Source organism: Mustela erminea, chromosome X (genome assembly GCF_009829155.1).
Source record: "Mustela erminea isolate mMusErm1 chromosome X, mMusErm1.Pri, whole genome shotgun sequence".
NCBI lineage: Eukaryota > Metazoa > Chordata > Mammalia > Carnivora > Mustelidae > Mustela > Mustela erminea.
In genome coordinates, this window is record NC_045635.1 from 44152784 (window position 1) to 44224872 (window position 72089).

The following is a 72089-nucleotide window of genomic DNA, read 5'->3' on the forward strand; positions in this document are numbered from 1 at the left end:
ATAAAAATGTCTGCAAATTCCACTTACCATTGTCTCTCTGGTCCCAGGCCAGTCACCGTATTTGTACTCAATCCAGCCTCCTTTAGATTAGTCCCTCAGTCCAGTCTGTCCATAAATCTCTCCCTTCCTTCTCTTTCCTCCATACTCTCCCACTCAAACCTCAGTCAGCAGCTGCCAGCAGTGAGAGGATCTGAAAATTCAAAGGGGGGATTTTCGAGACACTTTTATCTTTTCCTCACTGTAAAAAAATGTGTTTAGCTCACTTGAAGTGATTGGATTCCTCCTCCCCTCAGTGAGGCTGAGTAGATGAGGCACTCTTCCTAGGCAGACCAAAGAAGGTCACAGCCTGAGCAGAATTTAGCCAGTCTTGTCTCAAAAGTCCTAGCATGTATAAACTAATCGTCTTCTCAGGCCCTTCATACACAACAACCTAGGACATTTTAGAACAATGTATGGTTATTTTGCCCCCTACTCCCTTTCTGCTTTAGAACCAAGGGTCAACACGATTGATTACCTCTTTGTCCTCCTCCCTACTTTTCTCACTCATGGTGTCAGGGTAGATGATGTGTAGCTTGGACTGTGACACATTGATCTAGTCCAAGTCTTTCATTTGTTCTGTACCTTGGTCACCCCCTTTATCAGAGGAGAACTGCAGTGCATAGGGCAGGAACTTTTCATAATATTTTACAGGTTTTTTTCCTCCTTGTCACATCAGTTGATAAAGTCTAGTTTCTTTCTGTACCCTGGGACTCTTCCTGCCAAACACAGACCGGCTCCTGGGCCTATTACAAGTGTAAATAGGAGACACCCAGCAGACTTTGTGGCCCACGGTCTGCATGAGGGAAGAGGTCTGTTTATAGAGCACTGTGTTCACACATGATCTAGCAATTGTGGGCCTCTTGACACTGGCAGCACCAATGCTAGAAGCTTTATCCAGCCTTCCAGGAAGTTGCTGCTCACCTGTGAATGTGAAGCTAAGTTACGTGGAACCTGAGCTTCAAGGCCTGCACAAAGTGATTTGGGATAATTTCTAAGTTTAGGTTTAACATCTACAGTGTGCTCTTAAGATGACAAGGCATTCCCACATCTTTTGCCTCTTTTGAATCTCATGACAACCTGGTAAGATAAGTATTCTTATCTCCATTTTTGTATAAAAATATTAAAACATAATAGTAAAATTTATGAATAACATCCATCAAACACTTGCTATGTCCCAGATAGTGTTCTAAGCACTGTATATTTATAAGCATACCGCAGAGATATTGCAGGTTTGGTTCCAGAACAGTACAATAAAATGAATATTTCAATAAGTCAAATGGATGTTTTGTTTCCTAACACATATAAAAATTATTTTACATGATACTGTAGTCTATTAAATATGCAGTAACATTATGTCTAAATATATTCCTACCTTAATTCATATGTACTTTATTGCTAAAAATTCTAATCATCATCTGAGCTTCAATGAATCATAATCTTTTTGTTGGTGGAGTGTCTTGCTTTGATGTTGATGGCTGCTGACTAAGAAGGGATGGTTGTTGAAGGCTGGGTTGGTTGTAGCAAGTTCTTAAAAAAAGACAACAATGAAATTTGCTACTTCAATCTTTTCAAATACTATTTCTTGGTAGCATCTGATGCTCTTTGATAGCATTTTACTCACAGTGGAACTTTTCTCAAACCCTGCCACTGCTTTATCAACTAAGTTTATATAATATTCCAAATAGATTCTGTGTCATTTCAGCAATTCACCAGGAGTGGACTTAATTTCAGTAAACCACTTTCTTTGCTCATCCATAAGAAGCAGTAAGTTTTTATTGAGATTGTAGTAATGCAGTTACATCTTCAGGCTCCACTCCTAATTTCTAGTTCTCCTGTCATTTTGTCCAAATATGCAGTTATTTCCTTCACTGAAATCTTGAACACTCAAAGTCATCTATGCGGGTTGGAATCAACTTCATCCAAACTCCTGTTAATGTGGATATTTTGACCACTTCCCATGAATCAAAAATGTTTTTAATGGCACCTAGAATCATGAATACTTTCCAGAAGGTTTTTCAATTTAGTTTGCCCAGATCCAAAAGAAGAGTCAACACCTATGGCAAATACAACCTTACAAACTGTACTTCTCAAATAATAAGACTTGAAAGTCAAAATTGCTCCTTGATCCATGGGCCACAGAATGGGTATTTTGCTAGCAAGCATGAAAACAACATTAACCTAATTGTACATCTTCATCAGAGCTCTTTGGTGATGAGGTGCATTGTCAATGAGTGGTCATATTTTGAAAGAACTCTTTTTTCTTCTGAGCAGTAGTTCTCAACAATGGGCTTAAAATATTCAGTAAACCATGTTATAAAAAGATGTGCTGTCATCCAAGTTTTATTGTTCCATTTACAGAGCAGAAGCAGAGTGGATTTAGCATCATTATTAAGGGTCCTAGGATTTTCAGAATGGCCAATGAGCATTGGCTTCAACTTAAAGTCACCAGCTGCATTAACCTCTAGTAAGAGAGTCCGCCTGTCCTTTGATGCCAGACATTGACTTCTCCCATCCATCTGTGAAAATCCTCTATGGCTTCCTCTTTCAATAGAAGATTGTTTCATCTACACTGAAAATCTGTTTTTTAGTTTAGCCACCTTCATTAATTATCTTAGCCAGCTCTTCTGGATACCTTGCTGCTTCTACACCAGTACTTACTGCTTCACCTTACTCTTTTATGTTATGAGATGGCTTCTTCCCCTAAACCTCATGAACCAACCTGTACTAGCTTCATACTTTTTTTCTGCAGCTTCCTCACCTCTTTGGGCCTTCACAGAATTGAAGAAAATTATGGCCTTGCTCTGGATGAGGCTTTGGCTTAAGGGATGTTTGTGGCTTATTTGATCTATCCAGACTCCTAAAATGTTCTCCATATTAGCAGTCAAGCTGTTTCACTTTCTTATCATTTGTGTATTCACTGGAGGAGCACTTTTAATTCCCTTTAAGAAATTTTCCTTTGCATTTATAACTTGGCTGTTTGGCACAAGCAGTCTAGCTTTCAGCCTATCTTGGCTTTCAACATGTCTTCTTCACTAAGCTTAATGACTGTAGGTTTTGATATAAAGTGAGATATGTGACTCTTCCTCTCACTTGAACAATTGGAGGCCATGGTAGAGTTATTACTTGGCCCAATTTCGGTGTTGCGTCTCAGGGAGTAGGGAGGCCTGAGTAAAGGGAGAGAGATGGGGCTGAGATTGGGGTTGTGGGCAGCCAGTTGGCAGAGCAGTCAGAAAACACACATTTTTGGATTAAATTTGCCGTTTTATATGGGTGTGGTTCATGGCACCCCAAAATGATTACAATAGTAACATCAAAGATAACTGATTATAGATAACCATAGAAATATAATAATGATGCAGAAGTTTAAAATATTGTGAGAATTACCAAAATATTATACAGAGACATAAAGTGAGCAAATGTTGTTGGAAAAATGATGCCAATAGGCTTCCTCGATGCAGAATTGCCAACAAACCTTCAACAAACCTTAAAAAACACAATATTTGCAAAGTTCAATAAAATGAGGTATGCCTGTATTAACTCATATTTCTGTCATAACAACCCTGTAACTTTATTACAATTATCCTAATTTTAGATTAGGACATTGAGGCCCAGAAAGGATAAAGGATTTGCTCAAGGTCATGCAGATCCCACTGACTTTGCAGTGCTCTGGTATTGGCTCCCATGGGAGTGGTAGGTCCTCAGACCCACCAGACATGTTCTAATGCTTTGTGTCCTTCTCTGTACCAATGTGCCCAGTCATATGGCATGGTCAACCCTTCCCACCAGCAGTCCCCTAGTGCTCCAGGCCAACCCAGGTGCCCAATGTGCGGAAGTCTACTGAAAATTGACCTGAGGACTGACAGACTGACTGACCTGTGAGCCCAAGTATGGTGATGCCCTGTACCTGCTGAAATGAACCCCAAGCTCCTGAGGATGTCTGTGTTGAGGAAGGTAGTGTTCCATACTGTGCCTATATGTTGATATTGAAGAAATGCTCTGATTCTTTTGTTTTTATATTTGAGGAAAACTTCATGATTACCCAAAGAGTTGAATGATACACACTTTAAGTATAGATTTTAAAGGGAAAATCATTAAATGTACTATTTATTGACCCTTGTAAAAAAACAGTAGTTGTGCCTTATTTGGAACATAGGCAGCCTGGCTGCAGAGCCCACACATATAAATACTATGTATGATATTTGGCCTTAGAAAGTTTGAAATGTTGACTCACTCACTAAAAGCCACAAAAGTTGTCAGATGGTAGATACTAGGCTGGACACTAGGCTTTCTGATTCCAAATTCTGTGCTTTTTTCCTGAGTATTTATTAACTCACCCAATAAACATTTACTAAGCACTGTTATGAGCCAAGCACTGTTCTAGGTCCTGGACATAAAACTGCTGCCAAAAACAAAGCATAGCTTGATGATTAAAAGTGTAGTTTTCATACTCAATGTATATGGCTTCAAATCATATACCACTCATATTAGTGGTAGGATCTGAACCTTGATATCTTCATCCATAAAATGGAAATGATAATATCAGTACTCCTAATAGGACTGTCATGGTGATGACTAAGTGTCTTAATATATGCAATAAACTTAGAAAGTTGCTCAGCATATGAGTATTAGATGTTGTTGTTATCATCATCATCATCATCATTATCATCATCATCATCTTCTATGTCTTAGTGCCAATGACTAAGGGAAGGCCCTAAACCAGTGTTTAAGGAAGAGCCCAAGGATGTCTGGAAGGAGAACTGAGAAGAGGTAGGTAGGAGTCAGATCATATAGAGCTTTTAATGCCATGCACGATGCTAAGCTGTATAGCAGAATGGGATTGGAGAAGATTCTCCAAAGAGATGGCTGACCAATATCTATATTTCTGCTATTTCAAAGAAGAGCAGGCTGGGTGATCAACCTATACATGTGGCCTAGTGCTCCTAGCATGCAACAAACTTTCCCCCCAATAGCTCATGGCCACAAGAGTGAATAGTTGAGAGTGGCCATATGAATTGCTGGTCTGTTTTGAAGAAACTCAACCCTTCTTCAGCTGTCAGCCACCTTCTTCTCCACCTGGTAAGAGCTGTAGGTTGTCATATATTGCCCATGGCCTCGGACAGTGAGTAACCTAGGAGTAATGAGGATTGGACAATGACTTTTGGGGCTGACTTCGGCAAAGTGAGGATTTGGAAGCAGGGTGGGTAGAAAGAAAAGGGATGTGACATTGTACTGGGCTGCTGGGTAGTTTGAGGCCAAAGGAGTCAGACACCTTAAGAATATAGTCAGAATGTCTTCTAAACAGCTTGAGATGTTTCAATCTGCTTACAGGGATTGTTCTTCCTAAAACCATACATTCCAACATGGGCCCAACAAGCCAGTGTCAGTTTTAACGCCCCTGAAGTTTTTCAGTTGTTTCCCATCTTCTCTTTTTCCAAGGTCACCTGCTTGAGCTGCTACGCCCTGAGGAGTATGGAAAGAAAAATAATAGTCATTTTCACATTTGCACAATGCTTCATGATTTGCAAAAAGTTTCCACACGCATCGGGTACTAAAGTATCCCTGGAAGGGAGGCAGGGTAAGCATTTGCATGGACATAATTTCCTATTTTGTAAATGAGCAAATTCAGGCAAAGAGAAGAAAAGGCTCATGCCCAAAGTTACACAGCTAGTGAGTGGAGGAGCTAGGACCATGTATTAGTTTTCTATGCTGCACAACAAATTACCATAAGTTTAGCTACTCAAAACACCACATATTTTTTATTTCCCCCATTTCTTTCGTCAGAAGTCTGGGTCTTGCTTAAATGAGTCCTCTGCTTCAGGTCTTGCAAGACTGCAACTAAGGTATTGGTCAGGCTTGGGTTCTCATCTTGAGGCTCAACTAAGGAACAATCTGCTTCTACATTCATGTGGTTGTTGGTAGCATTCAGTTCCTTGCAGTTGTAGGATTCATGGCAGCTTTTTCTTCAAAGCCAGCAAGGGGACAAGGAATGAATCTGTTAGCAAGATTGTGTCATATATAACATAATATAATCATGACAGTGACATCCCATTACATTTGCCATATTCTATTGGTTAGGAGTAAATCATAGGAGCAAATCATCCCTACTCAAGGGGAAGGGATTACACAGGGACATGGATACCACAAAGTGGCTATTACTGCTGCCATCTTAAAGTCTGTTTGTCATAGACTCCACCCCAGCTTTGTCTAACTCCAAATCCGGTGGTCCTGGGTCACATTGTTGCTGCTAGGGATGCATGATATTCATTCCTACTAATTCCACCTATTCAAATGTACATTTGCCAGGTACAGAGTAGAGGAAATCTAAGAAGCCTGCTCTGCCACTAACCAATTGATACATGAACACACTCCCATTTTCTTAGAAAAAACAATTTGTCACTTCTAAAGATGGAATATTGTTTTGGGACAGTTTTGTGCAAACCCTGAGCTTGTTATCTTCAAAAGAAAAGGAGGCATGCCTTTTTGTTTTAGGAGACTTCAGCTCTTATCCTGACAACTTCCAAATTACATATAAAGGCAAAGGGAATCATGCTGTATTTTCCTTCTTTTGCCTTTGTAGCTCAGCTCCATTAGTCTGATCTCATTAAAGACTGTCAGAGAAGATGTGGTCTTGGAGGAAAAGGGTTAAAGCGTACTCTTTACATCTGCCAGCCAGGACCAGAAAGCCCTCGGTGGATGGCTTTTAATGTTTAGGCTTGCCTGCAAAAATGCTCTGTAGCTCTCTCCAGAGGCCTGTTCCTAATTGACAGTAGGAGTATCTCAACTATTCATTATTTCATTTCATTTCATTCAGTCATTCAAAAAGTATTTATTGAGCACTTCTTTGTGTAAGGTCCCATTCTAGGTACTAGCAATATTGAGATCACAGTCCTTATATTCAAAAAGCCCACAGTAAAGACTCAAATAAGAAAATAGCGGCACCTGTGTGACTCAGTCGGTTAAGCATCTGTCTTCAGCTCAGGTTATGACCCCAGGGTCTTGGGATCAAGCCCCGAGTCAGGCTACCTGTTTGTTGGGGAGCCTGCTTCTCCCTCTTCTGCTCCCCTGCTTGTGTGCTCTTGCTCTTTGTCAAATAAATGAATGAAATATTTTTTTAAAAAAGAAAATGACCAGAAAGCAGTAGAACTGCCTTAATGGAGGTATACACTGAGCCAGTAGAACTCTGTCTGGGGGAGTGAGAAAAGAGAAGTTCTTATTTAAGACTGCAAGCCCAAAGCTTTCAGGACTAAGCAAATGAATCAAACAGGTCGATATAGGGAGTAGTGGAGTTTATACTAAACTGGAGGGAACTGTAATTAAAAAAAAAATGTAAATGCCATGTGGTCCTGATAAAACATAGCCTACAAGCTGCCCATTTGTGATCCCAGTTTAGACAAAGGAGTTAGTGTTTGTGCTATGATTTAAAAGATAAGAGCAAACACTTATATAGAGGTTACTGTGTATCAGCTATACTTAAAAACAATTTAAATGTATTAATTCATTTAATTTCCATAATATCCTATTAAGTAGGTACTTTTAATAGCCCTATTTTATATATGGGGCAGTAGAAACCCAGAGAAGTTAGATAATTTGCCTAAGGTCACATAGCTAATAACCAGAGCTAGAATTTAAAATCAGGCAGCTTGGCTTCAGAGCCCATGTTCCAAACAATCTATTTATATCTGTATCTATATACATATACACACATACACACATCTATCTATCATCTATCTATCTATCTATCTATCTATCTATATCTTCATCTTTTGCTAAAAGATGATTAAGGAATTTTAAGGTTTACAGGGTCTGAAGAAAACATGTCATGCAGAGGAAACCGCATGTACAAAGATGGAGGCCTAGAGAGTTTGAGGGATTCCAGAGTCTATAAGCAGTGTAGTATTTCTGGAATAGCAAATGTGTGTTTTGGGGTGGTGGTTTCAGGATATGTAGAGCAGGATAACGAGATGGATAGAGAGACATTCAGCTAGACAGGAAAAAAATAACTAAGTACTTGTATGTTGTGCAATGATCATATTCATTCCTTGGATACACATTTATTAAGCATTTGTTTTCCAAACATAAGGCATTGTGCTAAGTACAAAGATAGACCTAAGCATGAAGTGTTTGGGGATGATGGGTTCAGAGAAGGGGCATTAATTTCAGCATGAGGAAATCTGAGAGCACTTCTCAGAAAAATGGTTCGATTGACCTAAGTCTTGATAGATAAGTAGGAGTTGACTGGACAAAGGAGAGAGGAGAGGGCATTGTAAAGATGATGAACAGAGTATACAAAAGCATTTCTGAACTCACAGTAAAAATGACCTTTCTTCTTATCTGAAGTTTTCTTTTTCCTTTCTATCCTCTCACCTATTCACATGTCACAGTGGGAAATAAAAAAAGCCAGAAAAAAACTGAAGTAGGAGTTGCTCCATAGGATTTCCACATTTTGACATACGTAGGAGAGGTAAGGGGAATAAATCTGAGGTTAGAATAACTGAGATTGGGCTCAGGCACCTTACTCTGATTAACTCCAATAAACTCAAATCATCAATCAACCTTGCAAGCTTTTCTTTTTAACCCCTCATTACCATTTTATAGATGAGGAAATGGAGGTTTAGAGAAGTGATGCCACCTGTTCAAAGTACTCTGCTAGTAAGTGGCACAATTTGGGGTTTGAAACTGAGACTATCTAGCTTCAAAGCCTGTGCTCCCATATTCTCAACCTCTGAGAATCTTCTTTTAACCAAAAGCAATTCTGTCTCTTAGTAACAATAGCTAAAAACCATTTATTGCCAGTTTGGTCCACAATTCCAAACTGCTTCCTTCAACACGTCATTCCTCTGAGTCTTGGCTTTCTTAGTTATAAAATGAGGCCGTGATAGAAACTATTACTGTTTATTACTATTCAGTTCCTTTCTGCTTTCATTAATACAGGAATATTATACTTCTTGTCATCTTAGAATTAAATGTGGCTTTCTGACTTCCAATACCAATGCAATATGAGTAGAAGTGATGTGTGTCTCTTTTGGGTGGAAGCATTTAAGAGATCATGTTATTCTCTGTCCTCTCTTGCCCCTGATACTAGACAACATTTCAAACAGTAGTGCTTTCATTGTCTTGGGTTTCTGTGTGAAGATGACATTGTCCAGAGTCTTCTAATAACCAGCAAATAAATACATAAAATGAGTAAAACTATATACTGTCATTGGTATAAAGCCACCGAAATTCTGGGATTGTTTGTTACGTCAGCACAACCTATTATATTCTGAGCAATACAGAAGTAAATGTTCTCTATCTGGTGGATTTATTGTGAAGAACAATGAAATAATGGATGTGGGAGTATTTTATAAACTCTGAAGCTGTGTGCTCATACTATGTATTATTAGTGCCAAGTGGTATATCTGAATGCAGTTCCTATTGTGTTCTAATAGATTTTCACAGATAGATTTTTGTAGATATTTACATTGCATTTATTTTACATTGTGGGAAGATATTTGCTAGTTTGTATAATATTTTTATGTGAGAAGTTTCTCTTTTGATAGGGAGGGAAAAAACTCTGAGATCTGAAGGCTTCTCAAAGAATATGAGTAGCTGATAACCAGTCACTCTGAACACAACAGTTACTACTAGTTCCATTTTCTTTTTATCTAGGCTCAAAGAAACAATTGGGGTGGGGGAGAACCCCATTCCTTCCAAAGAGCAACTCTGGATTCTACCTTTATTAGAGCAGAGGAAAGGCTCTTGGATTGTAGGCCCGATAGTTCCAAATCAGTAACTCCACTGAATGATGACTTGCAAACAGTAGCCTGAAAGGGTTTGTCATGACACTTGTCATATAGCGTGGCTTGAATCATTTATGAACATGAGAAAAAGTCAGCCCTTCCCCCAGGACTTTCTTCGCTTGAGCCCAACAAGTTTACTGTGGAGAAGCTGAGCACTAAGGGAGTTTGTGGGCCAAAGTGGAACCCAGACTTAACAATATCTACTACTAGTCTCTCCCTTGTCCATGAGATTCTAATAACAATAGCTACATTTTTCTTCTTTGAATTGGCTAAGAACTTACGCTTCCTCTTCTCTCTGATTAAAATGCTCTTCCCACAGGTCTTCTCATGCCTGCCTCCCCTCACCATTCAGATTTCAGTTCAAAGGCAATGCCTCAAAGAAGACTTCTTTGTCCCTTTTAGTGTTATCTCCACCCCAATAGTTCCCTATGTCCTTACTCTAATTAATTTTACTTTAAAGCATGTATTATCAGTTTGATTTTGTATTATTTATTTTATATAGTGACTTGTTTACTTCTACTATTTATTTTATGCTTTGTTACTATTTTTTTTTGAGAGAGAGAGTACAAGCAGGAGGAAGGGCAGAGGGAGAGGGAGAGAAGGAATCCTAAACAGGCTTCATGCTCAGCATGGAGCCCAATGTGAGACTCACTCAATCTTATGACCCTGAGGTCATGACCTGAGCTGAAATCAAGAGTCAGGTGCTTAAGAGACTGAGCCACCAAGGTGCCCCAACTTTGTTATTTATTTCTATATATGTATTTATTTATTTGGTGCATATAATATATTCATTTTTTATTTTATTTGTCTCTTTTGTTCATTTGCTTTACCCTCAGTGTCTAGAACAATGTTTGGGACATAATAGGGGCTCAAAAAATATTTCTTGAGTTCAGGAGCAAACAATATTCCTCCAACAGCAGAGCAGCATTTCTCAAATACATACCTTAAATTCCAAGTCTCTTTTGGAAGTGTCAGTGGTGTACAAAAGCAGATATAAACTTGTTTATACTTTGATAACTTTCAGCAAACACCATGCTGTGATTTTATTTTATCTTTTATTCAATTAACAAATGCTTATTGAGCACCTAAGGGAAGAATAATATAGAAAAAAAGCCCTGGGCCGATGTTCCAGTCTTTAGTCTTCTGAATGAATTCTAAAGTATCACTGAGAAAATAAACAGGCAATAACATCAAAGAAAATTCTGAAAAGGCTGGGCAATAACAGGGAGAGGTAGACTCCCTACAAGATACTAAAGATTTTATAAAGAACACCATCAATGGATAAATGGATAAATGGATAAATGGAATATTACTCAACCATAAAAGAATGAAAGCTTGCCATTTGCTACAACAATATAATGCTAAGTGAAATAAATCAGTCAGAGAAGAAAAAGACCATATGATTTCACTCATATGTGGAATTTAAGAAACAAAACAAACAAACAAAAAAGAGACCAAAAAGGACTCTTAACACAGAGAGCAAACTGGTGGTTATCTGGGAGGAGGTGGGGGGATGTGTAAAATAGGTGAAACGGATTAAGTGTACTTAAACTGATGAGCACTGAATAGTGTATAGAATTATCACATCCTTATATTATATACTTGAAACTAATACAACATTGTACATTAATTATATTTCAATAAGAATAACCTTTACAAAGTAATAGTAATAGAAATACAATGGGAAGCAGTTAAGATGGCAGAGTAGTAGGGAGACTCTATGCTTGCCTCATCCCTTGAACACAGACAGAAAAATATCAAATCATTCTGAACAACCAAGAAATTGATCTGAGGACTGAGAGAACAACATGTACACTTAGACGGAGAAAAATGACCACACTATGGAAGGTAGGAGATGCAGAGTTGATTTGGGGGAGAAAAGAACTGCAGGTGCTGTGGAGGGGAGCCCTGATCATGGAGAGAGGAATGAGAGAGAAAGTTAGAAAAGGAGTGAAAGCAGCATGCAAGGGGTTACATAAGAAAAACTCTTCCCCAAAACCATTGACTGCTAAAAGGAGAGTGGCTCAAAGTCTGAAGTTCTTGAAGTCCCTACTATTGCCAGGATCATACCTGGCAGGCTTAGTCATTCTCTGGTGTGGAAGGAGCTAGAGGCCAGGGAGTGGGCAGTGTGGTCTGAGGATTCCCTGGGTCAAAGGGAAAGAAACAGTTCCCCTTCTTGAAGTGCATTTGGGAGAGGTGACACAGCCTCTTTGGGGACAAAAGAGCTGGGCACCAGTGTGCTGCCTTGTTCATTAGCATAGGAACAGAGACACTTGCTGAGGAAAGCAAACCTTAGTGCTGGCTTTTTGCTGCACTTTACCTTAAACTCTGAACCACTGTTCAGTCTTACAACTGCTTTTCTCGGACAAACTTGCACCAGACACAGTGGCAAGACCCTCCCCCAGAGGATAAGTGTAGGTCTGCACTGCACCAGGTCCCTAAAATTTGGAGTTTTGAAACCTAGCCATGCACCTGAGATGAAATACAGGAGTATTATGCCTCCCGGGAGGCAGACAGCTTAGACACAGGGTGAAGGCAGGAATTTGATGGAAGACAGAGACACAAGAGGGGAGATTGTTTGCTCTTTTTTTTTTAAGCTTTTTTTTTAGATTTTATTTTTATTTATTTGACAGAGAGAGATCACAAGTAGGCAGAGAGGCAGGCAGAGAGAGAGGAGGAAGCAGCCTCCCTGCTGAGCAGAGAGCCCGATGCGGGACTCAATACCAGGACCCCGAGATCATGACCTGAGCCGAAGGCAGCGGCCCAACCCACTGAGCCACCCAGGTGCCCCTGTTTGCTCTTCTTTGAGGGCTTCCTGAGGAGTGGTGGGCATGAACTCCCACTCATGGATGAGAGAGTAGGCAAAGGCCATTTTCCTCCTTCCAGTCAGCACTGATAAACTTCAGTGAGCAACACAGCATTCCCCCTTACCCCACCCAGTGGAGGCCAGAGACACTTATACCAAGTCCCACCCCACTGCACCCTGCAGGTGGCACCTTTATAAGGGCAAGCCTGATTGAGAACCAGCACAACAGGCCCATCCCCCAGAAGATGAGCACAAACCCCTTGAATACACCAAGTCTATTGATCATAGAATACTGCAAAGCTTCAGCTCTAGGTGAAATAGGACCCAGCTTCTTTTGACAAGCAGACCAAAACACACATAGTTAAAAGTTCCCATAGGGTGGAGAAGATTTGAACACTCCTCACTGCAGGCAAGGAGAAAGTCTTCACAGGACTGACCTGAAGAAAGGAACAGCCAAAACACAACAGAAGAGTGCACATTCTGAAACATTCCCTGAAGGACATGCCCAAGACAGAATAGGACCCCTTCTTAATATAACCAGCAGTCTCAGGAGCAGGAATATAACAGGCTTTCCCAATACATAGACTAAGAAACAGTGATCAAGACAAAATGACAAGATGGAGGAATTAACCCCAAAAGAAAAAACAAAAAGAAATTACAGGGATTTAATCAAAACAGATATAAGTAAGATGCCTGAACCAGAATTTAAAACAGCAATCATAAGGATACTAGCTGGGTTTTAGAACAGCATAGGAGACCCTGGAGAATCCCTTACTACATAGATAAAAGACTAAAAATGAGTCAGACCAAAATAAGAAATGCTATAAAGAGGATACAAAACTGACTGGATACAATGACAATAAAGATGGATGAAGCAGAAGAATGAATCAGTGATGTAGAAGATGAAATTTTGGAAAATAATGAAGCTGAAAGGAAGAGGGAAAGAAAAGTATTGGATCGTGAATGCGGATTTAAGGAATTCAGCAACTCCTTAAAGTGTAATAACAGTATCATAGGGTCGCCTGGGTGGCTCAGTCGTTAAGCATCTGCCTTTGGCTCAGGTCATGATCCCAGGGTCCTGGGATCAAACCTCACATCAGGCTCCCTGCTCATTTGGGAGCCTGCTTCGCCCTCTCTCACTCCCCCAACTTGTGTTCCCTCTCTTACTGAGTCTCTCTCTGCCAAATCAATAATTAAAATCTTTAAAAACAAAAACAAAAACATTAGTATCATAGGAGTCTCAGAAGAGGAAGAGAGGGAAAACGGGAGGAGAAGGTTTATTTGAACAAGTTATAGCTGAGAACTTCCCTAATCTGAGGAAGAGAACATACATTGAAATCCAAGAGTCACAGAGAACTCCTATCAAATTCAACAAAACCTGGCCAATACCAAGACATATTATAGTCAAATGTATAAAATACACAGACAAGGAAAGAATCCTGAGAGCAGCAAGGGAAAGAAGTCCTTAACCTACAAGAAAAGGTAAAGCAGATTCACAGCAGATCTGTCCACAGAAATTTGGCAGGACAGAAGATACTGGCAGGACATCTTTCAATATGAAATCTATGCAGACAAAAATACTTTATCCAGCAAGGCTGTCATTCAGAGTAGGAAAGGTAAAGAGTTTCACAGACAAACAAAAGCTAAAGGAGTTTGTGACCACTAAACCAGCCCTGCAAGAAATATTAAAGGGAACTTCTTGAGAGGGGAAGAAAGACCAAAAGCAACAAAGATTTGAAAGGAATAGAGAACAACACCAGAAACACCAAGTTTACATGTAACACAATGGCACTAAATTCTTATCTATCAAAAATCATTTTGATTGTAAATGGACTAAATTCTCCAATCAAAAGACATAGGGTCAGAGAAAGACAGATACTCATATATAGAATTTAAGAAACAAAACAGATGAACATGGGGGAAGAGAAAGAAAAATAAAATAAGATGAAAAAAGAGAGGAAGGCAAACTATAAAAGACTCTTAACTCTAGGAAAAAACCTGAGAGTTGCTGGAGGGTAGGTAGGTGGGGGGAAGGGGTAACTAGGTGATGGGCATTAAGGTGGATGCAATGATCAGAGGGTCTTATAAATCACTAAATTCTTTTTTTTATATTTTTAAATTTTTAAAATTTCTTTTCAGTGTACCAGAATTCATTGTTAATGCACCACACACAGTGCTCCATGCAATACATGCCCTCCATAATACCCACCACCAGACTCACCCAACTTCCCACCTTCTGCACCTTCAAAACCCTCAGATTGTTTTTCAGAGTCCATAGTCTCTCATGGTTCATCTCCCCCTCCAATTTCCCTCAACTCCCTTCTCCTCTCCATCTCCCCATGTCCTCTGTGTTATTTCTTATGCTCCACAAATAAGTGAAACCATATGATAATTGACCCTCTCTGCTTGACTTATTTCACTCAGCACAATCTCTTCCAGTCCCGTTCATGTTGCTACAAAAGTTGGGTATTCATCGTTTCTGATGGAGACATAATATTCCATAGGTTATATGGACCATATCTTCCTTATCCATTCGTCCATTGAAGGGCATCTTGGTTCTTTCCACAGTTTGGCAACTGTGGCCATTGCTGCTATGAACATTGGGGTACAGATGGCCATTCTTTTCACTTCATCTGTATCTTTGGGGTAAATACCCAGTAGTGCAAATGCAGGGTCATAGGGAAGCTCTATTTTTAATTTCTTAAGGAATCTCCACACTGTTTTCCGAAGTGGCTGCACCAACTTGCATTCCCACCAACAGTGGAAGAAGGTTCCCCTTTCTCCACATCTTCTCCAACACATGTTGTTTCCTGTTAATTTTTCCTGTTAATTGTTTCCTTGTTAATTTTGGCCATTCTAACTGGTGTAGGGTGGTATATCAGTGTGGTTTTGATTTGAATTTCCCTGATGGCTAGTGATGATGAACATTTTTTTTCATGTGCCTGATGGCCATTTGTATGTCTTCATTGGAGAAGTGTTTGTTCATATCTTCTGCCCATCTTTTAATGTGATTATCTGTTTTTTGAGTGTTGAGTTTGAGGAGTTCTTTTAAAGATCTTGGATATCAGCCCTTTGTCTATGTATTATTTGTGAATATCTTCTCCCATTCCATGGGTTGACTCTTTGTTTTGTTGACTGTTTCCTTTGCTGTGCAGAAGCTTTTTATCTTGAAGACCCAAAAATTAATTTTCACTTTTGTTTCCTTTCCTCGATCCCAGGACCCTAAGGCTTAACCCACTGAGCCATCCAGGTGTCCCTGAAAACATATCTTGAAAGAAGTTGCTGTGGCTGATATCGAAGAGGTTACTGCCTATGTTCTCCTCTAGGATTCTGATGGATTCCTGCTTCATGTTGAGGTTTTTTATCCATTTTGAGTTTATCTTTGTGTATGGTATAAGAAAATGGCTGAGTTTCATTCTTCTACATATAGCTGTCCAATTTTCCCAGCACCATTTATTGATCTCTTCAACAAATGTCTTTTTTTTTTAAAGATTTTATTTATTCATTTGACAGAGAGAAATCACAAGTAGATGGAGAGGCAGGCAGAGAGAGAGAGAGAGAGAGAGGGAAGCAGGCTCCCTGCTGAGCAGAGAGCCCGATGCGGGACTCGATCCCAGGACCCTGAGATCATGACCTGAGCCAAAGGCAGCGGCTTAACCCACTGAGCCACCCAGGCGCCCCAAATGTGTCTTTTTTCACTATATATTTTTTCCTGCTTTGTCAAAGATTATTTGACCATAGAGTTGAGGGTCCATATCTGGGCTCTCTACTCTGTTCCACTGGTCTATGTGTTTGTTTTTATGCCAGCACCATGCTGTCTTGGTGATCACAGCCTTGTAGTAAAGCTTGAAATCAGGCAACATGGTGGCCCCAGTTTTGTTTTTCTTTTTCAACATTTCCTTAGCAATTTGGGGTCTCTTCTGATTCCATACAAATTTTAGAATTGTTTACTCCAGCCCTTTGAAAAATGCTGGTGGAATTTTGATTGGAATGGCATTGAAATTATAGATTGCTCTAGGCAGTATAGACATTTTAACGATGTTTATTCTTCCAATCAATGAGCATGGAATGGTCTTCCATCTTTTTGTGTCTTCTACTATTGTTCAACATAACCACTCTTGTTCAACATAGTATTAGAAGTCCTAGCAACAGCAATCAGTCAACAAAGAGAAATAAAAGGTATCTGAATTGGTAATGGAGAAGTCAAACTCTCTCTCTTTGCAGATGACATGATTCTTCATATGGAAAACCCAAAAGACTCCACCTGCAAACTACTAGAACTCATACAACAATTCAGCAATGTGGCAGGATACAAAGTCAATGTACAGAAATTAGTGGCTTTCTTATACACTAACAATGAAAATACAAAAAGGGAAATTAGAGAATTGATTCCATTTACTATAGCACCAAGAACCCTAAGATACCTGGGAATAAACCTAACAAAAGAGGTAAAGGATCTGTACTTGAGGAACTACAGAACACTCATGAAAGAAATTGAAGAAGACACAAAAAGATAGAAGACCATTCCGTGCTCTTGGATTGGAAGAATAAACATTGTTAAAATGTCTATACTGCCTAGAGCAATCTACACTTTCAATGCCATTCCGATCAAAATTCCACCAATATTTTTCAAATTGCTGGTGCAAATAATCCAAAAATTTGTATGGAATCAGAAGAGACCCCAAATTGCTAAGGAAATGTTGAAAAACAAAAATAAAACTAGGGGCATCACGTTACCTGATTTCAAGCTTTATTACAAAGCTGTGATCACCAAGACAGCATGGTACTGGCATAAAAACAGACACATAGACCAGTGGAACAGAGTAGAGAGCCCAGATATGGACCCTCAACTCTATGGTCAATTAATCTTTGACAAAACAGGAAAAAATATACAGTGGAGAAAAGACAGTCTCTTTAATAAATGGTGCTGGGAAGACTGGATAGCTATAAGTAGAAGAATGAAACTCGACCATTCTCTTACACCGTACACAAAGATAAACTCAAAATGGATAAAAGACCTCAATGTGAGACAGGAATCCATCAGAATCCTAGAGGAGAACATAGGCAGTAATCTCTTTGATATCAGCCACAGCAACTTCTTTCAAGATATGTCTCCAAAGGCAAAGGAAACAAAAGCGAAAATAAACTTTTGGGACTTCATCAAATTCAAAAGCTTCTGCACAGCAAAGGAAAGAGTCAAAAAAACAAAGAGGCAACCCACGGAATGGGAGAAGATATTTGCAAATGACAGTACAGACAAAAGGTTGATATCCACGATCTATAATGAACTCCACAAACTCAACACACACGAAACAGGCAAACATATCAAAAAATGGGAAGAAGATATGAACAGACACTTCTCCAATCAAGACATACAAATGGCTATCAGACACATGAAAAAATGTTCATCATCACTAGCCCTCAGGGAGATTCAAATTAAAACCACATTGAGATATCACCTTACACCAGTTAGAATGGCCAAAATTAACAAAACAGAAAACAACATGTGTTGGAGAGAATGTGGAGAAAGGGGAACCCTCTTCCACTGTTGGTGGGAATGCAAGTTGGTGCAGCCTCTTTGGAGAACAGTGTGGAGATTCCTCAAGAAATTAAAAATAGAACTTCCCTATGACCCTGCAATTGCATTCCTGGGTATTTACCCCAAAGATACAGATGTAGTGAAAAGAAGGGCCATCTGTACCCCAATGTTTATAGCAGCAATGGCCATGGTCGCCAAACTATGGAAAGAACCAAGATGCCCTTCAATGGACGAATGGATAAGGAAGATGTGGTCCATATACACTATGGAGTATTATGCCTCCATCAGAAAGGATGAATACCCAACTTTTGTAGCAACATGGGTGGGACTGGAAGAGATTATGCTGAGTGAAATAAGTCAAGCAGAGAGGGTCAATTATCATATGGTTTCACTTATTTGTGGAGCATAACAAATATCATGGAGGATAAGGGGTGTTAGAGAGGAGAAGGGAGTTGGGGTAAATTAGAAGGGGAGGTGAATCATGAGAGACTATGGACTCTGAAAAACAATCTGAGGGGTTTGAAGTAGCGGGGGGGTGGGAGGTTTTGGTACCAGGTGTTGGGTATTATAGAGGGCATGGATTGCATGGAGCACTGGGTGTGGTAAAAAAAAAAATGAATACTGTTTTTCTGAAAATAAATAAATCAATTTAATTTAAAAAATAAATAAAATAAATAAACCTTTAAAAAATTTAAAAAAAAATAAAGACATGGGGTATCAGAATGGATACGAAATCAAGGCCCATCTATATGTTGCCTACAGGAGACTAACTGCAGACCTAAAGATACCTGAAGATTGAAAGAGAGGGGATGGAGAACCATCTGTCATGTTAATAGATGTCAAAGAAAGCCAGAGTAGCCATACTTATAACAAAAAAAAATGAGATTGATAAATCAAAGACTAAAACAAGAGATGAAGAAGGGCACTATATCATAATGAAGGAGTCTATCCATCAAGAAGATCTAATAATTATAAATATACGCCCAACTTGGGAGCACCCAAATTGTATAAATAAATTAATAAGAAACTTAAAGAAACTCATTGATAATAATATAATAATAATAATAGGGGACTTTAACTCCCTACTTACTGCAATAGAAAGATCATCTAAGCAGAAAAACAAAAAGTAAACAGTGGCTTTGAATGACACATTGGACCAGATGGACTTAACAGGTATATTCAGAACATTTTATCCTAAAGCAGCAGATACGTTCTTTTTGAATGCACCTGGAACATTCTCCACAATAGATCACATACAGGGTCACAAATCAGCCCTTAACAGGTACAAAAATATGGAGATCATATGATGAATATTTTCTGACCACAATGCTATAAAACTTGAAGTCAAGCACAAGAAAAACATTGAAAATACCAGAAATAAATGGAGGTTAAAGAAAATCCTACTTAGGAATTAATGGGTTAACCAGAAAAATAAGGAAGAAATTTAAAAAATACATGGAAGAAAATGAAAATGAAAATAGGATAGTCCAGAACGTTTGGGATACATCAAAGGCAGTCCTACGAAGGAAGTATATAGTAATATAGGCCTACCTCCAAAAGCAAGGAAAGTCTCTAATATACAACCTAACTTTACAACTACAGGAGACAGAAAAAGAACAGCAAATAAAGCCTAAATCCAGCAGAAGAAGGGATCTAATAAAGATTAGAGCAGAAATAAATTATATAGAAACAAATAAACAGAAAAGTAGAACAGATCAATGATACCAGGAGCTCGTTCCTTGGAAGAATTAATAAAATTTATAAACCAGTAAACAGACTTGTCAAGAAGAAAAGAGAAAGGACCAAAATAAACAAAATCACAAACAACACCACAGAAATACAAACTATAAGGAGTGCCGGGGTGACAAAGTTGGTTAAGTGTCTGCCTTCAGCTGAGGTCATGTTCTTGGGGTCCTGGGATTGAGCCCTGCACTGGGCTTTCCGCTTGGTCAGGCATCTACTTCTTTCTCTCCCTTCACCTCTCTCCATGCTCATGTTCTCTCTCTTGCTTGCCCTCTCTCTTACTTGCTCTCTCTCTGAAATAAATAAAATAAAATCTTAAAAAAGATATACCATATGAAAATGTTATGAAAAATAATTTGTTCACAAATTGGACAATCTGGAAGAAATGAATAAATTCCTAAAAACATAGAAACTACCAAAACTGAAACAGAAAGAAATAGAAAACCTGAAGAGACCCATAACCACGAAGGAAATTGAAGCAGTAATCAAAAATCTCCCAACAAAGAAAAGTTCAGGTCCATATAACTTCTCAGGGGAATTCTACCAGACATTTAAAGAAAAGTTAATACCTAACCTTCTCAAATTGTTCCAAAAAATAGAAATGGAAAGAGAACTTCCATTCTACAAGGCCTTCTATTCTATGAAGGCTTCATTCTATGAGACCAATTATTTTGACTTTAAAACCAAAGACCACAATAAAAAGGAGAATTATACGCTAATATCCCTGATGAACATGAATGTAAAACTTCTCAACAAGATACTAGCAAAGTGAATCCAACAGTACATTAAAAGAATTAGTCACCATGATCAAGTGGGATTTATTCCTGGGCTGCTGGGGTGTGTCAATATCTACAAATCAATGTGACACACCACATTAATGAAAGGATGAGAATCATATGATATTCTCAACAGATGCAAGAAAAGCATTTGACAAAGCAGCATCTTTTCTCAGTAAAAGCCGTCAGTAGCATAGGGATAGAAGGAATATACCTCAATATCATAAAGGGCATATATGAAAGACCCACAGCAAATACCATCCTCAATGGGGAAAAACTGAGAGTTTTTCAGTAAAATGACAGGGATTTCCACTCTCACCACTATTATTTCACATAGTGCTGGATGTCCTAGCCTCAGCAATCACACAACAAAAAGAAATAAAAGGCATCCAAATTAGCAAAGGAGAAGCCTAACTTTTGGTCTTCCCAGAAGACATGATCCTCTATGTAGAAAACCTGAAAGTCTACCAAATAATTGCCAGCACTAATACATGAATTCAGTAAAGTTGCAGGATACAAATTCAATGTACAGAAAGTTCTTGCATTTCTACACACCAATAATGAAGCAGCAGTAAGAGAAATCAAGGAATCAGTCCCATTTGCAATTGCACCAAAAACCATAAGATACCTAGAAATAAACCTAACCAAAGAGGTAGAAGATCTGTATGCTGAAATATATAGAACACTTGTGAAAGAAATTGAAGAGGACACAAAGAAATGGAAAAACATCCCATGCTTATGGGTTAGAACAAACATTGCTCAAATGTCTATACTACCCAAAGCAATCTACACATTTAATGCAATCCCTATCACCAGCATTTTTCAAGAGCTAGAACAAACAATCCTAAAATCTGTATGGAACCACAAAAGATCCTGAATAGCCAAAGCGATCCTGAAAAATAAAAGTAAAGCTGGAGGCATCAGAATTCTGGACTTCAAGCTAAATTACAAACTATAGCCATCGAGATAGTATGGGACTGGCACTAAAACAGACACAGAGATCAATGGAACAGAATAGAAAGACCCATAACTATATGGTCAACTAACCTTGGACAAAACAGAAGAGAATATCAATGGGAAAAAGTCTCTTTAACAAATAATGTTGGGAAAACTGGATAACAACATGCAAAAGAATGAAACTGGACCACTTTCTTACACTGTACACAAAAATAAATTCAAAATGAATTAAAGACCTAAATGTGAGACAGAAAACTATTAAAATCCTAGAGAAGAACACAGGCAGCAACTTCTTTGACCTCAGCCATAGCAACTTCTCACTAGACACGTGTCTAGAGGCAAGGGAAACAAAAGAAAAAATGAACTATTGGAAATTTATCAAGACAAAAAGCTTCTGCACAGCAAAGAAAACAATCAACAAAACTAAAAGGCAACGTACAGAATGGGAGAAGATATTTGCAAATGACATATCTGATAAAAGGTTAGTATCCAAAATCTGTAAAGAACTTATCAAACTCAACACCTAAAAACCAAATAGTCCAGTTAAGAAAAAGGAAGAAGACATTTTTCCAAAGAAGACAGCCAGATGGCTAACAGACAGGGAAAGAGGCTCAGCATCCCTCAGCATCAGGTAAATGCAAATGAAAACTACAATGAGATACCACATCACACAGTCAGACTGGCTAAAATTAACAACTCAGTATACAACAGATGTAGGTGAGGATAAGGAGAGAGTTAGTGTGAATGCAAACTGGTGCAGCCACTCTGGAAAACAGTATTAAGTTTCCTCAAGAAGTTAAAAATAGAACTAACCTACAACCTAGCAATTGCTCTTCTAATTTTATAGTTTCAGGTCTCAGATTTAGGTTTTAATCCATTTTGAGTTTATTTTTGTGTATGATGTAAGAAAGTGGTCCAGTATCATTCTTTCGCATGTAACTGTCCAGTTTTCTCAGCACCATTTGTTGAAGAAACTATCTTTTCCCCATTGTAAATTCTTGCCTCCTTTTTTTGTAGATTAATTGACCATATAAGCATGGGTTTATTTCTGAGATCTCTCTTCTGTCCTATTGATCTATGTCTCTGTTTTTGTTTGGGTACCTTTTTGTTTTGATTAATACAGCTTGGTAGTATATTTTGAAATCTGTAATTGTGATACCTCCAGCTTTGTTCTTCTTTATCAAGATTGCTTTGGCTATTGGGGGCCTATTTTGGTTACATACAAATTTTAGTATTATTTGTTTTAGTTCTATAAAAATGCTATTGATATTTTGACAGGGATTGCATTAAATCTTTAGGTTGCTTTAGGCTATATGGGCATTTTAACAATATTTTTTCTTCCAGTACATGAGCATGGAATATATTTCCATTTGTGTCATCTTCAATTTGTTTCGTTAGTGTTTTATAGTTTTTGGAATATAGGTCTTTCATCACCTCGGTTAAGTTTATTCCTAGATACTTTATAATTTGTGGTGCAATTACAAATAAAATTGTTTTCCTAATTTCTTTTTTTTGCTACCTCATTATTGGTCTATAGAAATACAACAGATTTCTGTATATTAATTTTGCATTCTATAATTTTGTTGAATTTGTTTATCAGTTCTAATAGTTTTTAGTGAAATCTTTAGGGTTTTCTATATATAATATCATAAATAGTGACAGTTTTACTTCTTCCCTGCCAATTTAGTGTCCCAAAATAATTTTATTCTTTGACCTAGTAATTCCATTCCTGAGAGTCAATCCTAAGAGAATAATTCAAGAGAAAGAAAAGCTACATGTAAAATATTTTTATAATAGCAAGACCACAGAAACACCTAAAACATAACAACATGGTAAAGACTTTGCAAATTTCAAGTGATAATTATGAAAACTGTACAGAAACATGACACTATATGTTAAAGGTGAGGAAACTGAGGCACAGGAATGCGAAGTCAGTTATTCAAGTTCACCCTGTCAGTAAGTGGTAAAGCTGGAAATTGAACTCAAGCAATGCAGCAATCAGAGTCTAGGGTGTGTTAGTCTTCTCAGTCTGCAATGACAAAATACCAAACAGGGTGACTTATGCAACATAAATTTATTTTCTCACAGTTCTGGACCCTGGAAGTGTAAAGGTCAAGCTTTCTCCTAACTTGCAGAAAGCTGCTTTCTTGCTGTGCTCTCATATAGTAGACAAAGAGAGAAATCTCTGGTGATTCTTCCTCTTTCCTAAGAACACCAGTTCTGTCGGATCAGGGCTCCACATTTATGACCTCGTATAGCCTTAACTTTAGGGGGACAAAATTCAGCCCATAACATTTTGTTCCTGTCCCCCAAAATTCATGTCCTTATTTCGTGCAAAATACATTAATTCCATCATAACAGCCCTCATTTCAGCATTACTCTAAAGTCTAAGTCCAAAGTCTTATCTAAATATCATCTAAATCAGGTGTGGATAAGTCTCAAGGTATGATTCATCCTGAGGCAAAATTCCTCCTCAGTTGAGAACCTGTGAAATCAGACCAAGTTATGTGCTTCTTAAATGTAGGATAGGCATAAGATAGGCATTCCCAATTGAAAAGAAAAAAAAAATATATGAATGAAGGAAGAAGCAAAGGGTCCCAAACAAGCCCAAGACCTAGCAAGGTAATTTCCATTAGATGTTAAAATGTGATTTTTTAAAAGATTTTATTTATTTATTTGACAGAGAGAGAGAGATAGATCACAAGTAGGCAGAGAGGCAGGCAGAGGGAAAGGGGGAAGCAGGCTCCCTGCTGAGCAGAGAGCCCCATGCGGGGCTCGATCCCAGGACCCTGAGACCATGACCTGAGCTGAAGGCAGAGGCCTAACCCACTGAGCCACCCAGGCACCCCAATTTTTTTCTTTTTTATGTGAATATGGTTGATACACTATGTTACATTAGTTTCAGATATATAACAGTAATTCAATACCTCTATATCTGATGCTATGCTCCCCATAAGCGCAGTTACCATCTGTCACCATACAACACCATTACAATATCATTGACCACATTTTCTATTCTGTACCTTTTATCCACATGACTTATTCATTCTATAACTGGAAGCCTGTACCTTCCACTCCTCTTTATCCATTTTACCCATTCCCCCACCCCCACCCCCGGTAACCATCAGTTTATTCTCTGTATTTATAGGTCTGATTCTGCTTATAATTCTCTTTGGTTGAATGAACCGACCCATCTTCCAGATACACCAGGATGGTAGTCCCACCACCCAAGACCCTAGGCAGCTCTGTCCCCCACAGTTGTAGTCAAAGGCCATCTGGCTTGTCAAATAACTGAAGGGCAGTCCCAGTCTTTGAAAACAAGGAAACAGACCTGATCATCTCTGAATTATACATTCTTTTTTTAAAGATTTAATTAATTTAGGTATTTAGAGTTGGGGGAGGGCAAAAGGAGAGGGAGACAGAGAATCCCAAGCAGACTCTGCGCTGAGCACGGAGCCCTACCAGGACTCAATCTCACAACCCTGAGATCGGACTTGAGCCTAAATCAAGAGTTGGGTGCTTAAGCGACTGAGTGACCCAGAAGCCCCAAGAGGCCATTCTTCCCTTTTCTTGAAGAATAGTGCATGTTCAAAATCAAAGAGCTCTAAAGCCCAGTCCTGTGGAATTTAACAAGTATGATAGCCTTCCTTCATTTTGTCTTGTTTTTTTTTTTTTCTGTCCTTTTTAGTCCCAGCTGTCAGTATTTCTGTTGGTGTAATGCCATCTCTATTTCAGCTTCAACTAAAATGGCTAATCAGTTTATGAGTCACACCCATGAACTCCTTATCAGATGATTGTTCAGCCACACCCTTAGTGTTCTCTTCAGGACAAGCTTCCTGATTTTTAAAAATAGAATAAATAGAATATACTGAGAATATAGAATACTGAGAATGAGATAGCTTAAGAACCCTCCAAATATCCAAGTTCTGGTTCCTTTTTGCTAATAATTCCTTCTTAAATTCATCTCTCTTCTCTCACATTTTACTATTAAAAAGTAAGGATTACCAAACCTACATCTCCAATACTTTGCTTAGAAATATTCTCTGCTAATAACCAATTTTATCACTCTTAGGTTCTACCTTCCACAAAACTGTAGAACACAATTCAGCCAAGTTCACTGCCACTTTCTAACAAGGATCACCTTCCCTCCTGTTTCCAATAATTACCTGTTCTTCATTTCTGTCTGAGATCTCACCAGACTTGCCTTCAATGTGCAAATTTCTATATGTACCTCAAAACTCTTCCAGTTTTTATCCATTACTTAATTCCAAAGCCACCTCCACATTTTCAGGTATTTGTTGCATCAGTACCCTCCTTCTAAGTACAAAAATCAATATTAATGAGGGGGTTTTCCAGAGAAACAGAACCAACAGAAGGTATACATATATATATATATAATCTCCCATTATAAGGAATTAGCTCACTTAATTATGAAGGCTAAGAAGTCCCAAGATCTGTAGTAGGCAAGCTGAGACCCTGGAGAGCTGACAATGTAGTCCCAATCCTAGTCTGAAGGCTTGAGAAACAGGGTAACTAATGGTATAAATTCCAATCTGAGAGCCAGCAGGCTCAAGACCCCAAAGGAGTTGATTTTTCAGTTCAAATCCAAAAGCAGGAAAAGACCCATGTCAGGCAGGAGGAGCTTCTTTTTCACAGGAGGGTCAGGCCTTCAGTAAATTGGTGAATTGGATAGGGCCCACTCATATTAGAGATGGCAATTTGCTTTACTCAGACTACCAATTCAAATCTTAGTCTTATCTAGGATTATCCCCACAAACACACCCAGAAAAATGTTTGACCAAATATCTAGGCACCTCATGGGCCAGTCAAATTGACACAAAGTTAAACATCACAAAGGGTTTAACCATGTAGTTATTTTACCAGTGCCTGCCTTCCTTCACACCCATTAATTGGCCTTTTGTATAGTTGTCTTAATTATTTTGCCATTTACTTTTCCAAGTGTATATTTTGGACTTTCAAAGTTATTACTAGGATTTTCATTGGAATTGCCTTGTCCAGTTCTGTCTCCACGCTACTGCCAAGGCAAACTTCTTCAAGTACAAATCAGTTACATTTCCTCTCTTGATTAAAATATTTTTCATAGTTTGCCAAGCTCTTTAAACTCCTGAGCTGGGATATCAGACCTCTCATAATCTAACCCCTGTCAATTAATGTAGCCTCCTACCCCACCTCCTATCTTGCTGCACTCTATTTACTCATTTTTAATAACTCACATTTCCCAAAAGTGTACTCTCTCTTTTTCCCATGCGTTTGCTCATGCTTATCCCTCTGCTTGGGATATTGTATTAATTCTCCTGTGCTAGATAAACTCCCATACTTATCAGTCCATTTTCTCTGTGAGGCTTTCCTTAACCCTACATTCTCATTAGGGGTTACCCTTCTGTGTCCCACAGTTTCCTGTATTTACATCTATTTTGACACTTATCTCTGTTAAGGTTATTTCCTTTTTAGTTGTCTGTTTTTCCTACTGGACTGCATGTTCCTTGAAATCAGATACACTGTTGAATACCCAGTGCCCAGCATGCTGTTAATTGACTCCATATATGTTTGTTGAAGAAACAAACTGTTGTATCAATAATGAAATGTATAAAGAGGTTATTGTAATTGTTCAGCAGAGAGGTAATGAGAACCAGACTTAGTGTGATGTCAATGGGAATGGCAAAGACAGAACATATTTAAGGCACTTCTGAAAGGTAGAATAAATAGGATATGGGGACCAAATATGAAGGCTAAAGGAAAAGACAAGTCAAAAATGACTTGTTTTTTTTGGCAGAGAAAGAGGTAGTGGCAATAATAGAAGGGAGTACATGATGGAGAACTGTCTTGGGAAAGCAGGTATCTGTTGTTAGGATAAGAGTAACAGGTGGCAGTAGGAAATCCAGGTAGAGACGTCCTGATAGCAATTAGAAATACTAACTAGAGGCTGAGATTGAGATGAAGAGAAAAAAATCACTCAGAGAGGATAGTTAATATTGTGGAAATGTGGTGGCAAAGAAAGAGTTTGCAGAAAGAGAAAAAAGAGAATCATGACGAAAACCTGCTCTGAGTGGGCCAGAGGAAAAATGGAGCCTTAAAAGGCAAAGAAAGAGCTGTCAGAAAGGTAATAAGAGAACCTGACATGTGCTGGCACATGAGAGCCAAGGGGGGAAAAGCTTCAAAGAGGAAGAAATCAACAATGTTATAAAATCACAAAAGAAGAGAACAGATATTTAGACGACACAGAGTCTGTTGAAACATCTCAGATAATAGTATAGGTTGAATAGCAAGAGTAGAAGTCAGTGTACAATTATGAATTATGAAGCTATTTAATGGTGAAAGGAGGGAAATAAATCGAACTATATCTCCAGGGAGTAGAAAGGTTGAGAGACTAGCATGTTTAATATGGCTACTTGTAGAATTCCTTACACATGTGATTAATATAAAAATCACCCAAATGATAACATAGCAAATATTATTTTCTAGTGCTCCCCAGCTCTATTCATACCACAAAATCCTTATCAATCCTGTAAAAATGTCCATGTTATACAATATAAGTTCATGTTCTCAACCTTGGTATTAGGTGATGCAAAGCAAGGCTCTTCAAACCCAATTCTATTCTTGAAAAAGAGATAATTATAAATCTTGGTCTTAAATTCCACAAGTTACTCCTTCTTGTGCAAAACATCTTAAGAACATCTTTCTAGTTGTTTTTTTGTTGATGATGACACCTGCCTGCCCCTGCCCTCTCTCTCACTATATCTCAATTTTTATCCTCCTTTAATTTTTTCCACAAAACATCCACAGCTTCATAGTTTTTAAATAGTAATTACCCTTTATTACATCTTTATTTGATGGTAGGAATCAGGGTAGGAAAGAACAGGAAGTGGTTAGAATTGGGGAAACAGAGTGGCTTATGTAAAACAACACAAGTAAAGCTGAGCCAGACCGGGTAAGATGTCCAGATTTTATGGTATCACCATCCCTCTTCAATTACCCTCAATCTCAGCTTACTTATTAAAGAAAGTACTCAGATAATCCCCAGCTACAGTTGTACCTCAACCATCCAATGACCCTCCCCTCTACATACCCCATCTATAGGATCTGAGCACTTAACTAGGCTCTTTCTGTTCAACTCAGACCCTGGGATTTAAAAATCTTTATCTCCTAAAACAAGATTCATCTACCATTCGGGTGTTTCCCACAAATAGGGGAAATTAATTCGCATTGATTGACTACTTCTTAGGTTCTAGGCATTCAATCCACATATAGATGACATTGGCACTACTAACTTTATTTTATAGGTGGGGAAATTGAGTCTCAATGAGGGACTTTTCCAAAGTCACACACCTAATAAACTGGCAAAGGTGGAATTTGAACAAAGTGAGTCTAAGTCTTGTGTTCCTTCTACTATGCTTTGATACTTCTATGGCACCTTTAAGCAAGCCCATATTACTCATTGATCCTATGTTTTCCCTAGCTTTGTCTCCTATCCAATTCTCCAATTTTCTGTTTCTTCAAAGTGTTAATAAAATTGACCTATGGAAGACAGTTATGCTTGATAGCTGACCGAGAGCATAATATAAAGGGAAAGTACAATGGAGCATGATTTTCTTACTTCCTACTTCCTGTTGTAGTCCAGGACCTCATGAAGAATAGAAATCTTTTGAACTAAGATATTAAACTCCCAGAAACACCAATCCGAGCCATCCCAGAAAAGCCCAGAAGACTGGGTGGGCTTGATCTTCTTATGGGTAAGTCTGAAGTTGCCAGAAGAGATATCCATAACCAAGTTTGTGATATCCGTAACCAAGGCCTTTCTTATCCCTCTACAGGGACTGTGAAAATCCTGGAATTTGGAGGGCAATTTTTCTCATTGATTTGGCTCTGCTAGGGGATCTTAGCCTACCTACCCCCTCTTTCTCTAACCCAAAGGCTCTATTGGAAATGATATATCTCCGGAAATGACCTGAATTCCCACTGCATTCCACTGAGTTCTCTACCTTGGGCATCTGAAATGGGTAGTATAAGTGAATTTGATATGCTTTTTAGTTCAACAACACGATTAATAAAATTGCTTCAAGTATGTTTTAGGCTCTAAATCAATTATTCCTTGCACTTGGTTATATCTCAGATTGGCTTGTTTTTGTTTCAGTGCCATCACAACATCACTTCTGGGCAAAGTGGTACTGTTAGCTATTTCCCAACAGCTACCTCCCACTTCCAGTTTCTCTGTCTGACCCCCTTTTCCCTTTTTAGCACTCCTCCCTCCTTCAGGGACTTCCAGTAACACCCAGCCCTTGTTCAGGGAAATAAAACTCTGATGGGATAAGGTCCAGGGATATGCTAAAAGGAGTGATGGTTTAATGCAGTGAAGATCTCAATGGTTTCCCAAAATCTTATCACATAAGTATCCTCCAACTACTCCACATAAATACCTCACTCATTACCATGTACAGCCATTTAGCCCAAAAATGGCCAACGAAACTGAAGTAAATGCATACATGCATTCATTCATCCATACACTTACATTTATTTAATAACGTTTTGTTGAGCTCCTCATCTGGAAGCATTCTAGCTAGGTAAGGTAAACAGTATGAGAAAAGGCAGAGGGGGTTAAAGGAGAGCTCAGCTAGTTCAAAGAACTATTAGTAGTTGGGTTTAAATGGAGTGTAGGATACAAATGTGCATGTGAATATAGATGAGACTTGAAAAATAGTTATACAGAGTCAAATCAGAAAAGGCCTTGCTTCTTCCAGTTATGGAATGCATGAGTCATAGGAATGAAAGGCACAGCATAAGGAATCTAGTCAAGGATATTGTAATAGCATTGTAGGGTGACAGATGGTAGTTATACTTGTGGTGAGCATAAAATAATGTATGAACTTGTCGAATCACTATGCTGTACACCTGAAACGAATGTAACATCCTGTGTCAATTTCACTCAAATGAAAAAAAAAAAAAGGCCTTGCTTGTCATTCTGAGGGGTCTGGGACATTATTTTAAAGTTCATGGGGAATAGTTGAAATATGTTCAGCAGGACAGCAACATGATTAGATGTGTGTTTTAGAAAAGTTACTCAGGGGTGCCTTGATGGCTCAGTCAGTTAAGCATCTGTCTTCGGCTCAGGTCATGATCCCAGGATCCTGGGATCAAACCCATCAAACCCCACATTGGTCTCCTTGCTCAGCAGGGATCCTGTTTCTCCCCCGCCTGCGGTTCCCCCTGCTTGTGCTTGCTTTATCTTTCACTCTCGCTCACTCTCTCTGTGTCAAATAAATAAAATAAATTTAAAAGTCTTTTTAAAAAATAGAAAAGTTACTCGGGTAGAGCATGAACAATGTTAAGCAAAACTAAACACAGCTTCAAGATAACATCCAAGTGAAAAACAGAGCCTTAGCTTGTAAATGTTATAGAAACAAACAAAAAAAAACCCTCTTCTTAAAGGGCCCATCAGAGAAACTAAAGTATAGCTTATTTAAAAGAGAGCAGTGTACTTGGGTCTGATCAGGATACCCCAAGGGAATCAGCTTTTGTTGGCAGTGAGCCCAAACTATCTATGGCCTGACCTTGACTATTGCTGGTCCTTAGATCCTGAAAAATGGAATTGGTACATGATACTTTCCCATGAGCAGTCATAAGTTTCTTCCATTTAAAAATTTCCCTGATCCCACACATTCCTCTGGCTACCACTTAATCTATTTTCTCTCCTTTACAACCACACTTCTGAAAGGATTCTCTAGTCTCACTTTTTCCATTGTCTCACTTCCTATCCACTCTCAAACTCAATATAAACAGATTAGTGCTACCATTTTGTCACTAAACAACTCTCACCAAGGTTATCAATGACCTTGATGCTAAATGCCAGTGTCACTCGATGGTTCTCATATTCTTTATTTCCATGCATAATACTATACAGTTTTTTATTACATTATTTATTTATTTATTTTAAATTTTTAAAATCAACATACAAGGTATTATTTGTGTCAGAATTACAGGTCTGTAAATCATCAGTCTTACACAATTCACAGCACTCACCATAGCACATATCCTCCCCAATGTTCATAACCCAGCCACCCTAATTTTTATTACATTCTTGAAACCTGATCTTTCTTTAGTTCCTGGGATAAGCATTCTCCTGGCTCTCCTCCTGCCTCTTTGGCCCTCTTACCTCTACTCAGTATTAAAATATTGGACCCATCTAAGTTTTACCCTAAACCCTCTCATTTTCTCACTCTGTACTTTCTCCTCCATATGAATTCAACCATCCCCCATATCTTCATTAACCATGTATATTTGCCAACAACTAAAGCTCTGTATTTCTAGATTTCTCTTCTGAATTTCAAAATAATATATCCATCACTTACTTGACATGCATTTAAAGTTGTACTATCCAAAATCAAACTCATTATCTCTCCTCCTTTCCAAACAGTCTTCTTCCAGCACTCTACAACTCAGTAACAAGGACCACCAGTGGAACATACCAGAGTTCAATTATTCTTGAAACCTTCTTCTCCCAAATGCAAAATCATTGATATAATCTAAATGGCCATTGCATGGTTTGACCCATGCTGAATTCTCCAGCCTCATCTTATGTTCTTTATTTATGCCAAACTTGTTTTCTTTCAACCTTGGGGATACCCAGATTTTTTCCCCTCAGTCTTTATATTAGTATATTGTTTCCTGGGATATTCTTTTCCCAAATCTTTACCTGGTAAACCCCTACTTAGTTTTTATGTCTCAACATAAATGTCACTTTCTTAGATGTACCTTCCTGGACACATCTGATTAAGTTGATCTTCCAACCTACTTTATCTCCTGTTGGATTGTGCTCCCAGTGTGGGACATAATTTTCCTTCATAGTATTACAATACAATTTTAAATATTTTTTCATTTTTGAGGTTCTACATAATGACTGTCTCCCCTGTTTGACTGTAAATTCCACAAAGACAAGAGCACTTACCTCACTCTTTTTGGTGTACTCTACATTGAAAACTGACACATAGAAGGTAGTTAATGTATATTAATTTAGTAAATATATGAATGAGTAAATGAGTACAAGTCTTTTACACATCATACATTTCTCTATTAAAGAGGAAGAACCTTCTGATTTTGGGGGCCTTCTTCAGGGTCTGATAAATGGATACTTAAAAAGATTGAGAACTGGGGACGCCTGGGTGGCTCAGTGGGTTAAACCTCTGCCTTCAGCTCAGGTCATGATCCCAGGGTCCTGGGATCGAGCCCCACATCGGGCTTTCTGCTCAGCGGGGAGCCTGCTTCCCCTCTCTCTGCCTGCCTCTTTGCCTACTTGTGATCTCTCTCCCTCTGTCAAATAAATAAATAAAATCTTATTAAAAAAAAAAAGATTGACAACTGTCTTTGAAAACTCAGTGAACTTCTCAACAAACTTCCCAAACAATTTTACAATTATTTCCCAAGTTGGTGGTATTATACTCTTACTCTCTTTTTGCCCCAAGTCCTCTCCTTGGGATTTCCACAAGCTTTTCTTAAACCTGAGAAACGACAAAAAGAAAAACACCATAAAAATGTTCACTAGATTTTCCTGAGAATCCAGAAGATTTGCAGTCTGCTTAGAGATTTGGCCAAAGTTTTAGATTGCCATCAAGATTATGCAACCAGTGTATCTGGGGCTAATTCAGTCTCTCACAAGGCTACTTACTTTTTCAACTTTTAGTTTCGGTGTGAAATGGAACTGGATTCTCCTCATGGTCCAAATGAAGCAGTAAAACTCAGGGCCTAAGGTGGAAAAACTGAGACAAGAAATCCATACTTCAAAGCTTTCTGACCCACAGTGGTTGTGTCCCTGATTTGGTCTCCCAGGTCCATGGGGGTTTATGTACTGGTCTTTCTTAGAAGTCTTGCCAGAGTAGTAGGGGAAGCAAATGCTTGTTATGGACAATGAGGAGAAACATCAACCTGTGCATTTTCCTCCTGATGTCAGAAGTGAAAAGTAAGCCAAAGCATTTCTAGCCCTTATACAGCAGAACAGTGTCAAGGATTTATTTGGAGACAGAAAGTGACCATTTAAAAAATAATACCTCATACATCACCATATTGGTCTCAAGGGCTTGGCTTAGGTCGAAGTACAAAATCTATTGCTTTTTATTGTCTTTTTTTTCATAAAATAGAGATTTTAATTTTTTCATTAGCTTTAGAGGTGGAATTTAGTGATTCATCAGTTGCATATAACACCCAGTGCTTATTACATCAAGTTCCCTCCTTAATGTTCATCACTCAACTATCTTTCCCCCATTGACCTCCCCTCCAGCGATCCTCAGTTTGTTTCCCATAGTTAAGAGTCTCTTATGGTTTGTCTCCTTCTCTGTTTTTATTATTTTATTTTTCTTTCTCTTCCCCTATGATCATGTTTTGTTTCTTTTTTAAAGAAGGGAGTTGAGGGAATTTGGAAGGGGAGGTGAACCATGAGAGACTATGAACTCTGAAAAACAATCTGAGGGTTTTGAAGGGGTGGGGGGTGGAAGGTTGGGGGAACCAGGTGGTGGGTATTAGGGCACGGATTGCATGGAGCACTGGGTATGGTACAAAAACAATGAATACTGTTACGCTGAAAAAAATTAATTAATTAAAAAAAGATTTTATTTATTTATGTGAGAGAGAGAGAGAGAGAGAGAAGTATAGTGGGGAGGGTCAGAGGGAGAAGTAGACTCCCTACTGAGGGGGAGCCTGATGCAGGGCTCAATCCTGGTACTCCAGGATCATGACCTGAGCTGAAGGCTGATGCCTAACTGACTAAGCCACCCAGGAGCCCTGTTTTGTTTCTTAAATTCCACACATGAGTGCAATCATATTTGTCCTTCTATGACTGACTTATTTTTTTTAGCATAATACCCTCTAGTTCCACCCATTCTATTGAAAATGGCAAGATTTTGTTCTTTTTGATGGCTGAGTGTGTGTGTGTGTGTGTGTATACACACGTGTACACAACTTCTTCTTTATCCATTCATCTGATGCCGAGTAATGTTGAACATTTTTTCATGCATCTGTTGTCCATTTGTATGTCTTCTTTGGAGAAATGTATGTTCATGTCTTCTGCCCATTTCTTGACTGGATTTTTTGGTTTTGGGGTGTTAAATTTGAGAAGTTCTTGTTGATTTTGGATTCCAGCCTTTTATCTGATAAGACATTTGCAAATATCTTCTCCCCATTCTGTAGGTTGCCTTTTAGTTTTGTTGACTGTTTCCTTTGCTGTGCAAAACTTTTTATCTTGATGAAGCCCCAATTGTTCATTTTTGATCTTGTTTCTCTTGCCTTTGGATACATGTATAGCAAAAAATTGCTGCAGCTGAGGTCAAAGAGGTTTCTCCCTGCATTCTCTTCTAGGATTTTGATGGACTCCTGTCTCATATTGAGGTCTTTCATCCATTTTCAGTGTATTTTTGTGTATTGTGTAGGAAAGTGGTCTAGTTTCATTCTTCTGCATGTGGCTGTTCAATTTTCCCAACACTATTTGTTGAAGAGACTGTCTTTTTTCCATTGGATATTCTTTCCTGCTTTGTTGAAGATTAGTTGGCCATAGAGTTGAGGGTCCATTTCTCTGTTCTCTGTTCTGTTCCATTGATCTATGTGTCTGTTTTTGTGCCAGTCCCATAGTGTCTTGATGATTCCTGCTTTGTACAACATCTTGAAATCTGGAATTCTGATGCCATCAGCTTTTGTTTTCTTTTTCAACATTCTTCTATTTGGAGTTTTTTCTGGTTCCAAGTGTTTTCTGGTTCCATAGAAATTTTAGGATTGTTTGTTCCAGCTCTGTGAAAAATGTTGATGGTATTTTGATAGGGATTGCATTGGATGTGTAGACTGCTCTGGATAGCATAGACATTTTAATAATATTTTTTCTTCCAGTCCATGAGCATGGAATGTTTTTTTCACTTCTTTGTGTCTTCCTCAATTTTTTTCATAAGTATTCTATAGTTCAGAGTACAGATCCTTTATGTCTTTGGTTATGTTTATTCTTAGTTACCTTACAGTTTTTGGTGTAATTGAAAAATAGCATCAATTTCTTGATTTCTCTTCCTTCTGCCTCACTGTTAGTGTACAGAAATACAACTGACTTCTGTTCATTCATTTTATGTCCTGCCACTTTGCTAAATTCATGCAATGAATTCTAAATTCATGCTAAATTCTAGCAACTTTTTGGTGGACTCTTGGGTTTTCTACATAGAGTATCATGTCATCTGTGAAGAGTGAAAGTTTGACTTCTTCTTTGCCAATTAAATTTTTTTCCTTTAAACACCAAATTCTACACTGGTTTTTGTGACAAGGACAGGGCTCATAGATCTGCACAGTGGGAGAATAGCTTCTGAGTCTTTGAAGAGGCTACTCTTAAGCTCCTACTTTTCTGTCCCAAGTATCAGAATGTCTTCCTTGTACTAAGTTGTTCTGGCCCAGGATCCACTGGATCCACTTCTGGCCCAGGATCCAGGATTCACCTATGCCCAACCCCTGGGAAGCTGACGTCCAATAGAAAATGGTAGGATTTTTAGGGGAAAACAGTCTCCTTATCTCTAATGTGAGAAGGCAATTACCTACTTATTTGCTTTAGTATCAATTTATTTAAAGTTTTTATTTCAATTTCAGTTAGTTAACATACAATGTAATAATGTAATATTAGTTTCAGCTGTATAAGACTTCCATACAACACCTGGTATTTATCACAAGTACACTCCTTAACCCCATCACCTATTAAACTCACCCCCCCCAACTCTGGTAACTGACATTTTGTTATCTATATTTAAGAGTCCTTATCTTGCTTTTCCTCTCTCTCTTTTTTCCCCTTTGTTCATGTTTTGTTTCTTGAATTGCACACAAGTGAAATCATATGGTACCTGTCTTTCTCTGACTTATTTCACTTAGCATTATACTCTCTAGCTCTAACCATGTTGTAGCAAGTGGCAAAATTTCATCCTTTTTTATGGATGAGTAATATTCTATTATACACACACACACACACACACACACACATCTTCTTTATGCATTCATTATTGATGGACACCAGGCTGTTTCCATAATTTACCTATTGTAGACAAAGCAGGAAAGAATATCTCATGGAAAAAAGATAGTCTCTTTAACAAATGGTTTTGGAGAAACTGGCAGCAAGCTGTAAAGGAATGAAACTGGGTCATTTTCTTACACCATACACAAAAGCAAATTAAAAATGGGTGAAAACTTAAGTGTGGAACAGGAAAATATAAAAATCCTAGAAGAGAACACAGGCAGTAACTTCTTTGACATTGGTCATGGCAACATTTTTCTAGGTATGTCTCCTGAGGCAAGGGGAACAAAAGCAAAAAGAAACTATTAGGAGTACATTAAAAAAAAGCCTCTGCAAAGCAAAGGAAACAATTAACAAAACTAAAAGGCAACCTACAGAATGGGAGGAGATATTTGCAAATAACATATCTGATAAAGGGTTAGTATTCAAAAATCTATAAAGAACTTATCAAACTCAATACCCAAAAACCAAATAATCCAATTAAAAATGAGCAGGCATGTGTCTGTTTTTGTGCCAGTACCATGCTGTCTTGGTAATCACAGCTTTGTAACAAAGCTTGAAATTGGGCAACGTGATGCCTCAGCTTTGTTTTTATTTTTCAACATTTCCTGTAAGGTTTGGGGTCTTTTCTGGTTCCATAAAAATTTTAGGATTGTTTGTTCCAGCACTTTGAAAAATGCTGCTAGTATCTTGACTACGATGGCATTGAAAATATAGATTACTCTGGGCAACATAGACATTTTAACAATGTTCATTCTTGTGATCCATGAGCATGGAATGTTTTTCCATTTTTTTGTGTCTTCTTCAATTTCTTTCGTGAGTGTTCTGTAATTCTTTCAGTATAGATCTTTACCAGTTTGGTTAGGTTTATTCCAAAGTATCTTATGGTTTCCGGTACTATTGTAAATGGAATCTATTCTCTAATTGCCCTTTTTGCAGTTTCATTATTAGTGTATAAGAAAGCAACTGATTTCTGTGCATTGATTTTGTATCCTGCCACATTACTGAATTGCTGTATGAGTTCTAGTAATTTGGGGGTGGAGTCTTTTGGGTTTTCCACATAAGGTATCATGTCACAAAAACAGATATATAGACCAGTGGAACAGAGTAGAGAGCCCAGATATGGACTCCCAACTCTATGGTCAAATAATCTTCAACAAAGTGGGAAAAAATATCCAGTGAAAACAAAACAGTCTCTTCAAATACTGGGAAAATTGGACATGTATATATATCTATGTATATAAGAATGTATAGAATGTATAGAAGAATGGAATTTGACCATTCTCTTACACCATACACAAAGATAAACTCAAAATGGATGAAAGATCTCAACATGAAACAGGAATCCATCAAAATCCTAGAGGAGAACATAGGCAGTAACCTCTTTGACATCAGCCACAGCAACTTCTTTCAAGACATGTCTCCAAAGGCAATTGAAACAAAAGTGAAAATGAATTTTTGGGTCTTCATCAAGATAAAAAGCTTCTGCACAGGAAAGGAAACAGTCAACAAAACAAAGAGGCAACCCACGGAATAGGAGAAGATATTCGCAAATAATACATAGACAAAGGGCTGATATCCAAGATGTTTAAAAGAACTCCTCAAACTCAACACTCAAAAACCAGATAATTACATTAAAAAATGGGCAGAAGACATGAATAGACACTTCTCCAATGAAGACATACAAATGGCTAGCAACACATGAAAAAACGTCATCATCATCAGCCATCAGGGAAATTCAAATCAAAACCACATTGAGATACCACCTTATACCTAATGTAAAGATTAATAAGGCAGAAAACAACAAATGTTAGAGAGGAGGTGGAGAAAGGGAACCTTCTTCCACTGTTGGTGGGAATGCAAGTTGGTACAGCCACTTTGGAAAACAGTGTGGAGATTCCTTAAGAAATTAAAAATAGAGCTTCCCTATGACCCTGCAATTGCACTACTGGGTATTTACCCCAACGATACAGATGTGGTGAAAAGAAGGACCATCTGTATCCCAATGTTCATAACAGGAATGTCCACAATAGCTAAATTGTGGGAAGAGCTGAGATATCCTTCAACAGATGAATGGATAAAGAAGATGTGGTTCATATATACAATGGAATATTACTCAGCCATCAGAAAGGATGAATACCCAACTTTTCCATCAACATGGATGGGACTGGAGGAGATTATGCTTAGTGAAATAAGTCAAGCAGAGGAAGCCAATTATCATGGTTTCACTTACTTGTGGAAAATGAAGAATAACATGGAGGACTTTAGGAGAAGGAAAAGGAAACTGAATTAGGGGAAATCAGAAGGGGAGATGAACCATGAGAGACTATGGACTCTGAGAAACAAACTGAGAGTTTCAGTGGGGAGGGGGGTGGGAGGATAGGTGAGCCTGGTGGTGGGTATTAAGGAAGGCATGTATGAAGCACTGGGTGTTGTACATAAACAATGAATCTTGGAACACTGCATCAAAAACTAATGATGTATTTTATGGCAACTAAAAAAAAAAATAGCACAATAAAAAAATTGTTTTAAATGGGCTGACATGAATAAACATTTTTCCAAAGAAGTCATATAGATGGCCAATAGACACATGAAAAGATGCTCAACATCACTCATCATAAGAGAAATGCAAATCAAAACTACAAGGAGATATCACTTCACACTGGTTAGAATGGCTAAAATTAACAACACAGGAAACAGCAAGTATAGGCAAGGATGCGGAGAAAGGGGAACCCTCTTACACTGTTGGTGGGAATGCAAGCTGGTGTAGTCATCTGGAAAACAGTATTATGGGGTTTCCTCAAAAAGTTAAAAATAGAACTACCTATGATCCAACAATTGTACTACTATGTATTTACCCAAAGAACACAAAAATACTAATTCAAAAGTATACATGCACCTCATTGTTTATAACGTCATTTTCAATAATTGCTTTAGCATCACATTTTGACAGTACAAGTGATTACTAGGACCAGAGGGAGGTCAGTCAGAGAATGGTCACTGATTTACTGGTGACATAGTGCTGTGTCCATAAATGACTGAAAACTCCCAATGGCTACACCAGCTAATGCTATCTCTGAGGCCAAAAAGATTTTCAGAGTATATCGTGCTTAGCTGTTGTTTAGTTCTTGTTTGTGAACCTGGTTAAAAGGTAACATAATATTCTGGTTGCCTACAGATGATATAGTTTATAACCAATGATAAGAGTTAAAGTTCTATACACCTTATGCTAAGGTTTAGAAGGTTATACTTCAGATTACTGTCCACAGAGATTCTCTCTTAGATATTCCCTGAAGACCAAAGATCATAGGGCCACCACTGGGAGCTCTTATAGAGATCATTTAGATAGAAGCTTCTCTATCCCTGCACCAAAAACCAAGTTCTGGAGACCCAGAGTAGGAAGCCAAGCCTTAAGGTATGGTAGATGGTAAGTAGACTCCTCAAAGGTAGATAAAAGCCCTGGACTGGGAGTCAGGAGGTTTGAATGCAAATCTGCCTTTCATTATAGCTGTGAAATCCAGGTTGAATCATTTAACTGCTCTGAACTTCAGTTTCTCTTTCTGTAAAACAGAAAGTTGTAATTAATGAAACAACAAATGCAGAAAGGATCCAGTAGAGACTCACTATGTAAGGCTTGTATCTGAATGTGTTCCTTGTAACTACTTCCTAACTCTTCCTACATATACCATGGAAGGGAGGACACTGTTCCTTGGGTCCTGCTTTAAGGAATCTTTCAAGTTGCCTTCAATATATCCTTCTAAAAATTTGGGGGGTAATATTTGAAAAATTCTGAACTGATCCTGAAATGTCATATCTTCTTTTCTCCACCTACAAAAATCCTACTCATAACTCAGGACCTAATCGAAATCATTCTCATTGCAAATAATTAAATGCTCTCTAGATACAATCTAGGGACTCAGGGAACTTCCTCAAGGAAGTGATATTTGGGCTGTGATATGAAGGTTGAGTGGGAGTACCCCAGGGAATGAGGGGGAGAAAGCATTCTGAACAAAGGAGACAGTATATATAAAGGCCTTGAAGCAGAGATAGTGTGGTCTGTTGGAAACACTGAAAGATAACCAGAAAGCCATCGTGTGGCTAAAGCACAGAGAAGGCCAAAACCCTTACAAATAGGGCAGTCTCAAATAGCTGTGCAGTTAATGTTCTACATAAAGTGCCTTGTTAACGGAGCTAAAATCCAGCCCATGCTCTGCTTGCTAAGCCATAGAGCTGTGTCCATCCAGAAACTATCTTTTTTTGATTTGTGAATTCTTGTTTTAAATGTCAGAAAGATGCAGAAAAGGTAGCAGCAGTCCCTACAAGGCCATGAATGTTCTGGCTCCTACTATCATACCATCCTTACCTGGAATTATTTCCCTCATTCTCTCTCAGTGTTCTGGCTTAACAGTTCTTCTGCATCCTCAGGACCTTTGCGCATGTTTTCCTTGATATACTGGGTTCCACTATCATACACTCATACACAATGCTTGGTACACTGTTGAGGTTTGATGAGTTTGTTTTAGTGTATGGTCCACGACCCAAGGCTGATTTGGCTACCTTTGAGTTTTGGTCTGAATGAATTACAATTGAGTTTGAACTTCCCTGGTCTTCAGGCTAGGGAGGGTGGTGCAATTCCATTTGCAAGTGGTGTGAGCAGTGACTCTTGGTACCCATGCATGGGAAAGCAGGTCCTTCCTTTTTCTGGGGCTTCTGGCATCTTTAGGGGTGGAGAGAGTCACAAGGACTTCTTAACATAGGTAATCGTGATTTTTTTTTTTCAAAAAGAGTTGAAAGCCCAGAAACAAGTTGTTTAAGACTTTCTTCTACCACCAAACTCAGGTTAGCTCCAACCGTAAGGCTAGAAAGACTGTTGGTGCCCTCTTCTGGGCATTTGGGGCAGTAGCATACATTGAGCACACCGGGGCGGGGGGCGGGGGCATTTCCAAGAAATAATCATGTCAATTTCTTTCAATTTGCTGGTAAGAATAGAGTTGATTTTTGGATCTTTTTCTGAAATAAGAAATTGAATCCTTTTCGGAAAATAGGAAAGCTGACTTATTCAATCAGGCAAGTCTCCTGAAGCTCTGGTGGATAGAGAAATGGAATAAAAATTCAGCTGAACTTTAGAAGGATGCTGAGCAGACATTTCCTTTGGTCAGGAACACTTTACATATACTTCAAAATCATAGGATATTATGATAAAATTTACCATTTATTTAAGATTATCTATGTGCTAGATACTTTCTATACATTGTCTCATTTAAATCTCACTACAATCCTAGAAGGTAAAGAGTATCTCCAATTTACAGTTAAGAAAGCTGAAATTTAGAGAGGTTAAGCAATGGACAAAAAAATGGAAGAACCAGAAATTCAAACACAAATCATGTTCTTTTCAGTGTAATATGTTGTCTCTTTTTATTTCTTTTGGCCCTGTATCTACATTACACTACTAAAAGATGTCAGAAAAATGTTCTTGACAGATGTAATCCCAGTGCAATACCACTGAAACACTTAAGAAAATTGTACCCCAAACCCTTACATGGACCCTTTTTCCAGTTGTCCTGACCATTTGTTTTATTTAGTTATGTTGTATAAAAAAGGTAGGAAGTTTAAAGTTGTAACAGACAGAGGTCAAGAGCCAAAGGGAATGTTTGGGAGGCGGAGAAGGGGGTAAGAGAGAAAGAAGGAGTTGTACAGACATGGAGAACAGAGAGGCTTTTTGACTGCCTCTCTATTGCTCATAAAGCCAAAACTAGCCCATCAGGGTGAACCCAGCTTTCTGGAGAGAAAAACTTGCATCAAATGTAAAATAATTGACCTCTGTCTAATACTTTGTGCCAGGCACTGTTTTAGTGACTTACATGTATTAACTCATTTACTCCTAAAAAAAAAAAACACTTATGAGGCAAATCTTATCATTAATCACATTTTACATATTTGAAAATTAAACCAAAGAAGCGGCTGTGATCACATGAGGAAACTGAGACACAGAGTTGAATACCTTGCCCAAGGTCAAGTTAATAAGTGATGGAATTTAAACTTAGGATACTGGCTCCAGAGCCATGTTCTTACCCATCATTATATATTACCCCTCTCAATATGTTGTAAGGATAAGCATTATTTTAGGAAATATTTACTTTGGGTATATATTGAGTGTGTGAGTGTGTGCGCTAATATTTGTGTTGGGTTGCAATGTAAAATATATTTATTTCTGTGAGTCACAGACAAAAGTGTCTAAAACCTACTGCTCTAGCAATAGTATTGCTGAATTATACATCTTCAGTCTCTAGGCTGAAGGATAACGCTAAATTACTCTCTAAAACAATTTTACCAAATCAGATTCCCACCAGCAGTGTGAGAGTAACCTGTGTTCTATATCCTCACCTGAACTTAATAGTGTCAGGCTTTTAATATGCTGCCAGTCCAAACGGTGTGAAATCATATCTTATGTGGTTTTAAATTGTATCTTTCTGATTTCTATTACATATTTTCATAGATTTTGAGTATTCAGATTTTGCCCTTCAAGAACCATCTGTTTATATCTTTTACTTGTATATTATGGCATGCAATACAAATGTATACAATACAACATACAACAACAGCAACTCTTTGAAGGAGCCAGCAGTACAGATGAAGAAACTCATGCTGGCAGAAACCTTGCTTAAGGTCACTCAGCTAATGGGTTATTGAGTTGGCATTTGAGTCCAGACCCAGGGGACCTGTTAGCCTATGGCTTTTGTTTTACAATACATGCCAGGGACCAAGCAATGCTCGTAAAAACAGAAGAAGGGAACAAATAAGATCAAGCATATAACAATATGCCATGTGTCTAATTAGGTTTTGTGTAATTAACGTGGCTTATTTCTTTGTGTCTTCACAAAAACTTGTGAGATAAAACACGTTCTCATTTTACAGGTAAGGAGACTGAGGCTCAGGAAAAGGAAAGATTTGCATTGGAGAGGTTAAATTATAGCTAAGAAGAGGCAGAATCACAATTCAAACACAGGTCTGTGTGATTCCAAAGTCCATGCCGGTTTACAATAGTGCCTGTCCATAGATATTCTTGTTGGTATGAGGTAAAGGCCTCCCACAAATCATGTCTGCCTCATTTCCTAGAGCCATGTTTTGACCTCCTGCTTCACCTTCTTAGAGCCCCAACGAACTGCTTCTATCTGGAGATGGCCAGGACCACACCTACCTTTTTTGTTTCTTTTTTTGTAGAATCCTGGTCTGAGGCAGCCTTAACTAACTGGCCCAGCCCACGGCCTCCCATTAACCAGTCAAATGAGATGAGTTCCCAGCCAACTTCCACCGATTCATCTTCTACTGCCTCCAGACTTCTCTGAGAAAGCCCACTCAGGATCTCAACACCTTCCATGGTAAAACAGAAATTCTTAATCAGAACTGTCAAACTTGACTGCACATTAAAACCACCTGCAGAAGTTAAAAAAAAGCCTTGATGCCCTAGTAAAAGCCCAGACCTGTTACATCAGAATCTCTGAGGACAATTTCCCAGGCATCCCTAATAGCTAAAGCTCCCCAGATGATTATAATGTATAGCCAAGATTGAGAACCACTGTTAAAGCATCTTCTTCAAGTTCCAGTAGCCATACTCACAGTGGTTTCCACATTTTAGTGTTCATGGAAACTTCTTGGAGTATTTGTTACGATTCAGATTTGTGGACCTCACCTTTAGAAAGTCCATGTTTTGGTTTGGACCCAAGAGTCTGCATTCTTAACAATCACCCCAGATAGTTTCACTGCAAGTCAATAGCTGATCACATTCTGGGAAATGCTGCACTAAGGGAAGGGCTACATGGAAGTGGGATGGAAGTAAAAGGTCTCTGGCCCTTTAAGGACTAATTAAGAAACTACCTTTAAAGCTATGGAGCACAGCAAGCAAGGGCTGCTTTTTCTCATCCTAGTGGATAAGGTAAGGGAGCAGGTCCTGGAATGGACCTCTCCTTTAAGAATACCTCAGCATCCGAGTAAGTGTTATCTTGTTCCTAACCCTGAAGAGCAAGAAGGATATGCTATGTTGCTCCACCTGTTGTTTCCGTTTGTTTTGATGTGAAGAGGCCAAGTTAAGAGACCTCCTTTTGTCCAGAAGATTCTCCCAGAGGAATTGATATAGGGCTTGCCTGCTTGCCTTTCATTTTTTCTTGCCCTGTCTTTTCTGGTTGTGGAGCCATATGCAGTTACCTATGTGAAAGGAAAGGCTCAGAGTGACACCCTTTGGGTTTGGGCTGGAGCGTCTTGCTGAATACCACACCTTTCAAGATGGTCCTCCTCAGCATCCTTAGAATTCTTCTTTGGGGACTGTTGTTGCTTTTTATGGAACACAGGGTCCAAATGGCAAAGGTAGGGCAGCCCTCTATTGCCTTCATGGCTGATGCCCTTTCCTTGCCCCTGATTCGGGAGCTGCTAGAAGAAGCTCCTGGCCAGCAGCAGAGGAAGCCCCAGGTCCTCGGGCACCCTTTGCGGTACATGCTGGAGTTGTACCAGCGTTCAGCTGATGCACGTGGGCACCCTAGGGAGAACCGCACCATTGGGGCCACCATGGTGAGGCTGGTGAGACCCTTGGCCAATGTAGCAAGGCCTCTCAGAGGTGAGTTATCATACCATACTGTCCTGTCGGGAAGAGAAGTGGGGGATAAAGAATGTAGAGAAAGGGAACCTGTGAGTTTATTGTCAGGCTTCATTACCTAGTGGGTGAGTTGTTTTCTCAGGCTTGGATTTCAAATGATGGAAAAGTTGGAAGAAGATGGCTCCAAGGCTATTTCCCTTTAGCGTCCCAATTTGAGAACAGATTGCCTTGGGACCTACCTGAGGAATCTCTTCCAGGCCTCAGGAAAACTGAATGATGTGTTAGCTCCTGTCTTTCTAAGAAAGTCTTATTGCTTGTTATGTCAGTGAAAACTATAATTGAGAAACACTCATATGCATTCTCGTTGGGGGAGCCTCTTTATGTGTGGTTGTATTCTTATAAGGCAAAGAGCACAGGATGCTGAATTGGGGAAATTTGCGAGAATAGACAGAAACAAATTAATATCAGAAGTTCTGTATACCTGGTTCAGTGAACATCTGCTACTGTATATAATCCTTAAGGATGACGACTACCATTAGCTCTCATGGAGCAATTAGCCTAATTTTAAAAGATAAAACTAAAGCACAGAAGTCAAATAACTTGCAACATTCACCTAGAGAGTGGGTGGCAGAGATAGTATTAGAGAGATTAAGTCTGTCTGATTCTGAAGTTTCCATAACTTCTCAAGTGTTTAGATATAGTATGTTGATATCCTTGTATACCAAGCAGTTTTTCTATTGTCCATATTGCTAGTTTGGTACTAGCAATTGCTAGTATTGTCCATATTGCTAGTTTGGTACTAAAGGTATTTTAGGATTTTCTTTGTTTGCATCTTGCTTGATTTTAAAAAAGTCTTCATTAGATACTGATTCAGAAAACCAGTAGGCTTCTGAAGTACAGGGCTTTCTAGGGAATGCAGAAAGTCATCAACTTCAAGGAAATCTTGGGAACCCGGTGAGATTAATTTTGGGTCTTTGCTAGTTTATACTCTCTCTCTTAAATGAAACAACCAATATTCCCCTAGCTAACCTTTATGTGAGTTTACCATGTGCCAGGCATTGGGCAAAATACTTCACAAACATCTTTCTTAATCCTCACCACTAGCATAGGAGGTAGGTACTATTAACATAATCATTTTGTAGGTGAAGAAATTGAGGCTCAGAGTAACTTACTCAATCTAACACAGCTAGTAATTGGTAGAGCTGGGTGTCAAACCCAGGTTTTCAAGCTCCAGAGCCAGTGCTCTTAATCATCCTGCTGTGCTGACTCAACAGATTTTAATTGCGCACCAGGCACAGTGTTTGGGTTAGGTCTGAAATGGCAAATAATGGTTCCCCTGACCTCTAGAAGCTCCCATTAAGGTATAATGGACAGATAGGTAATGGTGTTAGAGCATGACCAATGCTTTGACATTTGACAAGGATAAGCAGTAGGGCTCCCAGGACATGAAAGAAGAAACAGGTCACTGTTCAAAGCCAGCGAAGGGAAGCAGGGAGATAATGAAAGACTTCATTGAAGAGCTAATATTTGAGCTGGACCCTGAGGAAGGAGTAAGGAGACTATGTGTAGAGGCAGAGACAGGCATTCTGACCGAGGAAAGGGAAAATAGCTTGGGGTTAGTGGAGAGTCACTCAACAAATATTTAACACCTACTGAAAGCTAGGCACTATTTTAGGTGCTGGCATACAGATATGATCAAGACAGGCATGGTTTTCAAGGATGAGACAGATAAGTAAAAGCAGATAATTGTGAATTGTGGTAAGTGCTATCAAAGAATGAAATTGATTTTGATAGAGAATAACAGATCCTTCCTTTACGTGGGATTGTCAGAGAATGCATCTTTGAAGAGACCTGTAAGATAAGTAACTAGGCATGAGAAGAATAGAGAAAAGCCTGATTTAGGCAGAGGGAACTATGTGTACTATGGCCTAGAGGGTGGAAACAAGCTGGTCTGACTTGAAGATTAGAAGGAAGATCAGTATGGCTGAAGTGTATTGAGCATTGTGAAGAGTGGCAGGAAATGAGGCTGATGAGAGGCAGAGACTTACAGGCCATTGTAAGGAATCTGGATTTCATTCTGAGTGCAGTAGAAAGCTGTGCATTATTTTCACAGTTTGTAGAGATGATAAGGGGCTAGAATGGAGGATGCCTAGAATTACGTCACTGTCTTGGTCTGACTGTTGAACATACTGGCATCTAGGACTCTGGAAAGGATCCAGAAATGGATGACAAGAGTACAGGGACATATCTCTCCATTAGGAGATGACCCAGCTGAATTGAACTTGCCTGGAGAGCTATGCCAGGTTCAATCACACAGGATGTGTGAGTCAGCCATTTCCCTGAAAAATTCTGAGCAGACCCTTCCTGGCTCTGATCCTTAGCCACTCCACCCTGCTTCAGGAAATATGTGATGTCAAGGTCTGAAAGGAAAGGGCAGTTCCTCACCAGACAGTCTGCTAGAGGTTGGGTTGGGCTCTTTCTCAGGCAGGGTGGGGCAGGTATATGGGTGGGCCTCTTGGAAAGAAGATTATAGGATGGGAGTGTAGAGTAACTTGAGAAAGCAAATACAAGTTTGGCTTGGGCTCTGTGTGAATGATGTCCAGTGACCCAAACTTGAGGGTGTATTTAGCATAAGTTGAATCTGAGCTATGAAAAAATATCCTGATGACTCAAGATATTAAAGCACTTCTACATTGGCCAGTCCAGGCCTACTGAAAAATCCAAGCTTGTGTATTCAGTGAAGGAGGAAGGTTAGGTAAATAATATGTAAATTAACATGCAAATGTTTATCAGTAAGATGTTTGAAGATAAAAGCAGCCATTTTCTTGCAATGCCTGTTTTTTGTTATCTTTGCTCTGGACCTTTTTTCCAGGAGAGGGTGCTGAAATTCAGAGCACTATGGGCCCAGCTCTCCAACCTTTTGGCCACTGGGTGTCAGCATTACAGTCTGGATTAATCCCCAAGAGGCTTTCAGCTTCTGGTAGACTTCTTAGCAAACAAAATATTTATCTGAACAAGGCCTTGTTGAAAATGGTATTTAGGGGCTTGGTGGTACAATGAATGCACATGAATAATCATTTCCAGTAAGAAATGAACAAGGAGAGACTGAGAGTTAAGGGGAAAATGGTTTAAGAAGGAACAGCTGCTCAAGAAGCAATTCTTAATGTAGAAGGTGGAAATGGCAAAACAGCTGCCCCCACTAGGGAAAAATAGACAAAATTATTTTGTGGCATCGTGGTCCCAGATTTGAAGTGATGGCAGGCCATAGATAGCCCCCAATATTGGGCTGTTACCTCAAAGTTTCATCTGTATAATGATATGACAGGAGAACGCATTCTTAATTCATGCATGTCTCAACAATTCTCTTAATTGATCACTTTTAATAGTCAACTAATACTGATCTTCTTCCATACATACAAAATAATTCCATATTTGGGTTTTTTTTCTCTCATCTTCTGTTGTGAGTGATCTAAAAATGGAACACAATATCTTTTTAAGGGAAACCTACTTGGGCTCAAATCTTGATTCTACCATATACTGGCTTTGTATGTACTCTGGCAATAACTTCTCTGAGCCTCAATTTCTTTGTCTGCAAAATGGTGATAATTACTATCTCATAAGGCTTCAGATTAAAGGGCTAATGCTTTAAAACATCTAATAGTAAATGCTTGACAAATGATAGTGATTATTATGGTCTTGCTTTATTTTAAGGGCTGCTTACAGCTGTTAGTTTGTATTGAGCGGAGTCGTGAGGGAGATTCAGGCTCCAGGTAAGAAGCTAATCCTCTGCTCTTGTCCCCTCCTGTGCAGGCCCCTGGCATATAAAGACCCTGGATTTTCCTTTGAGACCAAACCGAGTAGCATACCAGCTAGTCAGAGCCATTGTGGTTTACCGCCATGAACTCCACCGAGCTCATTTCCATCTCTTCTGCCACATGCAACCCTGGCTCCAGAAAAGCCAAACCAATCACTTTCCTTCTTCAGGAAGAGGTTTCTCAAAGCCTTCATTTCTGTCCAAAGCTTGGACTGAAGTGGATATCACACAACATGTTCACCAAAGGCTCTGGAATCCCAAAGGACGCAGGGTTCTACGACTCCGCTTCATGTGCCAGCATCAAAAAGTTAGTGAGATTCTTGAACTTCAGTGGCATGGCACTTCATCCTTGGACACTGCCTTTTTGTTACTCTATTTCAATGACACTCATGAGAGTGTTCAGAAGGCCAAACTTCACCCCAGAGGCCTGGAGAAATTCATGGAAAGGGACTCTTCTCTTCTCTTGCGGAGGGCCCGCCAAGCAGACAGTATCATATCTGGGGTCCCTGGCCTCTCTGGGGAACATGATAGGCCTCAAAGTAAAAAGTGTTCCCTCCAACCTTTCCAGGTCAGCTTCCACCAGCTGGGCTGGGATCATTGGATTATTGCTCCCTACCTATATACCCCAAACTACTGTAAAGGATCTTGCCCTCGAGTACTACACTATGGTCTCAATTCCCCCAATCATGCCATCATCCAGAACCTTGTCAATGAGCTGGTGGACCAGAGTATCCCTCAGCCCTCCTGTATTCCTAATAAGTATGTTCCCATTAGCATCCTTTTGGTTGAGGCAAATGGGAGTATCTTGTACAAGGAGTATGAGGATATGATTGCCCAGTCCTGTACATGTAGGTGATAGCAAAAGTAAATCTAGCTCAGGTTCTGAGAAATTGGAAGAATGTTTAACATAACAAAACAAATATCAGTGTTAAAGCTACAAGTGTTCTACCTGTGGTCATCTACCCATTCTTTGAGTTCCATTCCTTGCCCTAAGTGTTACTTAAGTCTCTTCTCCCCATGTATGAGGTCCTCACTTTATACAAACAGTTCTGATACCAAACATTAGTACAGTTTGACCGCTAGTCAGAGCCCTTAAAGATGTTCTTTTGGAGATACCCAGCTTTCTTGTCTCTTTTTTTTCTTTATGCTGGCTTTGTCAAAAGTCACTAATCCATGATAGTAGAACTTCTGGAATTGTCCTACCAAGGCCTGAAAAGATGAAATCTTCCTAGTAGCCATCTTTTTGAGGCTTTCTAGAAGACCATGGGTTAAGAAAGCCACTTGAGATTTTACTCCTTTATGTTGCCTCCTGTATCCTCAAAACTAGTATGTCATCATAAAGACTGCCTGCATCTGTGTTTGCATTGCCCTCTGAATCTAAAACTAACTTTTCTCAGATGGATTAAAAAATGTTTAGGTAATAATCTCCATTGAAATCTTTGGCAGGAAACAGTGTTTCTAAAATATCAGGGATTTTTCTCTCAGCCTCTGAACCTGGGGAAAGTATATGGGATCCCTTTTCTGGGGTAAGGAGAACAGCCTTTGATAAGACTGATAGGAGAACTTGAATATGGACCTGAGGATAATCACTTCAAAACCACCTGCATCTATGGTGAGAGGAAGAGCTATCATTTAGGATTATGTATGGGGGAGTCATTTTAAGCTTTCTAGGGAACAATGGAGTTCACAGTGCATTGTTTTATATAATACTTAAATCTCTGTTAATTATCATTAAAAAAAATCTCCCTGGTGGCTCAGAGGCTAGGAGTTGGCCTGGTCGGGGTGGAGGAGTAGAAGGTTTCATCCCAGAAGCTTGAAGGGCTTTGGGGGAAGGGTGAGATGTTCTGAAGCCTGAGACCAACTTCATTCTAGCCTTGCCTGTTTGTGAGTTCAATTTGGCTTTGGGTTGGATCTCTGTGGGGAGATGGGCTTGCTGTTTGGGGAGACATGAAGTCCTGCTTTAGACTAAATGATGCTTGCAGTGTGATTCTTTTCTACTCCTGTATTGTGCTTAAGTGATGGAGACTGGGCTGTGTTACAAATAAATCATTTTTTTGTTGTTGAAGAGAATCTTGAATGTTTGAAGGATTGGGAGTGGGTGGAAGGAATTTATTTCCTTTGTTCCCTTTAACTATGGTCTGGAGCTCGATCCTAATCTCCAAGGGTAGGGCTGCAGACTTCTATGAGGTTCTCCTTAAAGGCAAAACTGCTAGTGATCAGCCTTTCCCAAGGGGTCTCTTTGAGGAAGCCCAGTAAGGCATCTACCCTGCCCAACTTTTCCTTGACTAGTCTTCTGACCATTCACAGTGGGATGGGACTTATTTAGGGTAGGTGCATATCTTTGCCAAATGTAAACCCCTTCCCCACCATCACCATTTTTTTCATTTATCTATCAGATTAACTCACCTTACCATTCCCTTCTCAATAATTGGTTCTGGCTAGATAAAATATCTTACACATCTATAAATATAGAAATTTTATTCTTCTGGAGGAGCTGTTTTTTAAACATCCTTTTATCCATCTATCATATCTTTAGGAATCAGTACAGATTTTTTTATTTCCTGAATGTCCCTCATGACACTCCAGACTTGGGTACGTGCCCTACCTCTGTACTCACATAAGTACTATTTGCTTTCTTTTAACACATTCTAGTGTAACTGTATTTGTTGCCAAAGGTGAAGTGCTTTTGGGATTTTCAACTGTTTTACCCATTTCCATATTACTGGATCCCGGCACATAGTAGGTCTTCAAGGAATATAAACACAAGAAAGTGACTCTTTCTGTGATACACTCTTCCTAACAAACATTTTAATGCTCACATTTCATTCATTTTCCATTGGAATAAATGTAATATGATATCCCTTGTACATAAAGATTATTTTTGTACCCCACTATTTCAAAACCATCAACCAAGTTGCAATAGAATGTGACAGCTATGTTCCTGAATGAGGCAGTTTCAGAATCATTGTAATATGTGGCAAGTTGACAGAATAAATGTGCACTTCCAGTCTAGATATTTCCCTAGCCTGCTTGGGATAGACACAAATACCTAACAGGCCTGAAGACAGACCTTGTTCTCAGGACCAGATTCTGAATTCAGCATTTCAGTGCTCAGAATTTCCAGAAAATCATGGTCCGCTAGCTTTATGAGTCCTAAATACATCTGAAACTTAGTATTTTTACAGAAGGCTCAGGGTTAACTGGCCACATTATCCATTAAGTCTTGAGTTGTCAGGATACCCAAGGAAAATACTGGCAGGATGGAGTCGTTTGTGGCTGGTGTTATGGATTCTTTTTTCCTTTGAAACACTGCTTTCAACTCAGCATTTTTTTCTCAAGTCTGAAGTAAAATATATACACATATATATATATATATATAGTCTCAAACATTCTCTCAGAAGGAAGGAAATAACTTACTAGTGGAGGAGGGTATGTAGGAGTATTTCGGCCCAGGTGGGTGGGGAGAAATGGTTACTTGGGCCAGAGAGGGAAAGCAGGGAGTAAAGCCCACCTTGTCCCAGCTTTCCCTATGAATAGATCAGAACTTCATTCAAGGTATGGTTGTAAAAGGAGCAGGCATTTAAGCTTAATTCTGATCCTGGAGGTCTGTTGCATTTACCTTGGTAGTATGTTGTATCCAATGGGCCAAGCTGGAAGCACATGAAATTTATCTTCAGTTCCACCAAATACTTGGGTACTTCATTTTGTAAAAGAAGGTTTTATATCTTCAGTTAGTTCTCCCAGCACTGTGAAACAGGAGGTAGTCACTCCATTTAAAAAGAAAAAAACAATAGAAATGTTTTATTGAGATATAATTTGCATACCATTAAAAGCTACCATTTTAGTGTTTGATTCAGTGGGTTTTAGTATATTCAAAGTTGGGTAAAATTCACTACAATCAACTTTACCACATTAAAAAACCCTTGCCCAGTAGCCATTAATCTCCATCCCTCTACCCCAACCCTAGGCCCTGGTAAGCACTAATCCACTTTCTTTGTCTATGGATTGTAGATATTTATATAAGTCAAATAATACAATATTTGGCTTTTGGTGACTGACTTCAATTTCACATAATGCATTCAAGGTTCGTTTGTGTTGTTCACTCCTTGTAATTGATAAATAAAATTCTACTGTAGAATATACTACATCTTCTTTATCCATTCAACAGTTGATAGGCATTTGAGTTGTTTCTACTTCTTGGCTATTATGAATAATGATGCTATATTGTTGTGATGAGCACCAGGTGTTGTATGTAGTGTTGAATCACTAGATTCTATACCTGAAACTAATATTACACTGTATGTTATCTAACTGGAATTAAAAACTTGGAAGAAAAACAAAAAGGGAATAATACTGTCATGAATGTTCTTGTGCAAGTTTTTGTGTGGACCTATATTTTCAATGTTCATATATATATATATATATATATGTAAAATATAGTAGTAATGCTGAGTCCTATGGTAACTCTTTTTAACATTTTGAGTAACTGCTAAACTGTTTTCCAAATTGGCTATACCATTTTATAATCCAGCAATGTATGAAGGTCTCAATTTCTCTACATCTTCACCAATACTTCTTATTGATTTTTTTTTAAAATTTTAGCTGTGCTAGTGGAAGTGAAGTGGTATTTCATTGTGGTTTTCATTGCATTGATAACTAATGATGTTGAGAATCTTTTCATGTACTTATTATTTGAGACTTGCATATCTTCTTTCAGTAAATGTCCATTCAAGTCATTTGCCCAGTTTTTAATTGAGTTATCTCTTATTATTGAATTGTAAAAGGCTTTTTTTTAATATTCTAGATGTTAGTCCCTTATCAGAAGCATGACTTGCAAACATTTTCTCTAATTCTGCAGATTTTTTTAAACTTTTTTAATGGTACCCTTTGAAAGACAAAAGTTTTTAATTTGGAAAACAAATCAACTATTTTCATCTTTTGTTGCTTGTGCTTTTGGTGTCATCTAAAAATATTGAATAATCAAGGCCCTGAAGATGAACACTGATGTCTTTTTCTAAGTTTGTGATAATTTGAGCTGTAGCATTTAATCCATTTTAGTTAATTATAAATATAGTGTGAGGGGGAAAGTCTAACTTCATTCATTTGCTCCTGAATATCCAGTTGCTGCAGCATCATTTGTTGAAAAAACTAATCTTCCCCCGTTGAATTGTCTTGGGACTCTGGTTGAAAATGGACCATAAATATAAGTGTTTATTTCTAGACTCTCAATTTTGTTTCATTGATCCACATGTCTATTCTTACAACAGAATATAATACTGTCTTGATACCTGTAGCTTTGTGTAAGGTTTGAAACTGGGAAATGTAATTTTTCCAAATGTTTCTTCTTCACCAAGATTGTTTAGGCTATTCTGGGTCACTTGTATTTCCATGTGATTTTTAAGATCAGCTTTTCAATTTCTGAAAAGATACCACCTCTTTTTTGATTAGGATTGCATTGAATATGTAGATAATTTTGGGTAGTATTTGGGTAGTATTAAGTCTTCTGCTCTGTAAACACAGGATGTCTTTTCATTTATTTAGACATTCTTTAATTTTTTCCAATAACATTTTGTCATTTTTCAGTATATGTCTTACACTTTAAATTTATTTCTAAGTTTTTAATTCTTTTTGATGCTATTATAAAAGGAATTTTTCTAAATTTCATTATCAGACCATTAATTGTTAGTATATAGAATTAAAATAGATTTTTGTACATTGAACTTGTACCTTGCAACTTTGTTGAACTCCTTTACTAGCTTCAACAGTTTGGGTGGATTTCTTAGAATTTTCTATATACAAGTTTATGTTATCTGTTGAATATAGTTTGACTTCTTTCTTTCTGGGTGCCTTTTTTTTCTTTACTTTGTTTAGAACCTCCAAAGATAATAGAAGTAGTGAGAACAGACGTTCTTGTTCCCAATATTAGGAGGAAAATATTCAGTCTTTTAGCAGTAAGTTTGATGGTAGCTATGATTTTTCATAGATGCCCAACTTCAATACTTACTCTAAAGCTACATTAACCAACACAGTGTGGTATTGTTAAAAAAAAAAAAAAAAAGAACAGATCATTGGAATGGAATAGCCCCAAAGTAGACCCACACAAATATAGTCAACTGATCTTTGACTAAGATGCAAAGCTAATTCAATTGATAGAGGATAATCGCTCAACAAATTATGCTGGAATAACTGTACAACCACATGCAAAGAAATCTAGACAAAGACCTTATACCCATCACAACAATTAACTGAAAATGGATCATATAAATGTCAAACTAAAACATTTTAAGAATATAATATAGAAAATCTAGGTAGCTTTTGGCTTAGTGATGACCCTGCCCCATATATTTTGTTTTACATTTTAGGGATTTTCATATAAGATTTCATCTTGGCTATAAACATTGGGGTACAGATGGCCCTTCTTTTCACTACATCTGTATCTTTGGGGTAAATACCCAGTAGTGCAATGGCCACGGTCGCCAAACTGTGGAAAGAACCAAGATGCCCTTCAACGGACAAATGGATAAGGAAGATGTGGTCCATATACACTATGGAGTATTATGCCTCCATCAGAAACGATGAATACCCAACTTTTGTAGTAACATGGACAGGACTGGAAGAGATTATGCCAAGTGAAATAAGTTAAGCAGAGAGAGTCAGTTAACATATGGTTTCACTTATTTGTGGAGCATAACAAATAGCATGGAGGACAAGGGGAGAAGGAGAGGAGAAGGGAGTTGGGGGAAATTGGAAGGGGAGGTGAACCATGAGAGACTATGGACTCTGAAAAACAATCTGAGGGTTTTGAAGGGGCAATGGGTGGGAGGTCGGGGTACCAGGTGGTGGGTATTAGAGAGGGCATGGATTGCATGGAGCACTGGGTGTGGTGCAAAAACAATGAATACTGTTACGCTGAAAAGAAATAAAAAAAAAAAAAAGATTTCATCTTGGCTTGAACAAGTATCTCATTTTACATTTGTGGAAACAAAGGTTTCTGGACTTACCTAGGGTCACAAAGCATAGCAAGTGAGTAGATATTCAGATCCTAATCAAAATCTGTCTGATGCTGTGGCGATGACTTCTTTGATATAATATCACAAGCATGGTCTAAGAAAGAAAAAATTGCTAAGTTGGATTTTATTAAAATTAAAACTTCTGCTCTGCAAAAGACACTGTTAAGAGAATGTAAAGACAAGCCACAGAGTAGAAGGAAATATTTGCCAAATACATATTATGATAAAGGACTTTTATCCAAAGCACACAAAGAACTATTAAGATTCAACAGTAAGAAAACAACCCAATTAAAAAATAAGTAAGATATATGACTAGAGGTACACATGCGTGTATCTGAGCTGGTCCCTGTAGTCATGTGACCCTTGATTCTGAATTTTCTCCACTACAGTCTTCCTCTTCCTAGCTTATACTGGTAGAATCCTGCCTTATGGCTATACGCATCCAAGTATCCTATCCCCCCTCCCCTGACAACTAAGCCTTGAGTTGTCAGAATACCCAAGGAAAACACTGGCATTTGTGGCTGATGGTACGTTATGGGTTCTCTTTTCTTTTGAAATACTATGTTCATCTCAGCATTCTTTCTCAAGTCTGAAGTAAGATTATACACACACACACACACACACACACACACACACACACCCCTCACACATTCTTCTGGAAGGAAGGAGATAACTTGCTAGTGGAAGAGGGTATGTGTCTGCTTAGATGGGTCTGGGGATAGACAGTTTCTTGGTTCAGAAAGGGAATGCAAAACAGTACAGCCACTTTGGAAGACCATCTAACAATTTCTTACAAAGGTAAATATAGTCTCACCGTATGGTGAGCAATCACACTTCTTATTTATTTAAATGAGTTGGAAAGTAATGTCTGCACAAAACCCTGCATGTTCATGTTTATAGCAGCTTTATTCATAGTTGCCCAAACTTGAAAACAACCAAGATGTCCTTCAATAGTTAAATGGATAAACTTTGTTAGATGTATACAATGGAATATTATTCCTCAATAAAAGAATCTATCAAATCATGAAAGACATGGAGGAAACAAACACTAAGAGAAGAAGCTGATCTAAAAAAGCTACATACTGTAGGATTCCATTCATATGATGTTCAGGAAAAGGCAAAACTACACAGATAGTAAAAAGAGCAGTGATTGTCATCAGATCAGAAGAAAAGAAGGGGGGATGAGTATATAGAGCACATGGGAATTTTAGAGCAGTGAAATTTTTCTGTATGATACTGAAGAGGTAGATACATGACATGTATTTTTCAAAACCCACAGAATGTTCTCTTTCAATTGAAAGAGAGAACCCTTTATAAACTATGGATTTTAATAATAACATATCAGTATTGTTCCTTGATTGTAAGAAATGCACAACACTAATGCAAGATGTAATAATAGAGGAAAACTGTGGAGTGGGCAGAGGAAAGAATGGCAGTATATGGGAACTGTCTGTACTTAACTCTTCAGTATTTCTCTAAACCCAAAACTGCTCTAAAATAATAAGGTCTGTCAAAACAAAAAGGGCTTTTTGCATGGGGTGACTTTGAGGCAGGTCAGATAAAGATGAGTCATGAGTGTGGGTGTTTTCCAAGAATTGCCATACAAGTCAGTGACAATTCTTTAGAAATGGAACTTTTGGGGAACCTCAAACTGTCAAACCTGGTCTTTGCCCTCCAGGGGCTGTTAGACTACTGATTTTCACAACTACCAGTGTTGTCAGGCTCTTATTTTTCAAGGCTACTGTGGATCTGAGGAGATTGGAATAAGGCAAGCTAAAACGTCCCAAAGCTCACTCTTGTCATAGATGTTCAGCCATTTTTCTTGAATAAATCCTCCTTGAATTGGTGCAAGCTTTTAATTCCTGAGTTCTGAAAAAGTGTTTTTTTTTTTCTTGTTTGTTTGTTTTTTGCTGTCCTCACTGATTTTATTGAGGAGTTGATTTTTGGTGGTCCTTGCTCCACCATTCCTGAAATGCTCCTCTATTTTTTTTTTCCAAGTCACATTGGGAGATTTTTATTAACTTAAATTGACATTGTTAATTTTGTCTGCCAAGTCCTTACTGAATATACCTTTATTTGATACAAACCTACCCATTCTTATCAATACCACAGGATCATGAAGACTTATAGTAATCAGTGTTTTATAATGCTTAAAACAATGTTCAAATAACAATTTATTTCACTGACATACTTAAAAGAATATTTTGGGGAGTGTTTGAAAGCTCTTTTTATAAATAGTAATTGATATATTTAGATAGGTATTTGGTGTTGAAGATAAACACTTCTAATATAAAACATTGTTTTAACACATTGCTCTGTTAATGAGACTAGTTATCAGATATAATATATTTCTAACACTAAAGAATAAAGCTTTATCTTCATATTTATTTTATTCATAGGACTCTCATCAATAAAAAATGTTGAATCTAACAATAAACTGGCATATTGCGAGTGACATTCTGTAGAAGTGAAAAAGAAAGCTGCAATAAAAGAATCTAGATCACTGCATTATACATTCTTTATACAAACAGCCCACTCTGAACAGTAGAATTAAATGCAGACCAAATGCTTTTAAAAGTTTTTGTGCCTAGCTGGCAATTATAATCTCCATACACTAAAGAGAAAAGGAACAATAATAATACAGAACACAGTATTTTTAACGATTATCGCACATTTAACACCTTCAGCCATCCACTGGGTTCTCCAATCAGATTGGCAACTGAAATTTCACATCCACTTGGGCTTGCTTGGCTGAGGTCACTATTTCAGAGAGCTTTACAACCATTTTAGCAGCTTCATCCAAGTCATCACAAGCAAGAATTTTAAGTCCACTGTCTGCTATCAGTGCCTTAGCATCATCAACTCTTGTACCTTGTAACCGAACCACAATAGGTATTTTAATTTCCAAATCCTTTACTGCCATAACTATACCCTGTGCAATAACATCACACCGTATGACTCCAAAAATGTTGACCAGAATAGCCAGTACCTTTTTATCTGAAGTGAAAGCTTAAATGCTTCTGTTACTTGATGGACTGTGGAACCACCACCAACATCAAGAAAGTTCGCTGGAGTCCCTCCGTGAAGTTTTATTATATCCATTGTGGCCATCGCCAAACCAGCACCATTTACTAGACAGCCTATATTTCCATCAAGGCCAATGTAGTTGAGATCTGCCTTAGCTGCACCTTTCTCCCTTTCATTTTCCTGGGTCCAATCCTGTAAGTCAAAGATTTTCTTCTGGCGATAAGCTGAATTAGAATCAAAGTTGATCTTTGCATCCATGCACAGCACAGATCCATCTGAATCCTCTACCATTGGATTTATTTCTACCATAGCTGCATCGTATTTCAGAAAAAGGTTGTAAAGCTTGACCATATTTTCTGCCACAGAATCCACAATATTAGGTGGAAATCCCATCTTCTGTGCCAGCCGGACAGCTTGTTCCTTCTTGATGCCTTCTACAATATCAATAGGTTCTTTAAATATGGCCTCAGGAGTCTCAGCAGCAACATCTTCAATGTTGACACCACCTTGAGAACTTCCTATTAATACAGGACCTTGAAATGACCTTTCCATTGTTATTGCAAAGTAGTATTCTCTCCGGGGATATCTTCTCTCACAAACCAATACTTGATTGCATATTCTGCCTTTTTCTCCTGTTTGCTTGGTAAACAACTTTTTCCCAATCATTTGTGAGGAAACAGCTTTTGCTTCTTCTGGAGAGGAAACTATCTTCACTCCTCCTTTGAGGCCACTCTCAAATGTTCCTTTTCCTCTACCACCAGCTAAAACCTTTGCCTTTATCACAACGTCTTTTGAACCTAATTTTTTGGCAACTGCATAAGCTTCATCTGGTGATTTTGCCACATGTCCTTTGGGAATGGAGACACCACCTTCTTGCAACAATTCCATACTCATGTATTCATGTAGTGAGAGATTCCTTTGTTGCTGCTGCTGTATTTGGAGTCCATGGTTGTTAAAAAATCCAGAACTTCCCAGAACCTGGGCGGCGGCCCGCAGCGCAGGCCGGAACCCGCGGCTCCTAAGGGCGGTGGTAGCCAATAACCCGCTGTAGAACATGGAGGCTGCCATTTCTGAGCCCGACCCCGTCCCCTCGGCCGAAATGCTCCTCTATTAAGCTTCATTTTACTGTGACTTGTCCCAGAGATTCATAGCTCCATGCCTTCTCTGCTCATTCTTTTGTTCAACATATATAAATGGAGTTCCAGAGATAACAGACTATTTCTCACTACCCTATAAAGTTTTAAACAGACCTAGGACCAGAGTATGTATGCATGTATGAGTGTGTGTGTATTTACACATGCACCCCACCCTCAATGTATATACATCTCAATCTATCCTCCATCTATTCCACATGCAATTTCATTTGTAAGTAGATTTTTTTGGCAACTAGAGTTAATGTGGAGGAAAAAGATGGTGTCCCTACACAATGGGTTGTTGCCTCATTAAATGCTTTTTATCACTTTCTCATCTTTGTGGATTTGAGTGCTTTTATGTTCAGTAAGCAGAAAACTGACCTTGAACCTAGTGCTTTTATCTCACCCTGGGAGTGTCGACAGAAAGATGCTAAAGAAAACGAGAGGACAGGGGGTTTTGGTCAGAGAGGTAGAGGGAAATGGATTCCCACACACCAGAAATGTATCAAATCCTTAATGTCTGTTAGAAGGAGTAATCTCAAAAATGGCTACAGAGTATAAGGAGTCTTATTACCTCTACCACTTTTCACCAAAATGACAGTTCAGCTGATATCTGCCAGGATTCTTTTCTGGCACTACCTACATATTGTACCTTAGTGGAATCATGCTATGTTTTGCTGATGTTACTGCTACTGGCACCTCAGTTGGTAAGTCAGATAGAACTTCACAGTGCTAATGCCTGGGGGATAAGTGAGATGGGAAATGAACATTAAATTGAGTCTAATTTCTTTTCCCCCCTTTTTTTAGACCCTTACCTACCCAGCTGAAGATACTCTTGTTTCTGAAACTGTCAGTGAGGTTGTGGCAAAATCATTAGCATGGGTCTGCCAGTCATCTCCAGGTGATTAGGATGATTCCTAGAGAAGCTTTCATTGCAAACCTATTGGGATTACCTGCACTTGGAATGTGTAACCAAATACTGCAGGTAAGAGTTTTGTTTCAGTCTCTGCCTATTCATGGCTAAAGTGACTAACTCCAGGATTCCCAGGGTTCAGATGACTCCCAGTTTTGTCTTTTTAGGAATGGATACTGTGTAGTCAAAAACTTTGGTATTGAGACCATGGAAAAAGTAGACATAAAAGCATGAGAAGAGATACAGCCACTTGTGCAGAGCAATTCCTTTGGTGTCTTTTAAAATTTCTGCACCAATGGACCTAAATAATTCCTGGCATTACTGATTTTTTTGCCTACAGCATATTTTATTACAATTTACTTGAATGTTATATGTTTTGTATCAGGTTAGGTATGCCTAGGAATTATATGGAAATAAGTAAAAGATCAAACCACTAGTCTCTATCAGTCTGTGTCCATTGTACCCCAGGACCACCCTGATTATGTCTTAGTTGCAGTAGGATCCTATCAAAACAACATTGCAATGAACAGAAGATGGCTCTGAATTTGAATAGTTTAGTGTAACCAGGTGGAAGAGATATTTTTGTCTACCCACCTCTCCACCCAATGCATACACATGTCTGTTATATCTGTCAGTAGCTGGGTAGCACAGAGAGGAAGAAGGGCTGTGGTTCTATGGAAATTCTCTGGATCTATGCATTTAACATTAGCTCACAAATTTCCTCATTCCACAGGAATGCAGACCTCTCCATCATACTCCATATTTCTCTGCTTTTCAGATTTTATATCTCCCAATGAGATGAGTGTATTTTCCCCTCCTAGAGTATACACACACTGCTGTCTTACTCTCCATATTCCCTTGTAAGCCAGGAATGGGTAAATGATTGGGAAGAAAACCTGGGTGTGACTTCTGTAGCCCTTACTGTGTCCTTCAAGTCTAGTAGTCTAAAATTGTCTGTGGAATCCAGCTGAAGGTGAGTGTCAGATGAAGAGCCTTATTAAGCACTATAGCTCTTTGCTCCAGGTTTCAAACTTCCAGCCACCCGTACTGTGACAGAATAAATTTCTGTTGTTTTAAGTCACACAAATTTAAGTTTCTGATAATTTGTTTATGGAAGCCCTAGGAATCTAATACAGTAGATAAATATAAAAGCTAGTACTATTGTATTTTTGGTTTGTAACTCCTAGTTTTTCTATATTATTCAAAAGATAAATGTATAAAATGGTAACTATAAGTCTGTTGATGGGGATACAATATATAAAGATGTAATATGTAACAATAACAACATAATGGGGTAAGAACAGAGTTGTATAGGAACAGGGCTCTTGTGTAATAATGAAACTATGCTGATATTAATGTAAATTAGATTGTTATAAATTTAAGATGTTAATTGGAATCTCTAGGCTAACTAAAAAAATAACCTTAAATTATGCAGGAAAATAAGTGAGAAGGGGATAAAATTGTATATTAAAAAAACACAAAAGAAGGCAGTAATTGAGGGAAAGATGAACAAAAAGTATAGGATATACAGAAAATAAATAACAAAATGGTAGAAGTAAGCACTTCCTTGCCAGTGATTACTTTAAAAGTAAAATGCATTACACTTTTGAATTAAAGGCAGAGATGGGCAGGATGGATACAAGAAACATGAATCCTACTATGTATTGTCTATAAAAGATACACTTTAAATTCAAAGGAAAAAATAAATTAAAAGTGAGAAGGTTTAGAGAGCTGGCTATAATAATATCAGATAAAATAGATTACATCAAAAATTGCTACAAGAGATGAAGACATTATATATTGAATAAAGGGTTAATCCACCAAAAAGATACTAAAATTATATGCTCACTTAAAAATAGTTCTAGAGATAGGGTGGCTGGATTATGGACATTGGGGAGGGTATATGCTATGGTGAAGGCTGTGAATTGTGTAAGATTGATGATTGACAGACCTGTACCCCTGAAGCAAATAATACATTATATGTTAAAAAGATAAAATAAACAAACAAATAAAAATAGTTGTAGAATAATATGTAGTTGGATACTTCAATACCACACTTTTAATTATGGGTGGAACACCTAGAGAGTAGGTGAAGAAGGAAATAGAGAATTTGAACATTATGAATCAACTAGACCTATCAGAGATACAGTTGACCTTTGAAGGATGCAGGGGTTGGGGTGCTGATCACCCACACAGTTGAAAACCCAAACAAAACTTTTGACTTTCCCCAAACTTATTTATTAATAGCCTACTATTGACTGGAAGCCTTACCAATAACATAGACAGTTGATTAACACATATTTTGTATGTAATATGTATAGTACACTGTATTCTTACAATAAACAGAGAAAAGAAAATGTTATTAACAAAATCATAAGGAGAATACATTTTCGGTACTATAGTTCATTTATTTAAAAAATTCTGTGTATAAGTGGACCCACTTATATACAGAACATTATATGTTCTGTATACATGTATACAGAACAATGTATACAGAGCATTCTATCCAACAGCAGCCAAATACTTATTCTTTTCAAATACATATGGAATATTCTCCACAATAGACCATATTTTAGTCCACAAAACAAATGTCAATAAATTTTAAAAGACTGAAATTGCACAAAACATCTCCTCCAGCTACAATAGAATGAACGTAGAAATAACAAAAAGAAAATGGAAAGTTGACAAATATGTTGCAATTAATTAACACACACCTAAACAACTAATGGATGAGAGAAGAAACCACAAGAGAAGATGGATAATACTTAGAGATAAATGGAAAAGAAAAGACAACATATGAACACCTAGCAGAGACTGCAAAGGCAGTTCTCAGCAGGAAATTTATAGCTGTAAACAACCACATTAAAAAAGAAGAAATATCTCCAATCAATAACCTAATTTTACACCTTGAGGAACTAAAAAGGCAAATTGAAGCCATACCTAGTAGTAGGAAGGAAATAATAAAGATTAGACCAGAAATAGATAAAATAATAGAAAAATGGTAGAGGAGGTCAATGGAAAAAAAGTTGGTTCTTTGAAATGCTCAATAAAATTGACAAACCTTTAGCTAGAATGAGCAATTTTAAAAAGAGAGAAAAGATGCAAATAACTAAAATCAGAAATGAAAGCAAAGCATCACTACTGACCTTACAGAAATAAAAAGGATTATAAGAAAACACTATGAGGGGCTCCTGGGTGGCTCAGTCATTAAGTATCTGCCTTTGGCTCAGTTCAGGATCCCAGGGTCCTGGAATCCAGTCCCACATCAGGCTCCCTGCTCACTGGGGAGCCTGCTTCTTCTACTCCCTCTGCTTGTGTTCTCTCTCTCTCTCTCTCTCTCTGTCATACAAATAAATACAATCTTTAAAGAAAACCCTATGAAAGAATGTATGCCAGCCAGACAATTTAGGTGAAATATACATATTCCTAGAAACTACCAAAACTGACTTGAGAAATAGAAAATCTGAACAGACCTATAATAAGCAAAAAAGATTTAAGTGCTAATCAAAAACATCCCCAAAGGAAAAGCCCAGGACCAGATGACTTCAGTAGTGAATTGTACCAAACCTTTAAAATATTAACACAAATAGGGGCTTGAGATATAGTGGAGTAGGAGGACTATGAGCTCACCCTGTCCCACATTTGCAACTAAGTAACATCATCCAGACTGGCAGAACAAACTCCACAGCTAACTACAGAGAAGAAGCTACATCTGAAGGGTTAAGAAGGTCAGAAAGATGGAGTAAGAGTGCCTACAGGAGAAAGGGAGCTGTGTGCGAGGAAAGGACAGAGAAATGAGCACTTGCATCAGGGAGCTCACACTAGGAAGAATGTTCCCTGTAGCCTTTGGCTTTAGCAGAGAGCCTGAATTCCATGAGTCTGTAAAAACCAGTGGGCCCTGGAACCTGGAGCTTTGGAGGTCACCTGACTCAGCAAAGGGTGCACTCAGAAAACACGTGATACCTGGGTTGCCACCCTTAAAGAGACAGGCAACATAAAAATGGCAGTTAATATAACTGTCCCAGGATAAATGGGAGACAAATCTGTTCATACTGATTTCGGAGCACATTGGGGGACCTCTCCAAAAAGCAAGGAGCTGGTAGGTGTCATTATCTTCCCCCATCCTCCTGCATAAGCACAGAGATATCTGCAGAAGGCAGGACTGCACAGAAACTTGCTACCTAACCCCCTGACAGTGTGCCCCCTAAGAGTTCTGAGGACTCATTCATACCAAATCTATTGACCTTGGCCCTGGGCTCAGGGCAAATTTGGTTAAAGCCTAGCAAGTGCCCTGCACAGCTGCTGGGTGCACAGCTGCCACTGAGCACCACACACATCCACCACACCTGGCTTAGTTGTATGCCCCCAGACACTCTTGTGTGTCTTACCCAGCTACACACTCCTGGCTGCCATCATGCACTATGCCCAGCCAGGCACCCACAGATGCCCTTGCACAATGCACCAAGTCACCTACCCCCAGCCACACTTGTGTGATTTGCCCAGCCACCACACTGAGCCAAAGCACCACACCATGCCCAGCTGCATGCCCCAGCCACTGCTGTGCACTGCCCCCAGACATAAACAACTGGCGATCCCAGCATGAATCCCTAGGCACTGTAGTACCTCAAAGGATCTAGCATAGGACTAATGGCCCAGCACACATCTTGTAACACTGCCATCTTACTTTCAAGTTCCCTGGTTGGCTTACCCTCCCCCCTCCAGAGCTGGCCTGCCTGGATCCCATGAATACTACAGAGAGCAAGCACAGTCCACAGCAGATACAGAATCAGTGCCAAAAACTGCACTGAAAGGAAAAGCGACATAGACACAAAAATAGGACATAAGCAACACACATAGGATACTTTCCTGAAGTGCCAGATTCTGGTGAACAGAGGGTATTCCGGAACTACTTCTTCAAAGTTGCTACTTTCAAGAATAGAAGACACAAGTGACTTTAATACACTGAAATAGATACAATGAGGCCAACAAAACAAGAAAATAGAGAAATTTATCCCAAATTAAAGAACAGACAAGGCCAGAGCCAGAGGTCTAAGTGAACTAAATATAAGTAAAATGCCTCATAAAGGATTTAAAGCAATGATCATAAGGATACTTGCCTTACTTGAGAAAACAGTGGAAAACATGAGAGAGACCCACTACAGAGAAAAGGAATAACATGGGAGAGATAAAGAGATCAATAAATGAAAAAAAACACACACACACACACACACACTTGATGGAATGGACCGTGGATTGGAAGAAGCAGAGGAAGGAATCAGTGACCTAATAGACAGTAATGGAAAGTAATCAAGCCGAAATAAAAGAGAGAGAAAAGAAAAATGCAAAATGAGAATATACAGAGAATTCAGTGATTCCATCAAAGGTAAAAATATTTGTATTTTAGGAATTCCAGAAGAAAAAGAGAGAGAAAATGAGGAAGATTATTTATTTGAAGAAATAATATCTGAAAACTTCTGTAATCTTGGGAAGGAAAAAGATACCCAGATCCAGGAGGCACAGAAAACCCCAACAGAGTCAACAAAAGCAAATAAACACCAAGACATATGATAGTTAAATTTGCAAATATAGTCATAGAGAAAAAATCTTAGGGACACCTGAGTGGCTCAGTTGGTTAAGCAGCTGCCTTCTGCTCAGTTCATGATCCTAGGGTCCTAGGACTGAGTTCTACATCAGGCTTCCTGCTCAGTGGGGAGCCTGCTTCTCCCCCCTCTCTCTGTCGCTGCTCCCTCAGTTTGTGCGTGTTCTGTCTCTCTCTCTGCAAAATAAATACATAAAATCTTAAAAAAAAAAAAGAAAAAATCTTAAAAGCAACAAGACAAAGAAGTCAGCAGCTCACAAGAGAAAGCCCATAAGGCTAGCAGGAAATTTTTCAACAGAAACTTGGCAAGTCAGAAGAAAGCAGCATGATAGATTCAAAGTGCTGAATGGGAAAAATCTCCAGCCAAGAATACTCTATCCAGCAAGACTATCATTAAGAATAGAAGGGAAGTGTTGCCTTGGTGGCTCAGTCATTAAGAGTCTGCCTTCCCCTCAGGTCATGATCCCAGGGTCTTGGGATCAAGCCCCACATTGGGCTCTCTGCTCAGTGGGGAGCCTGCTTCCCCCCTTCTCTCTGCCTGCCTCTCTGCCTATTTGTGATCTCTATCTGTCAAATAAATAAAATCTTTTTTTAAAAAAGTGTTTCCCTGACAAAAACAAAAGGAGCTTATGACAACTAAACCAGCCTTGCAGGAAATATTAAAGGGGACTTTTTGAATGATAGAGACCAAAAGTGACAGCATAAATGCAGGAAAAACATAAAAGTGGTAAAAATGAATATTTCTATAAAAATCAGTCAAGTAACTGACAAGAAGAAGTTATAAAATATAATATCATATACCTAAATGTGGGGAGGAGAGGAAAAAAGAATGGGTTCAAAGTTAAATGACCATCAACTAAGTATAGACTGCTATATGCAAAAGAGATTATATCCAAACCTAATGGTAACCATTTATCTAAAACCATTAGTAAATGTAAAAGGAAAAAAGAGAAAGAGATCCAAGTATATTATTAAAGAAAATCAACACAACATGAAAGAGAAAGGGAAGGATCAGAGGAAATCTTCAGAAACAACCACAGAACAAGTAATGAAATAGCAATAAATACATATCTATCAATAATTACTCTGATTGTCAATGGACTAAATGTTCCAGTGAGAAGATATAGGGTGACAGAGTTTGGATTAAAAAAAAAAACAAGACCTATCTATATGCTGCATATAAGAGACCTTTTAGATCTAAAGACATCTGCAGATGAAAAGTGAGAGGATGTAGAAACATGTATCATGAAAATGGATGTCAAAAGAAAGCCAGAATACCAATACTTATATCAAGCTAGACTTTAAAACAAAAACTGTTACAAAGAGACAAAAATAATAAAGGGGTATCAATGAAACTAGAAGCTGGTTTTTTGAAAGAATCAATAAGATCGATAAACCATTGGCCACACTAATCCAAAAAAAAGAGAGAAAGCTCAAATTCATAAAATTATGAATGAAAAGGGAGAGATCACAATGAACACCAAGGAAGTAAGAAACAATCATCAGAAGTTATTATCAACAGTTATATGCCAATAAGCTAAGCAACCTAGATGAAATGGATGCATTACTGGAAAACTATAAACTACCAAAATTGAACCAGGAAGAAATTGACAACCTGAACAGACCAATATCTAGTAACAAGATTGAAGCAGTGATCAAAAACCTCCCAAAAAACAAGACCCCAGGACCTGATGGCTTCCCTGGGGAATTCTAACAAACTTTTAAAGAAGAAATAACACCTATTTTCCTAAAGCTGTTTCAAAAAATTGAAGCAGAAGGAAAACTTCCTGACTCTTTCTATGAAGCCAGCATTACCCTGATCCCCAAACCAGGCAAAGACCCTACCAAAAAGGAGAATTTCAGACCAATATCACTGATGAATATAGATGCTAAGATTCTCAACAAGATTCTAGCAAACAGGATCCAACAGTACATTAAAAAGATTATCCACCATGACCAGGTGGGATTCATCCCTGGGTTACAAGGATGGTTCAACATTCGCAAATCAATCAATGTGATACAACAAATTAATATGAGAAGAGAGAAGAACCACATGGTCCTCTCAATTGATGCAGAAAAAGCATTTGACAAAATCCAGCATCAGTTCCTGATTAAAACACTTCAAAGTATAGGGATAGAGGGAACATTCCTGAACTTCATTAAATCTATCTATGAAAGACCCACAGCAAATATCATCCTCAATGGGAAAAAGCTTGCAGCCTTCCCGTTGAGATCAGGAACACGACAAGGATGCCCACTCTCACCACTCTTGTTGAACATAGAAGTCCTAGCAACAGCAATCAGACAACAAAGAGAAATAAAAGGTATCCAAATTGGTAATGAAGAAGTCAAACTCTCTCTCTTTGCAGATGACATGATTCTTTATATAAAAAACCCAAAAGACTCCACCCCCAAACTACTAGAACTCATACAACAATTCAGCAACGTGGCAGGATACAAAGTCAATGTGCAGAAATTAGTGGCTTTCTTATACACTAATAATGAAAATACAGAAAGGGAAATTAGAGAATTAATTCCATTAACTATAGCACCAAGAACCATAAGATACCTGGGAATAAACCTAACCAAAGAGGTGAAGGATCTGTACTTGAGGAACTACAGAACACTCATGAAAGAAATTGAAGAAGACACAAAATGATGGAAGACCATTCCATGCTCTTGGATCGGAAGAATAAACATTGTTAAAATGTCTATACTGCCTAGAGCAATCTATACTTTTAATGCTATTCTGATCAAAATTCCACCGGTATTCTTCAAAGAGCTAGAGCAAATAATCCTAAAATTTGTATGGAATCAGAAGAGACCCCAAATCGCTAAGGAAATGTTGAAAAACAAAAATAAAATGGGGGCATCACGTTACCTGATTTCAAACTTTACCACAAAGCTGTGATCACCAAGACAGCATGGTACTGGCATAAAAACAGACACATAGACCAGTGGAACAGAGTAGAGAGCCCAGATATGGACCCTCAACTCTATGGTCAAATAATCTTCGACAAAACAGGAAAAAATATACAGTGGAAAAAAGACAGTCTCTTCAATAAATGGTGCTGGGAAAACTGGGCAGCTATATGTAGAAGAATGAAACTGGACCATTCTCTTACACCGTACACAAAGATAAACTCAAAATGGATAAAAGACCTCAATGTGAGACAGGAATCCATCAGAATCCTAGAGGAGAACATAGGCAGTAATCTCTTCGATATCAGCCACAGCAACTTCGTTCAAGATATATCTCCAAAGGCAAAGGAAACAAAAGCGAAAATGAACTTTTGGGACTTCATCAAAATCAAAAGCTTCTTTCTGCACAGCAAAGGAAACAGTCAAGAAAACAAAGAGGCAACCCTCGGAATGGGAGAAGATATTTGCAAATGACAGTACAGACAAAAGACTGATATCCAGGATCTCTAATGAACTCCTGAAACTCAACACACACAAAACAGACAATCATATCAAAAAATGAGCAGAAGATATGAACAGACACTTCTCCAATCAAGACATACAAATGGCTATCAGACATATGAAAAAATGTTCAACATCACTAGCCATCAGAGAGATTCAAATTAAAACCACATTGAGATATCACCTTACACCAGTTAGAATGGCCAAAATTAGCAAGACAGGAAACAACGTGTGTTGGAGAGAATGTGGAGAAAGGGGAACCCTCTTCCACTGTTGGTGGGAATGCAAGTTGGTGCAGCCTCTTTGAAGAACAGTGTGGAGATTCCTCAAGAAATTAAAAATAGAACTTCCCTATGACCCTGCAATTGCATTCCTGGGTATTTACCCCAAAGATACAGATGTAGTGAAAAGAAGGGACATCTGTACCCCAATGTTTATAGCAGCAATGGCCACAGTCGCCAAACTGTGGAAAGAACCAAAATGCCCTTCAATGGATAAATGGATAAGGAAGATGTGGTCCATATACACTATGGAGTTTTATGCCTCCATCAGAAAGGATGAATACCCAACTTTTGTAGCAACCTGGATGGGACTGGAAGAGATTATGCTGAGTGAAATAAGTCAAGCAGAGAGAGTCAGTTATCATATGGTTTCACTTATTTGTGGAGCATAACAAATAGCATGGAGGACACGGGGAGATAGAGAGGAGAAGGGAGTTGGGGGAAATTGGAAGGGGAGGTGTGGAGAGCCATCCAGCAGATGCAAGGAGTCACGTAAACGAAAATGCCTGAAGATTAAGGAAGTGAGAATGATTGGCTAGGTAGGGTATGGGTGCGCTCGTGGCTGATGCATGAACAGCACCAGGAGCCAAGAGAGAAATGCATGATTACTGCTTGAGAACAATAGAGCCCTCTGTGGTTACATAAGGGTTCACGAGGAGACCGAGTGCACAGGGCAGTGACTAGATAACTGGGCTGGACCGCCTACATGTATATATTGCCAGAACTTGCTTGAGAGAGTAGTAGAAGTAAAAGTAATACTAGAAGTAGAAGTAGAAGTAGTAGTAATAGTAGTAGAGACGCTAATAGAAACCCTAATAAAGAAGTTTGCTCCTCATCACGTTTGCGGGTCGTTCTTGCTGGCGAGAGCGACAACTGGTGCCAAAACCCGGGAAACTGTCTGCATCGCAAAACGGAGATTGAGATAGAGCAACGATAAGGTAAGGAGTGCACCTATTTCTGTCTAGTGAGTGACAGGGAAAGTTCCTAGGATTAGGACAATACAAGTGAAAGTTTCCTCAGGATGGGGAACGAGTTTAGTAGACGTAGAATGGAAGATCCCCTAAAAGACGTTCTCAAGATGAACGGTACCCCCTTAAAGGCAAAAACAGCCAGGGCCTTTTTAAAAGAAGTAGCAGAGATTGCCCCCTGGTTTATAGAAGAAGGGCTCCTAAATGTGCCACAATGGGAACACCTGGGCGAAGACTTAAAACTCTGTCCCTCTACATCCCCGGGGACTCTCGCCGTGTGGTCCCTGGTGAAAGTATGTTTGCATTCCCCCCGAGAGCCCCTGCAGCAAGCAGTACTACAGGGAGGGGAAGTTTTTGAGCAAGTGAAAGAAGAATCCCGTAAGGGCTCCTCCCGAGACTCGGGCTCCTCCCGAGACTCTGACCTTGAAAGCGAAAGCTCAGAAGGGATGTCAGAAAGCGAGTTGCAGGAGCTAGAAAAGATAGAGGCAAACAACAAGAAGGAGGAATCTCCCAGTCTCCAGACAGATTTGGAAGCCATGAGGCAACGATTTGAGGATAAAGAGGCGGAATTGCAAAAGGTATTAGGAGAGTTAAGGGTGCAGGGAGAAGTAATGGCGCAGCTGAGAGCAGGGGCGGAAGCCGCAGTTGTGGCACAATCAAAATT

The 72089-nt window shown here is 38.6% G+C and overlaps 2 protein-coding genes across 2 annotated transcripts; one reads left to right on the forward strand and one right to left on the reverse strand.

Annotated features, from left to right (window-relative positions):
- The first annotated feature begins 44929 nt into the window (after positions 1-44929).
- On the forward strand, positions 44930-49927 carry BMP15 (bone morphogenetic protein 15). Its single transcript, XM_032331313.1, has 2 exons — positions 44930-45278; positions 49068-49927. The coding sequence occupies exons 1-2, from the start codon at positions 44951-44953 to the stop codon at positions 49925-49927; spliced, it is 1188 nt and encodes a 395-aa protein (XP_032187204.1). The 5' UTR covers positions 44930-44950.
- An 8641-nt stretch (positions 49928-58568) lies between these two features.
- LOC116583248 (succinate--CoA ligase [ADP-forming] subunit beta, mitochondrial-like) lies at positions 58569-60197 on the reverse strand. The gene is given in 2 exon segments (XM_032331312.1): positions 58569-59087; positions 59090-60197. Coding segments are annotated over 2 exon segments (1386 nt in total). The 5' UTR covers positions 60177-60197; the 3' UTR covers positions 58569-58788.
- Positions 60198-72089: the final 11892 nt, after the last annotated feature.

What these genes read in the sequence shown, in the direction of transcription:
- BMP15 (XM_032331313.1), top strand. Translation starts at nt 44,951, where the DNA reads ATGGTCCTCCTCAGCATCCTTAGAATTCTTCTTTGGGGACTGTTGTTG. An exon ending in TGTAGCAAGGCCTCTCAGAG is followed by an intron (nt 45,279 to 49,067) that starts GTGAGTTATCAT and finishes CCTCCTGTGCAG; the next exon opens with GCCCCTGGCATATAAAGACC.